At 43.7% G+C, this 72,089-nt stretch overlaps 1 protein-coding gene across 3 annotated transcripts; it reads left to right on the forward strand.

The window, feature by feature from the left end:
* The first annotated feature begins 5,051 nt into the window (after positions 1–5,051).
* Positions 5,052–56,164, forward strand: LOC133886139 (uncharacterized). 3 transcript variants are annotated; one of them, XM_062325872.1, is made up of 3 exons: positions 5,052–5,346; positions 33,459–33,511; positions 54,675–56,164. In XM_062325872.1, exons 1-3 carry the CDS (start codon positions 5,268–5,270, stop codon positions 55,893–55,895), a joined length of 1,353 nt encoding a protein of 450 aa, XP_062181856.1. In that variant the 5' UTR covers positions 5,052–5,267; the 3' UTR covers positions 55,896–56,164. The 3 variants fall into 3 exon arrangements, with proteins under 3 accessions (XP_062181856.1, XP_062181857.1, XP_062181858.1); XM_062325873.1 differs by having other exon boundaries at positions 33,462–33,511; XM_062325874.1 differs by lacking the exon at positions 33,459–33,511.
* Positions 56,165–72,089: the final 15,925 nt, after the last annotated feature.

Consider the following 72,089-nt stretch of genomic DNA (forward strand, 5'->3'; position numbering starts at 1 on the left):
CAAAGTTTCATTCAGTATGTGCATGCCCGCTAGGTTTCACCGCCGTCAAAGTGGTATTCACGCCACCCAGAAGCCCCCTTTTGTGCCTTTGTAGCTCAAGAAAGATTTCATTCTTCCCTTCCACTACACATCCCATACCACTAACTAAATGGTTCTGTCCATAGCTGTCCCCACACATCCACTCTTCCGTTTGGCACGCACAAAAACTGGAATCCACTAATTAATCGGCCAGGCCTGTCCCATACCAGGTTTTGTGGTTGGTACGATATTTCTTGGTTTGTCGCTTCACAAACTGGTCCTTACATAGGTCACTTGAGCAAACACTAAGCGAACAACATAACCATCATCATCAAAAACACTACTTTGCTCAAGGTCTAAGCTTCCATGTTGCTATACCATCACTAGTATTCTCAACTCATAGTTGCATAGTTCATTAGTCATGTTTAACCATTAACCCTTCCATACCCTTGTGCAAAGCTAAGCATAACTACCCATCATATCCATTACTAACAACTAGGCGACAAGGAATATATGGAACATGGTACTATAAGTAAATAGGATTCAGAATTAACAGCATGCATGTTTAAAATATAGAACGCATTTAAAAACTAGGATTAGAATGTTCAATGACACTTGCATCTTCCAACTTGTTGCTCAGACTCTTCAAATACTTGGTCCTGGAGATTCTCGAACTGCTCCTCGTCTGCTCTCGAAACACACCGAAAAAACACACAACAAAACTAACTAAGAACAGTACACCAAACAATATCTAACTTCTATGAAAAAGAGTACTAAAAGATAGTACATGCTGCTACGAACGCGAGCTTGAAAATCGTCTAAATCAGAGCTAAAACGAGAAAGGTACACTAAAAACAAGATTTGGGTTAAAATCTAAAAAAGATAATTAACCTATTTTGAATAAAACAGAAAGGACATGGAACTTTTTGTAAAAATAGAGGGACTTATTTGTAAATATGAAAAAGTTTAGGGCCTAAACTATAAAAAGACAAGGCTTTTGGTTACTACATGAAAGTATAGGGGTTTTTTTTGGTAAAATTAACATTTTCCCGAATTAAAGTAAATAGAAAATGACTAGATAAAGGCTTTGATGACTTGGATGTGACTAGGCTTGACACCTCGGTTCTGGTGTTGAGGTGGCCAGCTGACTTAGTGATGAGCTGGCTTAGGGGCTGACTAGGATTAAGGTGCCGACATGTGGCACCACGGGATTAGATCAGCAAAGGGGTATCCGAGTTGTAATCTTGGCCATCCATCTCGGATCCGACGGCTTAGAGATGGGGAACTAGAGTAAATGGCTGGTGGCGAAGTGGAGGACACAACAGAGGAGCAGGGCCCTCACGTCAGCAGCGGTGCGGTAGCAGGCGCGCGTGGGGTTGGGCAGGCTTCAGCTGGGCGCAAAGATGGGCCGGGGACAGCTTCGGCCCACGCGGGCAGGGAGGTAGGAGAAGGAAGGGAGGGGAAGAGCGGGCTCAGCCCGGGAGAGAGAGATGGGCCGAAAAAAAAAGAAAAAGAAACGAAAGGAGAGGGTTAGGGCCCAAGGAGAGAAAATTGGTTTTTCTTTTGCAAATTATTTTCAAATTCTTTCAAAAATTAAATGACGTGCCCCGAGGTTTTCAAAAATTCATTACCACACATAAAACTCTAACGTATCTTCTCCAGCATGAATGCAATAAAACAATATAACCTAGATTGATTATTTTATTTAGAAATTAAACTTTACTCCTAGGATTTTCCAACACTAAACTTAACACCTCTAATTCTAACAACAAAAATTATTTACTGTTTCCAAAAATTGAAAAATTAGGATGTTACAGCCTCGGAGCATAGTTGTAAGACTCCTCGAAGCTTCCAAATAGCATCTTCAATGCCTTCTGCTTCGCTTGCCATGTGGTGTGGTAATTGATTAGCATACCCATCTTAGTCTAGACCTACTTTATAATGGATTTTAGCGATAAACAAATGTTCGTACCAACAAGGGTGATGAGGAGTTGGGCTATGAACCTCACATCAACGGCGTGGCTCACATTCCTAATAGCCTCTTTGTTGCATGTATGTGGGGTATGTCTACAGATCACAAAATAGTTCTTATATTTTGGCTTATGTGCTCGTAAGAAGTAAGAACAAATCGGGTGCTTGATACAACATAGTTAGACCGGGTGCACTTGTGGTCCCTTCTTGTCATTACAACATAGTTGCTAATAAAGTGGACAACCTCCCCCTCTTACGAAATCATTGTCTAACCTAGATGTCCCTATTCTGTTATCCCCAGTTAGATAAGGTGTTATACTCAACGACGGCACAATCCAGTAAACCAATACCACAAAAGTACTGAATCACCTGCTTCATCATCCATGCATCCTGCATTTACATCAGAATGGTCCACTCTAGCTCCATCTCTACTGGAACTGCCCTCCCCGAGAAGCCCTCCATCCTCTTCATGCATCACCTGCTGGCCTGATCCTTCCATGGTACTCACTGCATCACCATGTACCCGTCGTGGCACTATGTTTACGTACACCCCCATATCAAAGTTCTCCTCCAATGCCTTGTGTGAGTACAAAGCCCATGCGTTGTTCCATCTCATCTCGAACAACGTATGGACAACGACCGAACTGTTTAGAACAACCCATGGCGGCACACCCTCCAGGACAACAGTATGTGATTGCTGGTTTACATGCAAAAGGCTCATAAAATGTGATTTCAGGTCATCTAGGTCATTAGGTAACTCAATGGAACTCTCTATGTACTGGCAGTTCTGAATTGTTCCGAGGCTCCCGTGCAAAACTGCGGGATGTTCTCCATAATAAATATTGAAAGTCATACCGTATGTGCTAAACAAAGGTACACATGCTAAATGTTTAAATAATTAACAATGCGAATTAAATCATCATTATTGAATAAAAATGAATTAATTATATTCAATATTGAATTAAAATATTATTTAAACTAACATGAAAGTTATATTAAGCAAATATTCGATCTCATTATAAATTGACACTGCACTATTAACCTATTAATAGATTTCTTTGTACTGAGTGAGTTGAGGGGAGTAATGGAGTATACGGTGAGTACAAGATTAAAAATATTCCTCTATTTTACTTTATAGCTGCTTCTTTTATTTAACTAAGGCTAGGAGTTCATGTGTGCATCACTATTTTAATGGATTATAGTAAAAAACTAATTAAATCGACACACACCACAATTAATTAAAAAAATTCAATTTGACAATTTATCGATGCACTGTGATTTGAATCGAATATTTCTATCCAACCAGAGATTTTTGACTAATCAAATTCGTGCTAATTACTATTATACAATTTACTAACCTAAGCAAATAATTACTATTACACAACATGACGCTAATTACTATTATACAAATTTACGCTAATTACTATTACACTAACTAAGTAAATAATTAGATTCATATAATCAAACTAAGCAAATAATTGAACAAATGTAATTAAATAGATTAAACACTCTAATTATTATTATTGCTGCAAGTACTAATTAAAAACATAATTTAAGTACTTATTGTATCTCGCGCTGCTGCTACTCCTTGCATCGAGCAGATTCTCCACTCTTCGCGCTGCTTCTCCTCTCCTCTCCTTCTTTGCTCGCGCTTCTACTCTCGTCTCACGCTACGGCTCATGCTTGCGCTGATGCTACTCCTCACGAACGCGCTCATATTTTATAGCGAAAAACGACAGCGCGAGGATCACTGATTACCGAGGATAACAAAGACATGAAGTGACAGCGACATGACATGATGTGAACGCACGCCGAAAGCAGAGGCAAGAAGTGACAGGCGCAATAGGCCGGGCCATATTCGGCACTTGAGCTACCGAATACAGCACTGTTGCCCATATTCGGCACCTCAGGTGTCGAATATAGCCCGGGCCCACGGTTCCATGGTTTTTTCGGAATTTAAGTACCAAATACGAGTACTATATTTATAAATACGCCGATATTTCAATAATATATGTTATCTATTTTTCGATACGGCTGCATAAGAAAGAAAAAGAGAGATCTCACAGTAAAATAAAGATTCTTTCCGCATTGATGTTATGCAGGGCAGGGCCACTTGGGTGGGACTCTGTCTTGGAGGCTGGAGCAGCAGAAGGCTCCGGATTAGGCGAGGAGAAAAGGAAGCCCAGTCGGAGTCATTGGCAGTACTGTTCATGCTGGGTCCAGCCTGAGGTGATCGTCATCACTCGCTTTCATCACTCCTCTCTCTCATCTCTCTTGCGCTGGCTGCATGTTTCCCATGCAACGCAGAGCTTCGTCCTCCCCCCTGGCGTCGCCTCTTGATTGCTGTCATCCACTTATATTTGCTTGCTACTCTTACCAGTACTCTCTCTGTCTTTGTCATAGTCTAACATGCTTCATGCACAGTCTCTCCCTGTCGTTACATGAAGCCGGCGCCCAAAAGCAGACGACCGGGGTCAACACTGATTCAACTCTCGTAGACAGCTCATTCATCAATCTGATGATGACGCGTTTCATCTGGGAGATAGATTATTTGTTAAAAATATTAAGATAGGTATATTAGTGGTTAAGAATTCTAAAATGCGATTGCAAGTTGTAATTTTTTTAAAATAATTGTATTGATGATATGATAAATAAGAAACTTGTTTTTAAAAGTGCATTTTCTTTTACATGAGGCTTAATTTTAAATTTCGCACTGAAACTCTAATTTATCGGTCACAACCATATTCACTTGTACTATTTGGTAACGTTCCTAGTCCTTTTGAGTACTTAATTTATCTATATGGTTGCACTGATATGATATTTTTGTGGCCCAAAAAAACGAACCAGATAAATCTCCTGCTGTAGTCTACGGTGATAGCGCTGCTTAGCTTGAGAAAAGGTAGTATGTGTATGTGAGCCCAGTGCAACGGCAACATTTTCTTCGAGGCGGTAGTAGTCACTATCACTCATTAACTCACAGGATCGATCCAGTAGTTCTTGCAACGCTTTTGAGTCAGTGATAAGCTCTCGCGAATGACATGCCACATGCCGCGTTACCCACATGCTGCGTTAGATGTCATGAGTACTGGGTGGTTGCCCTGCCCCAAGCCGGGCCTGCCACATGCTGCGTTACCCACATGCTGCGTTAGGTGATGATTTTATGATGAACAGTAGCATTCGTTTAGATGCACAAGGCATGCATATGCTGCTACCGGAAATTATTGGCGAAATTACCAAAGTACAATGCATGCATATGAAGGGCTATAAAATGGGAGCAAATGGGCTACCTCCAAAAGAGGGAGCAGACCAGCGGAGCAAGAGCGCCTTCCAGACTTACAATGGAATTGACACGCACAGGTATGTTTTAATTAAATCACATCAGTTCGATTAGTTTTCTTCAGTTGGCCTTTCTTTTCTCCTGTGAGTTTTACTGCAGTCCATGCGTTCGCGCATGCTTTAACTACATGTGCATATACGCTGCCTCTTGAAATTAGATTCCAAAGAGCATGCAGCTTCCAAAATGGCGTTTACGTGAATCGTAGATGTAAGTTTGTGGTACAATTGGGACTTGTCTAGTGCATATTCTCCATTGTATGATACATACTGTGCATGAGCGTGAGCCATCGCGCGTCGCTCCAGAGTAAGAGAAATCAAAGAGCTAAGTGATATAAGTTGTGTGCCAATCAAATATTTATTTAATTCAAGCTTGGAATTTGAAAATACTAATTTGTTTGAAATTAAACGACACAAATGTGTGAGAAAAACTGGTTTTGTAACAGAACATTTGAGACATAATTTGATTTCCCAATGAAACATGGGAAATAAGAACAAGCCTGAAATCACAACATAACTTGAATGCATTTGGTTCATTCTTTTACCAATTCCATTAAGATTGCATGAAGAACTACAAAATTACAAAAAGAACTACAAAATATCAAAGGTGAAGCCTGTCCCATCACTGCCGCAAATGTTGGTGTCCAAATGCTTGCTGCTAATTAACAACTCATAGGCCTCGTCATCTAGTATATTGTTAGCCACCGCCACGACGAAGATGTACTGCTATGTAACATCATCCTATGACAACGCCTCCAAAGAGGAGAACGGCACGGGCATCACCGGATCCAATTGAAGAATCAAACCAAGGCTTTCTCCTACGTTTAGCACCATGACACCTTTGACGTCTCTGTCCCGACATGAGATCTTTGTCACCGCCTCCAACTACGAGGAGCGAGTACGGTCATTGGTAACCTTGTGGAGAGGTTGAACAAAGCCAATATGAGGAAATATGGCACAAAACTGGGGAAACTTGTGAGAGAGAGGGGCCAAATCCACCACAATCTAAGAATGCTCAGATCCAGCAAGGAGTTGTAGGGATTGAGCAGCGCCTGACGAAATGATTGACTCCCTCCCACATCAAAACAGAAGGGATGAAGGAAGCTTGGCCTAATGAACTTCACTCCTCCCACCATCTCAGATTGAGACAACTGGGTGGAGCAAATCCACCACACCACACTGCAGGGGAGGACATATTTACATAGGGTATGATTGGTTGTCCGCATGGGTTTTGCCCACATGGACCATATATGTAGGCTGAGCGAAGTCATATTTATTGAAAAAAAGAGTATTCAGTTGGTTGTATTTGTCTGGATAGGTTGAACTGAGTTTTTGTTTAGTTGACCGAATCTTAGGCCGTATGAGCGGATGCAAGAGTTGAGGCTATGATTGGTTGCTCGTGTGAAGATGGTTTTCTAATACTGATAATAGGAGCTTGCATCCGCCCTGCCAGGCTATGGAGGGAAGCTCAAATTGATCATCCCTCCCGAGCCAGGTTACAGGTGTACATTTGCATCTACCGAGCCATGCTGGAACAGTACATGCGGGTAACCAAACATGCTTCTATTTGAGATTATACACATCCACAGAGTCAGGTTGCTCTCGTGCAACCAACCAATCACACCCATAGCATTCAAGGAGGATCAGTTGATTAGAAAATCTTCAAAAATGTTGTAAAGGATGCAGTTTATTTGTACTTTTAGGATGACTAAACTGTGCACATCATTGATTAATAATTTGGTGATTTCCCATTCAATGATTTTTTCAATCATCAAGTTTTAGGATAGGACCCGTTGTCCCTAGTCCAAGACGAAGTGGACTGAGACCTCTTGGAGGCGGAGATATGGGGAGAAGAGGCAGTAACTGAGGTGGAGGAAGAGGAGGTGACGACAATGTCTCCGTAAAAGACGGCAAGGTCTCGGCTTCTTCTTCACCTTCGTTCTCAAGCGATGCCGGTGAGGACAGCTGAAGGGAGTAGCCGGGGCAGCAACACCCATGATGAAGATAGCATCCGGAGAGGAAAAAGAGGAGGGAGAGACTTCCCCTAACTTGCTTTCTTTTTTCCTCCTCCTGGCCAGCCTTGAGTAGATCTTAGGGCTTCTTGTAAACTTCTTATCTTCCTTCAACTTATATGTAAAAGAGTTTGAAACCTTGTAAAATGAAAATATCCTATTTCTACTACAATGCCTATGTATGAGTGTGAATCTTCATGAATACAAGGAATATTTAAACAAGTGTTCGACCTTTGAATTGTATCTTTCGAGTAATTTTTGAAGTTTCGAAGATACTAGGATGTTCATTATGGTTACCTTAGGCACTCGTGGACTCGATAAGGTTCTCCATGGTCCCTAAAGATGTTCTTCCCTTCTCGTTAGGAATCATTTTTATGGCACGGATGACAAGTTTTTGTTGTCTGAGTACATGTGAAGCCCTCGACTGGTTATCAGAGAGGAGTTCCCACATAGGCCATCTAGAAACCCGAGTGCACGCTTGGATGTAAGTATCTGAATAGCGGCTTATCTCAGTTTTTAAGGCATTGGATCGAAATAGAAAAAAAAAAGATATATATTGATCTGTTTAATATGACAATTAATATTACAAAATATATCCTAAGTAATTACATGTAGAACTTACAAAGCTGGTCAATATTCCAAGAGTTTTTAAGGACTTAACCATCTTTCATAACTAACCTATATGACCCTGGCCGATTATACTCGACCACCTTATAAGGACCCTCCCACTTCGGAGATAGCTTGCTGCTTTTTTTTTCTAGCTTTGTTTGAGTGGTAGAACTGGATCTCCAGATTTGCAGGACCTTTTGCGGATGTTTTGATCATGGTAGCGTCTGAGAGCTTGATGGTACTGTGCTAATCGTATCAACACTTGCGTCCTTTTTTCTTTGAGAATATTAAGGTCATCCTGTTTTCTCGAGATTTAATCCTTGTCAGCGTATAGTTTGAAGCAGGGATATTTAATCTTTAGTACACAAGGTAGCATTACTTCAGCCTAGTAGACTAGAAAGAAAGGCATTTCACCCATCACCTTACTGAATGTCATTTGGAATGCCCAAAACACAGTAGGCAACTCGAAATCCTAGGCTTTAGCGTGGGTGCATAAGCGGTTGAAGATGTGGATCTTTATTCCTTGGAGTACTAGACCATTTTCCCATTCAACCTATCTGTTGCTTTGTGGCTAAGCCACAAACGTAAAGCAGACTATAGTGCCTAGTTCTTTGCAGTAATCGATGAATTCCGCGCAGGATGATTGAGTGCCGTTGATGGTAATAATCTTACTCGGGACACCGAACCTTGTCTTGATACATTTCTCGGCAATCATCGAGGTGATTTTGCTAACTGGCTCCACTTCAATCCACTTGGTGAAGGTATCGATTGCCACGAATAGGAACTTGAAGCCCCCGGGTGCTATCGGGAAGGACTCCAAAATATCCAGCCCCCATGTTGCAAATGGTCATGACAAGGGGATCGCCTATAAGGCTTGAGCGGGTTGATGTACATGTCTACTTTGAAATTGATAGCTGGTACACTTTTTTACCAACTCACTTGCATCATGGAGAGGTTGTAGGCTAATAAAAACCTTGTCTAAATGCCCTCCCCACTAGGGTTTGGAAGAAAGCATAAGCTCCGCACTCCCCACTATGGATTTTTTTTAAGAAGTTTTCTACGCTGCTTCAGAGAGATGCACTTCATGAGTACTCCATGAACTTCTCTTCGATGGAGGACGCTATCCACCAAGGTATACATCCTAGATCGATGGAAAATTTGCTCAGATAGTGCATCATCTTTAGGCAGAACTCTATCTAAAGTGACTTGCGGATTGGGTCCATCCACGAAGCTTTGCTTTCGACCTAAGCCACAAGTTCCCCCGCGACTCCTTTTGGGGCGTCGATCCCTGGAAAGCCCTTGAGCTGGTTATAGGTCTTGTAGACCACCACTCCTTTGGTTGTGTTATCTGATGATTTCACAAATGACTTCTAGAGTTTCTCTATGAAAATCCCAGTTTGTCTTTGGGATCATGAGGATCCTAAGTGGGTAAGACTGTTGTTGAGGCAATTATCCTTCCTTGGGATATATTTGACCTTGAGTCCAATGAATTTCTTTTCCATCTTTCTCACTTCTGCGAGGTAGTATGTCATAGTGTTATATGAGGTTTGATATTCCTGGCTAACTTGCTTCACCATCGACTGTGAATCCCTTTTCACAAGAATGTGGCAAATGCCAAAAGTAGAAGCTACTCAGAGATCGGTGAGCAGGATATTTGGCTACGTTATTCATGGCTGGGAAGTCAATCTGCAATGCGTATTGCAAGCTTTCTCATGTGGGAGATATAAGTATAATTTTAGCCCCTGCCCCTTGAAGTGTAAGTGATCCATCGAAGAAAAGAGTCCATACATCTAATAAGTTGCCACAATTGTCCTGAGGTTGATCGAGTTCTTTCCATTCGTCAACGTAGCCAGCAAGTACCTGTGACTTGATCGCTGTCTGAGGTATGAAGCGAACATCGAATTCCCCGAGTTCGACAACCCACTTGGCGATGCGACCACTTGCGCCTCTATTTTGGAGGATTTCCCCGAGTGGGAATATTGATGGTACAATGATGTTGTAAGCCTAGAACTGGTGTCGTAGCCTATGAGAGGCCATCAGCATAATGTATAGTAGCTTCTGCACCTGAGCATAGCGCCCTTTTGGGCCATTGAGTACTTCGTTAACATAGTACACCAGTCCCTAGATCTTCTCGTGCTTCAGGCACTTCCTTTTTGACCATAAATACCTCACTCACGGTACTTGGTCTAGCCGTAATGTAAAACAGAAGATCTTCATCTAGGTTGGGAGCGACTAGCATGGGGAAACAAAAGATACCACTTTTGAATGCCTCGTCTGCCTCTTCTTACCATTCAAACTTGTCATTTTGGCGCAACAATATGAATAAAGGAAGTCCTCGGTCTTCGAGTCAGGATATAAAATGACTAAGAGCTACCATGCACACAGTTAATCTTTGAACTTCTTGTACTTACTTTGGGGGTTGTATCTCTTCGATGGCTTTTGATTTTCTCAGGCTTAACTTTGATCACCTAGTATGACACCAGGTATTGGAGCAAGTTTCCTGTGCCAACTTCGAACACGTATTTGTCTTGGTCCAACATGACTCAGTTCTTACGCATGTTGTTGATGGTTACTTGCAGGTTGGAGAGGAGATCTTCCTTCTTTTTGGTTTTGACAACGAGATCATCAACTTAGGCATCAATATTTTGGCCAACCTGGTTATGGTGGATTATCTGCATACCTCGTTGGTATGTGGAACTAGCGTTGTTCAATCCAAAGGGTACCTTGACGTGACAGTAGACTCCAAAAGGAGTAATAAATGATGTTTTCTCCTCAACTTCTGGATGCATGCTGATATGGTGATAACCGAAATAAGCATGGAGAAGGCTTAGATAATCACACTTGGAGGTGGAGTCAATCAATTGATCTATTCATGGCAGAGGGAAGGTGTCATTCAGGTAGGCTTTTTTGAGGTCAGTGAAGTCCACGTACATTCTTCACTTGCTGTTTGATTTTTTTTACCATGATGGGGTTGGCGAGCCACTCAGAGTGATCAACATCTCAAATGAATCCAGCCTTGATGAGCCTTTTGATTTCCTCTTTGATGGCATCCTTCTGGTTGGGTGCAAACTGCCAGAGTTTCTACTTGACCAGCTTTGCATTAGGCCAGATATCTATTTTGTGATCAATTACCTCCCTAGGGATACCAGACATGTTTGAAGGTTTCCATGCGAACACGTCAGCATTTACCTAGAGGAAGGTGATGATCGCGAGTTCCTATTTGGGATCCCGGTTAGAGCATATCCGACTGGTCTTGGAGAGCTTTGCTGGGTCCAAAGGAACTATTTTGACATCTCCATGGGACTTTACGGTAGTCTTAGCCCTCAATTTTGTCTCCTTCTCAGGTGGATGCTACGTTTCCATGTCGAGACTCCGCTTGTTGTAGGGAAGACCCGCTTTTGTGCAGCCTTGGACATTAATGTCTCTCTCGGGTCCTAGGATCTTCATGCACTAGTAGCTGTAGTATGCAGCATCCATGAAGTTGGCCAAAGTTTGCGTTCTAAGATGGCATTGTACATCGTCTTGAAGTCGACCACATCGAACATAATTTTTTCACTCTGGAAGTTGTCATGCTTCAAAAAGGTCATAGAGAGCGAAATCTGGCTGATGGATGTGGATGAGGATCTGGGTTCTTTGATGTGGAAGGCTTGCATAACCAGCTTGATGGTAGACCGGGAGACCTACATCACTTTGAGAGCACCTGCAAAGAGGATGTTGAGGGAACTTCCTCCATCAATAAGCACTCGAGAGACCTTGCAATTGTTGATCGTAGTCTTCACAACTATTGAGAAGTGGCTTGGCTGTATGAAGTTTTTTGGACAATCATCTTGATTGAAGGAAATCTTGAGGTTCGACCACTGAATGGCCTAGTGAACCTTCGGGGTGGCAACTAAGACTTCTCAGGCCACCGTCCTGTAATGCCACTTGGACTTGTAGGATGCGGAACCACCGAACATGTGGTTGACAGTCCTCTCATCTCGCTGGAAAGATATCAGATCCAAGTCACCCTCGCCACTGCTGGAGCTAGAATCCATGCTTTGGTTGGTGACCTGGGTCTTCCTTCCCTTGTCCGCATTCTCAATCTCCGCTTTGACCATATTCTTTCAATGGTGGCATTCGTGGAGGCTATGGTTGTCGATCTGGTGGAGATTGCACCAGGGCTTATTGTAGCATTCACCAGTGACTCATATACTGCTCTTGCCTCAGGATGAACCAAAATGCTTATCAGGACAGGTGTTAGGCAAGTCTGAAACAACATTGTCAGCTTTGGTATTCTTGTCCTTACCTCCCTTGGTGTTCTTCTTGCGCTTGCTGTTGGTCGTGTCCCTATGAAGCTCGAGCTGTGGGTGCTTGATGACCTGGGCCTTCTCCCTTACAAAGAGGAGTGCCTCTTTGGCCGTGGCAGTCGTATCGACAATCTTCATGATCTCTTTGACCGTCTCGGGCTCTGTCCTAGTGACATCTTCAACGCATTGTCGACTCCTAACCCCCTGAGTGAATGCTCTGATGACATCGTAGTCACTGATCTTGGGGATGGTGTTCCAGGTGCTGCTGAAGCGGCACACAAACTCCCAGAAGGTTTCTTTCTCTGTCTTCTTGCAACAGTACATATTGTTTTTCATGCTAGGGCAAATGTACGTACCTAGAAGTTAGCTCAGAATACATGCAGAGCTATTCCCACGAGTTGATTGTCCCCGACGATAGATTGATCAACCAGGTTCTAGCTACCTCTTCAAGGGTTGTAGGGGGATAATTAGCCATTATATTATCATCCTCACTAGCTGCTTGGATGGTTGAGGTATAGATTTTGTGGAACGTAACAAGATTCGTGCTTCCATTGTACTTCTCGATTGACCCAGTCGAAAACCTTGATGGCTAGTTCATGTTTCGAAGATTTTGGGAGAAGGCCTGACACCTATTGATGGCAAATTACTTGGTCGAGACAGCCTTGGGTCTTTTTTCCATGGGGGTTGGAGATCGACCTCGGCTAGAGTGGCGCCGAGACAACCTCCGAATAGATCATCGAGGTGCAGTGGATGCCTCCTCTGGGGTCTTTGAGCGTCTCCACTGGTTGATAACCTTGCACATGTCATTAATCAGATGACCTTTGACCGGCAAAGTCCTATGGCGGTTAGTTGCTCTATTATCTTCCTAGGCCATCTTGTTATGGGGATTATGCCTCTCTGAGTCTGATCCATCAAGAGAGAGGGTAGTGTGAGACTTCCCCCAATTAGAGCTATTCCTGGCAACCGCTAGAAGGGATTTCTCATCGTGGATGAGAGCCTTCTTTGTCATGCAAGTAATCGAGTTTATCCAGCCCTTGCGAGTGGGGTTTGTCAGATCCACAGTTTGAGGGCACATGACAACCTCTTGTACAAGGAGGAGTCTCTACGACATTGCATATCTATAGCGTCGAGCCCCCAACTATTGGTTAGAAGACGGTAAACCCTGTGCTCCATTAGGGTTTTTGATCTGGGGAGGCATGGTCAGCGAAAGCTGTCCATCGCTCGAAACTAGAGCGTCACGGATCTGTGTGTCATCATGAGTGTCTAGACCATTATCCCCGTATCCAATGGTGAAGACTTCTTTGGGGTAATCTCCACTAGAGGACGAGTCAAGATCCATCATGTATTTGTCATCGGATTGCTCTGGGTAGGTATATCAAAAATCCATGTTGTCGGAAGCTGCTGGGGAGAACCCCGACATGGTGTGGACATCCCTTTCACGGTAATCTTGGTAGCCGAGTGGTTTGAACTTGATGTCGTAATCCTTAATGCATTGATCCATTAAGTGACTTACCTCATCACCTGAATCATCAGCAAATAGTTCTTTGTTGAGGTTTACCCGATCGATCGCTGGTTCGTCAGTTGAAAGGGTGAAGTTATCATTGAACCCCTCATCCGAGAAGCCTGTTCTTGGTGCAGGCTTGGGTGAAGTTGACAACATGTCATGTATAGAATCTTCAATGCCTATTGTCATGATCCCCACAAATAGTGCCAGCTGTCGATGATTAATAAACCACCAATCTTACGAACTTGTAGAAGAGATAGAGGATACTTCGAGTAGATAAATGAAAGGATCATAGAGGGATTTTTATACAGGTTTAGCCTCTCTTAGGATAATAGCCCTATGTCATTTTTGTCTTGTATTGATCTCTAAGGTTGTTACAAGGGGGGTGTGGCTAGCATAAATGGATCTAACCTAGTCGGATGACTTACTTGTGTGTAGTCGGGGGAGATGTGAGTACAGATCTAACTGCGAATGGTTTAGAGGATGTAGAGCCTCTACAAGACTCAATGGTATATAATGGCTTCAATTTTCGTTGTTCTCTATAGGGTCCTTGAAGGTGACATGCCCTAGAGGCAATCATAGAGATGATTGCATCACATGTCTATGTTCATGTACTACCGAATAATGTGTTATTCCAAGAATGACTATCATTTACATTGATTGGCAAGTATGTGACTTGTTCATTAAACTCCTTGTTTATTTCATGATGTTATTCTTAGTTCATCCATGGTCGCATATCATTGTGATGATACATAAGACCAGCATATGTATTGATTGATGATCACATTTCATGGATCATAGGTATAGAGATACCAGGTCAATAATGTGGACATTTATGTTAGAGAATATGATGTTGGATAGACCCACCTTGAGATATTGCTGGGATTGTTATTTATGATGTGCCATCAGTTATTATCTCAAATGGTGTACCTATAGGATCCATGGACCTGAGATTGTCATTGATTCCCAGAATGTGTAATGGCATATATTGAGGCTGCCAAACGCTATTCTGTTACTGGGTAGTCATAAAGGTAGTTTTTAGGTTTGTCATGAAACATGTCATGGGGTATAAGCGATCAAGATGGAATTTGCCCCTCCTTGATAACGGGAGAGATATCTCTAGGCCCCTCGAGGTAGTTGGATCGAGAAAGTGCATGGCCATGCCAATATGATTAAAGAGTTAGTCATGATGAAATCACTACTTGATCAAGTGAATGGTCAGGTTATCATAAGGGTGGCACGTATATCTCCTTGAGCTTGACTGGTATCGTGAGGCAAAGGGATCGGTGCATGTGTATATCAAGGTTCAGTCGATATGATCTTTTAGGTATACTCGGGAGTCAATATGTCCTGCTAGGGACCGCTATTAATTTTGGTTTGGAAAGGGTTTCCGGGTCGTAGCCGTTTGTACTTGAACCTAACGGGTCACACACTTAATGGGTTGGAACAAAACATGCAAATTGGATTCGTATATGGGTTTTGATTAGATTGTGATCGATGAGAAGTTAGAGTCCTAAAGGGCTTCCAATGTGGGAGCCCATTGGCGAGCCCTATATAAGGAGAGGCATGGGTAGGGCGTGCTGAGGTTGAGCCACTTCGAAACCCTAGCTGCAGCCTTCCACATGATCTCCCAAAACCCTAGCCTCACGTGCGATGCTAGCACATCGCTTAGCATTTCTGCCCAGTACGTGTGGATACCGTAGAGGCACTGCTGCTATTGCAGCACTGATCTTCTTGGCTAGTTGATCGCGAGTTGGTCGAGGAGCACGACCACTTGCTCAGAGTTGGTCGAGGAGCACGACCACCCGCTTGGAGTTGGTCGAGGAGCACGATCACCTGCTCAGCGTTGGTCAAGGAGCACGACCACCTGCTCAGAGTTGGTCGAGGAACATGACCACCTGCACGGGGCTGGTCGTGGATCTGATCAAGAAGTTGGTTGAGGAGTTTGATGTGCATGATGTTAGATCGGTCTACTCCAACTCTTCTTCCACTGCATTGCGCGTCGAGCGATAATGATCTATGATCTCCTACTACCATGATTTCCTGGGTGAATGCGGTAGAAATTTTTGTTTTAGGCTAGCGTAGCCTGCCTGTTCCCCAATAGTCCCTAGGATCCACATATATATGGGGGCATCATACGTACTCTAGAGTCTTTCTTCGCATTCTTGGAGATAAACTCCCTTGATTATGAGATATCCTAGGTATTTGCAGGCAATTTTCATACATCCAGGGATTCCCTTCCCGAAGATAGAGATATGCCCCGAGAATTATGGAAAACCCTAGGGTATCCAAATACAGTAGTTCTATACTACTCATTGTCAGATCCTTCCTGTGATGACTCAGATCTGGAAAGTTGCAATCCCCAGAACAAGACAGTTCGAGAAGACAACCATGCGCCTAGCCACTGTAAGACCTCATTGACCAGGAACTGTCCCATCAACAATCTACACGAAGTCATAGAGTAGCGGAGATGCTAGAAGAGCCCTCGGGAAGAACCAATCGCTCCTTAGCGGTCTAATCGGAGGACGACTAGACGCCGCTTGAGAAAAAGCCACGGCCGATCTTTGACACCCGTGGGTAGAACGCCCGTGGCTACCTAGACCGAGAAAGTCACCATCAATGGATGCTAAGCTTTCTCTCCAAATATATGAAAGGTGAACTAGCCAGCTCAGTTCTGGCTCGGATAGATCAAGAAGTACAATGCGAATACTAATTCCTTTGAGTTTGTCTAGATCTACACTATAGCCAGCCAAGTGGTTGGTGGGAATGAAAAGGTGATAGCAAATTACCTCCCCACAACCCTTGAAGGGTCAGCCAGGACCTGGATGAGTAATCTATCATTGGGAATGATCTACTCTTTGGAGCAGTTTTGTGACTAGTTCCGAGCCAACTTCCAGGGCACTTCCATGAGCCCTGACACAAAAAATGACATCTTTTGTGTCATACAGACGGAGAAGGAAATCTTGCACGAGTTCATCCACCGCTTCAGCAATACCCGAAATACCATCCCTAAGATAAGTGACTATGACATCATCTAAGCGTTTACTCGATGGGTTAGGAGTTGACAATGCATCGAAAATGTCACTAGGAATTAGCCCGAGATGCTCAAGGAGGTCATAAGGATCATCGATAAGGTAGCTAATGCCGAGAAGGTGCTCCTGTTCATCAAGGAAAGGGATTAGGGCATCAAGCCCTCCCAGCACAAACTAGACAACGACATGACGAAGAGCAAGCACAAGAAGAACCACAAGGGAGGTAAGGATCAGAAAACTAAAACTGATGAAGTTTTTGTAGGTCTTCGTAATACACGCCCTGATAAACACTCTAGCACATCCCGGGGCAAGAGTCACCAGCCATGCACTGATGAACAGGGTGGCAAGCCCTGCTGCGACTTCCACCAGACTAATAGTCACACCCTCCATGAATGCCGCATTTGGCAGAAGCTGGCCAAGGCCGAAATTGATAAGGCCAAAGGAAAGAAGAGCCTAGTCACAACCCAAACTAGGGACTCCAGCTCTAGTTGTAGCAGCGACGATGACTCAAACCCACTGTCCTAAGACTTGCACAAGCCAAGAGAGAGGACTATCGACCACAGGTTCGGTGGCTTTGCATCTTATGAGACCAAATGATAGAACAAGATGGTGGCCTAAGAAGTCTTAGTAGCTGTCCCCGAAGGTCGCAAGGCTGTCAAGTTGTTGAATATTGAAATCTCTTCAACCAGAACAACTGCTTAGAAAATGTTGTATGTCCAGACCGCTTTCAATGGTGGTCAATTCTACGATCAACAACTACAAGGTATCTTCAGTGCTTATCGATGGAGGAAGTTCTCTGATCTTCCTCTTCTTAAACACACTCGAAGAAATGCAGATCTCATGATGTGTAATCAAGCTAGTTGCTCAGTCCTTCCATGGCATAGTACCTGGATCTTCAACCACACCAATTGGCTAGATATCACTTCCCATCAGCTTTGGGAAGCATGAGAACTTCAGATAGTGAAAATTCTATTTGACTTGGTCGATTCCGAGACATTGTACAACACCATCTTAGGACAACAATCTCTAGACAAGTTCATGGCCGCTGCGTACCAGTGCGTTAATATCCTAGGACCCAAGGGAGTCATCACCGTCCAGGGTTGTCCCAAGGCAAGCCTCGGCTGCAATGAGTAAAGCCTCGATATGGCAACTTAGCATCAACTCGACAAGGAGACCAAGAACTCGAGGCCTAAGGCTGTTTTGTAGTTTGACGGCAAAGTTAAAACTGTTCCTTTAGACCTAGCAAAGCCATCCAAGACCATTGGGCTCCAATCTAGACCCTAAATAGGAACTCGCGCTCATCACCTTCCTCTGGGCAAACACTAACGTGTTTGCTCGGCAGCCATCCAACAGACCTAGTACCCTAGGAAGGTGATTAAGCACTAATTATCCATTCGGCCTAATGCTAAGCTAGTCAAACATAAGCTTCTGTCATTTCGTGACTGACCCAAAGGAAGCAATCAAGGAAGAAATTGAAAGGCTTAATAATGGATCATTCCAAGTGGCTCACTAATCTCATCATGATTAAAAAATCAAATGGGAAGTGGAGCATGCGCATGGATCTCACTGACCTCAATAAAGCCTACCCAAAGGATGCCTTCCCTCTAGCATGAATATATTAGATAGTCGACTCTATTTCCAAATGCAACTACATAAGCCTTCTCGATGCCTACTTCGATTATCACCACATGAATATGCATTCTGAGGATGAGGAGAAAACCTCCTTTATAATTCCCTTTGAAGTATTCTGTTATGTAAAAAAACCCTTCGGATTGAAGAACACCGATGTCACCTATAAACAGGGCATGTAGATAACCCTTCATGATCAGATTGGCCAAAACATCGAGGCCTTTGTCGATAAACTTGTCATCAGGACTGAAAATAAGGAAGACCTTATCTCTGACCTACGAGAGACATTCAACAATCTACGCAAAAATCGAGTCATGCTCAAACTAGAGAAATGTACACTCAAGGTCGATGCAAGAAAGCTACTTGATTACCTGGTGTTATACCAGGGAATCGAAGTTAACCCTGATAGGATCAAGGCCATCGAAGAAATGTAGCCCCTAGGTTAGTATGTGATGTCCAAAAACTAACTAGGTGTATAGCAACTCTTAGTCATTTCATATCCCAACACGGAGACCGGGGGCTTCCCTTCTTCAAGTTACTGTTCCAACATGATAAGTTTGAATGGTTTGAAGAGGCGAATGAGGCATTAAAAAAATCTAAAGAGGTATCTTTCTTCCCACATGTGCTAGTTGCTCCCGACCCAAATAAAGAATTATTGTCATACATTATGGCCCAACCAGGCACCATAAGTGGAGTATTGGTGGTGGAATGAGAAGTGCCCAACAAGCAACGGAGATGCTCGAAGAGCCCTTGAGAAGAGTTGACTACTCCTCAGCAGTCTAATTAGAGGACGTCCTGGCGCTGCTCTAGCAGAAGCCACAACTGATATCTGAACCTTGTAGGTATAATGCTCGTGGCTACCCGGACCGAGCATGGCACCACCAACGAATGCCAGCCTTTCTCTCCAAATCTATGAAAGGTGAACTAGTCGACTCGGTTTTGACCTGGATCGACTGAGAAATAAATGGAAATACTAATCCTGTCGAGTTCCTCTTGATCTACACTAAGGCCATCCAAGCAGCTGGTGGGGATGAAAAGGTGATGGAAAATTACCTCCTCACAGCTCTTGAAGGGTCAGCCAAGACCTGGCTAACTAATTTACCATCGGGGATGATCTACTCTTGGGAGCAGTTCTGCGATATGTTCTGATCCAACTTCTAGGGCACTTACATTAGCCTTAGCATGAAACATGACATCTTCTGTGTCATAAAGGTAGAGAAAGAAATGTTGCGTGAGTTCGTCCGCCACTTCAGCAACACCCAGAATAACATCCTCAAGATAAATGACTATGACATCATCCAAGCGTTTACTTGAGGGGTTAGGAGTTGACAATGCAAGTACTCACTAACTTAGTTGCCGAATGGAAAGAGCTCAAACAACCCCAGGATAGCCGCATCGACACATCTGACGTATGGAATCCCTTATTCGATGGGTCACTTATGCTCCAAGGCCTAGGGGATGGAATTATACTCATCTCTCACGCTGGAGAAATGCTACAATATGCTATGTAGCTCAACTTTCCTGCCACAAACAACGTACCTGAGTATGAGGGTCTACTCGCTTGTCTTTGAGTAGCTTCTGCTCTTGGTATTCGCCACATACTTGTGAAAGGTTATTTATAGTTGGTGGTAAAGCAAGTTAGCAAGGAGTATCAGATCTTAGACAAGACTATGACAGATTACCTCTCGGAGGTGAGGAAGCTAGAAAAGAAATTGACAAGACTCGAGGTCAAGTTTATCCCAAAGAAGGATAATTTCCACATTGATAGTCTTGCCCAACTAGCCTCCTCACGATCTCCAGGAAAAACTAGGATTTTCTTAAAGAAACTCTTGATGCCATCCATGAAATCATCAGATGACATGACCAAATGAGTGGTCGTCCATGGGACCAATAAATATCTAGAGGGCTTGCTTGGAATCGATGCTCCAAAAGGAGTCACAGGAGAACTCATGGCTTCGCTTAGCTCAAGTACAAAGATTGGTCGATGGATCCAATCCGGAAGTTCCTTCAGGATTGAGTTGTGCCAAAAGATGATGCATTATCCGAGCAAGTATCCCGTTGATGTAGGATGTATGCCCTGGTGGACGATATCCTATAGAAGAGGCACTCACAGAGTACTCATGAAGTGAATCTCTCAGAAGCAGGGTAGATGGCAACTCTAAGAAATCCATGTAGGGGTGTGCGAAGCTCATGCTTCCTTCTAAACCATGGTCAGAAAGGCATTCATACAAGGTTTTTATTAGCCTACAACTCTCCATGATGCGAACGAGATGGTTAAAACATGTACCAGCTATCAATTCTACAGCAGGTGTGTACACCAGCCCACCTAAGCCTTACAGACGATCCCATTTTAGTGGCCATTCGCTACTTGGGGGTTGGATATTCTAGGGCCCTTCTCGGTAGAGCCCGTAGGCTTCAAGATCTTATTCATAGCAATTGATACCTTCACCAAGTGGATTGAAGCTAAGCCAGTCAGCAATATCACCTTGGCAGTAACAAGAAAGTTCATCATGATAAGCGTCATGATAAGATTAGGCGTTCCGAGTAGGATCATCATCGACAACAGAATGTTCTCGAGCATAGCCTTCATCAATTACTGCAAGGGACTAGACACTACAGTTTGCTTTGTGTCAATAGCTCATCCACAGAGCAATGGACAATTTGAGCGGGCTAATGGTCTAGTACTACAAGGAATCAGGACCCTCAGCTTCAACCATTTGTCCGCCTATGCTAAAGCCTAGGCGTCTGAGCTACCTAATGTACTTTGGGAACTCTGGACAGCATCCAACAGGGCGATGGGTGAAACACCTTTCTTCCTAGTCTACGGGCATGAGGCCATGCTACCCTGCAAACTAAATATCAAGACTTCCCGTGTTGAATTGTACGCTGATAAGGACGAAATCCTAAGAAGGAAGGACAACATCAACATTCTTGAAGAAAAAAAGACTCAAGTGCTAATGCGATCGGAAAGTACCAACAAGCTCTCTTGTGCTACTATGACTAGAACATCCAAAAGAGAATCTTACAACCCAGGCATCTAGTTCTACGACTCATTCGGAGCCCAAAAGATAGGAACAAGCTATCTCCAAAGTGGGAGGGTCCTTACAAGGTGGTTAAATCCATTCGTCCGGGGTCGTATAGGTTAGCAATGGAGGATGGTCCAGTCCTTAAAAAATCCTGGAATATCAACCAACTCTGTAAGTTCTATGTGTAAGTACTTAGGATACTTGTTATAATAGTAAGTTGTCATATTACCTAAGAAGTTGAGTGAATTATTTTCCACCCTTTGACTTTGCAATTCAATGCCTGGCAACGAGATAAGCCGCTATTCAGGTATCAATACCTACACGCAAGCTCGAGGTTATGAAACGATACTCAGCAAAGAACAATATGGTTTTTACAATATTATTTCTGTCTTAGACTGCCTATTCGGGAACTCTACCCAAATAACTAGTCGTGCATGCTTCAAAAACAATTTCTAATGAGAAGAGATTATGCTTTAAATGATAGTTGTGTGGATCGTAATTTTTTTATAGAGTCCTCGATTGCCTAAAGGCTCCAATATTTTCACTCAATTTGGATTTAAGGTAAACCACAATGTACATCCCTAGGAACAACTGCAAATTTCTTGAACTAATCGGAAGAAAATGCATCTCGAGCTCAACATGATAGGTTGTCATATGCTTTCTGTATCTTGCACTGTTGGAATCTCATACTCATACATAGGCATTTCAGTATAAAGTAGATATTTCATTAACAAAATTTCAAGTTATTTTTACATATAATCTAGGAGAACTATACAACCAAAAGTAGGTTCAAAAGAAACCCTAAATTCTAGCCTAATGCCGTGTAAGAGGAGGAAGAAAGAGAAAATTAGATGACCCTAATAAAGAGCATGTGCCTAAGGTTCGTCCCCAAGGAGCAATTGATGTACTAGTTAGCTGAACGATTGTTGTCATCGTCGTCACTTAGGGATGAGGATGAAGTGGAACCCTTGGTCTCCTCCTCCTCCTCAGCTAGCACCTCCTCAAGTGCTTCTTCCTCCAGGAGGACCAAGTCCACCTCTTCCTTACTTGGAGATGAGGGCACAACAACTGGGGCCTCATCGCATTGCTCATCCTCTATGACTATGGGAGCGATGGCCGCTGCTTCCTTCATCTCCTCAACAATAGAGTTGGACTCGGCTGGTGAGGGAGGTGGCGTAGGAGTGGGAGACCGTGGTGATGAAGGCATGGGCCTTGATAGGGATACTGGGGCCCAAAGCCTAATCTCCCGAGAGTTAGTAGATGATGAGGATTCCATGGCTAAAGTTTGAGAACTAAAGAGATAAATTTGGAGTTACAAGTGCCTACTACACTAGGGTTATAAAGGCCCTAGTACATGAGGTGTCCGCGACCCTTCGTCTTTAGGTGTCGTACGGTGGGCTTGGCGACATAATGGCTCGTGGTAAACCAAACATTTGCTAGAAGTCAAATCATTTCTACTCAGCAAGCTCAACTGGACAAAGAGGCACTTGACGGCTCTTTGAATGGCATGACTATGACTCCGACTCTGACTACAACTCGAAGCCATGATATCTTGCACCAATGTCTTATTATATTCAATGCTTGGAATATTATTCAACACACGCGGGAGCGGTTGGAATAGTATCCCAGGGAGAACGGCGCACTACTCTTCCATACACGCACAGTTTCCCAACGTTATCATGATCATTTGCTAGGAAAAGATTCTCTTCACCACCACACAAAATCTCAATTGTGATGGTTTAAATTTGAAACCCGATCAATGATAAGTCTTTTCTCCTCACTACTATAAATATAAGCTTATATGTCGGCCCATCTCTGCTGGTTTCTTATGAGCCGGCAGTGATGGAATATCACTACCGGTTCGTATCATGGACTGGCACCAAAAGGCCATTCGAAAAGAACCGACAGTGAAAATCCTCTATCACTGCCGGCTCTAGCCACAAGCTGGTAGTGATACTCGATTGGTGGCTAGAACTGGCAGTGATAGTAAAGGTCTCACTATCGGCTCGTGGCTAGAGTCGGCAATGATAGTGGATGACAACTTATTTTAAAAAATTCATACCTTTTTCATATGAAGTTGGATGGGCATAAACTGTATATCAAAATTGTAGCCCTCGACGAGATCTACAACTTTGTAGTTGAAAACTTTTTTATTTCATATCATTTAGATATCCAAATAATCATTTGAAGTTTCAGATAGAAGATCTCAAAAGGATTGCATATGCTAATGGTATCACTAGTACTTCTGTGGTGAGATGGTAAGGACATATCGCGTGAGCTCAGAGGTTCCAAGTTCAAGTGCCACAAACTACACATGCGTGTATTTCGTGCAAAAAAAACTTGTGACTTGTGACTTGCAACGGCGTGGGCGTGGGGGTTCCATGGGTGCAAAAATATTTTGTTTTCAATTTTCCAACCCTAAAAAGATTGATTCAACGCCTGATTATCACTGCCGGCTGAAGCCTTCAACCGGCAGTGATAGTCAACTATCACTGCCAGCTAAAGCCTTCAGCCGGCAGTGATAACCCGTTCACTGCCGGTTTAGTCGGAGACTATCACTGCCCATTGTCCACTGCCGGCTCCAAACCGACAGTGAAACCCCTTTATGGGCCAGTAGTGAAGGGGTTTTTTTAGTAGTGCCTCATCCTTTCCAAAAGTTTGGAATGATACTTTTTGGATGATGTAGAATTCCTATTTGGATGGAATATCTTCTCCTAGACTCGCTTGAGTATTCGTGACTTTTCTGAATCCCGATTATACGACCTGAGAACTCTAAGATGCCGATTAGATGAATCATCCTATCTAGGAACCGAGTTCAATCTAGATGATGTGGTTGGCAAAATGTTTATCTTTGCTGGCCATGTTTTTAATTTGTCAAAACCACATTTCTGTGGGGATTGACACTAGGTAGTTTAAAACTACATATCCAAATCCCCTAGGGTTTCCTATATTTTCGGGGTTTATCTCTATGCTTGGAAAGGGAATCCCTAGACGTATGGAAACTGCTCATAGGTATCCAGGATATCTCGTAAATAGGTAAGGTATCTCTAAGGATGACAAGACAGGAGTCCAGGGGCCATACGATGACCCCTAAATATACAAAGCCAGGGGACCATGCGGAGGCACTACTATAGAAAACCCCTTCACTACCAGCTCCAAAACCGCCTTCACTGCTGGTTTTGGAGCCGGTAGTGGGCAACGAGCAGTGATAGTCGAGGACTATCACTGCCAGCTCGATGGACCGATAGTGAAGGGGGTTATCACTACCGGCTAAAGCATTCAACTGGCAATGATTCTCTGGCATCACTACCGCCAGTATCCTTTGGTCGGCAGTGATTTGTTGGAATCACTGCCGATCGAAGGTTTGAGCCGGCAATGTTTTCCCTCTCCCCACTCCACGATCCTCCTCTCTGTCCTCTCTGTACTTTCTCTGTCCTCAATCTCTCTATCTCTCTCTCAATACATGCATACAATGATACATAAATTTATTGTGAATCAATAATAAAAACACCTTCATTAATACATAGTAATGAACACATATTACAAGTCAGGCATCGATAAACACACAATATTACAAGTCACCCCCTGAAAAGTCGGTTGAGTTGAGCCAATCCAGTATCCCTCTACTTCTCCCTGCACTGACGATTAATGGCATGAGTACGTCCGGGGACACCGGGAGCCGATGGTGGTGGAGCGGAGGACCCGGCAACGCCTGATAGATCGCAGCGTCATCTATGCTCCAGGCTTGCTGGCATGTCAAAGACATCGAAGTCTGAAGCCTAAACGCCTCTAGGTTTTGAGAATTCGGCCCCCTTCGCAGCACACTGACGGGTCACCCTCTCATCCTCCTCCTCCTGGGCGTGTTTACGGGATACTGCTTCTTGCTCCTCTGTAGTGCACAACTCACAGGCTAGCCTCTCATCCTCCTCCTCTTGGGCACGTTTAAGAGATGTCGCTTCTTGCTCCTCCTTTGCATCATCGTTGGAAGGCCATTGTGTCCAAGAGTCGTCTGACGATACCAACTTCGCATCATACATAGTAATTCATATTATTCATAATAAATGGAAAAATCTACGATTTACAACTGAATAAGTGCTGGTACTACGATATGCCATCCATTATGAGCATGACAAGTGGGACTTAGTCCCACATGTCATTGACACACTGGTGGCATATCATAGAACCAGGTCATAGAACGATGAACAATATACCATGTCATAGCAGTCCAAAATTTTAGAGAATATTCAAAAATGATATACTACAAACCACCCTAGCACCAAAGAATATTCTTGCGAAAAACTATTAGGCTCAATGGCTCTAGCAAATGGCCTTATTAGGACTTCAATATTGATTACATGTTTAGAGAGAAAACATTCTTCGCAAGTTTGCATTTATGTGCCAGTCCTATCTGAGGTTGGCCTAAACAGTTTTCTTTTATCACTCTGAACTAGTAGGACTGGCACATAAATGCTAATTTGAGAAGAATGCTTCATCTCCGAACCCACAAAATCAGTATTAAAGTCCTAGAAGTAATAAAGAAATATGGCCTCGAGCCATATCATCAATGTCACTATTTTATTGTATTTCAAAAGAAATGTTTGCTTCTCCGTAGAGAGCATGATATCAAAAATAAGCATAGAATCAATATCTATACATTAGGGTGCATTGATCAGTACGAAAATAAGTATAGCATCAGTATCTATACATTAGGATGTAAGAGGAAAAGCAACAAATAAAAACAAAAATCAGTCACCACCATCATATGAAACCACCATCCAACAAAGAGTCTATTATTTGATTGATCCGCATCAGATTATGCAGATAATTATAAACGACTGCAAGCTCGACTGGGATAGTGAAAAGACGTGCAAGGTGCATGTGTAATAACCATCCCAATCGAGCTTTGCAGTCATATGTATGGTAAATAGTTATCTACTTTCATCATTTGCGACTGCAAAATGTGCTTGAGGACCACCCGAATATAAAAATCAAGAAACAAAGTAGTTCATATACACTGAACATGAACATACACATAAGTGCCATAAGTACAGAAGAAAAAACACCTCCCATCAAGCAAGATAATGAACTGAACAGCATATGGATGATTGAATATAATTGCTCTCAGATACATATAACAATTGGCCCCAGGACTACGATATCCTGCTCCCTAATTGTTCATTTGACACATCATAAGCTGGGCTAGAAGCTAAGATCACAACTAGTTGTAAAAACTAAAAAAAATGTTCTTTGAAATTGAGCTTTGTTCCTGGACAATGTTGGTGGACATAAAAGCTGATAGGGAGAGGATTACTCTTTGAGAAACAAACACTAACCAAGTAGCAAAATATCAGAGCAGTACCAAAGGTTTTCCTGCTCTTCCAGAATTCAATCAAAATAAGATTAATTGAATCAACAAATATAGCAGCTCCTAATCCATGAATTAAGCCTAACTGGCAATGTACAGACTACCAACAATAAGTACAGGGACTGAACATTGGAATGCACCACTACTATCAGGGCAATCTGTGCCGATCCAACAACAGAGAACAAATAGATTTAACACCTAGTGCACATAGACATCTAGCCCAACCTCAGTGTTCCATTTGATCATCACAGAGCATATCACCAAGCCGTCCAGAGAGCATAAATGAAAGGAGGAGAAAACCAAAATACTCACAGTGCAATTCGGCTAAAGGCAAAATCAATACAATCAATAAGCACCTCCAACATAGCACCTCCACCAACACAGCACCACCACCAATCCATTGCCTAAGCACCAAAGTTCTAGACACCAGAACCGAGCTCACTCGGCTCAATTTCAATTGACTAAACCACCCAGTGGTGAAACCAGAACTCAATTACCAAATCAACCATTAACCTCACAGTACCTATCACTTCACAGTAACCACAAACACCGTTTGGGAGGTAGAGGGAGATGGCGGCGGTGGAGTACTCACCGAGATGATGTATTGGAGCTCGGGGACGATAGTGATAGGGACGGCCACGTGGAAGAATGTGGCCTCGGTGACAGGGCGACGACGTAGAGGCAGGCGACTCCGAGGAAGGCGGTGTTGGGGACTGAGGATGGGGTCGGTGTCGGGGAGGAGGATGATGGCTTCGAGGAGGACAGGGAACGGCATCGAGGAGGATAGGGAACGACATCGAGGAGGATGAGAATGGCACCAGGGAGGAGGACGGCAACGGCGGCGGGGAGGCGGATGATGACATCGAGGAGGACGGAAATGGCATTGGGCAGGAAGACAGCGACGGCGGCAGGGAGGAGGACGACGGCATCGAGGAGGACACGAACAATGGGCCCGGGCCCGTGGACCTCTGGCGGTGTGGGCTCATCGGCGTCAGGACCCGTTTCGGTGGATGGCACATGGAACGGGAAAATTACCTAAGTGTCAAAGGGCGCAGGGCGTCGAGCTATTTTATAGGTGAGGACTTTCACTGCTAGCTCAATATGACCACCGGCAGTGAAATGGTACCTTCACTGCCGGCTCACTAGGATAACTGGCAGAGAAACTACTTTCACTACCGGCTCAATAAGTACACCGGTAGTGAAAGTAGTTTCATTGCTGGCTCAATATGTCCACCGGCAGTGAAACCCCTTTCATTGCTAGTACTACGGGGTGAAAAAAATTGTTTTAGCTTTGCATGCACACATAGAAACTCGAACCCAAGCCCTACACCAAGTAAGATTGAACAAACCGCTGCGCTACTCAGGTGATTTTGATTTAGTTTGTACTTTCTATATTTATTAACATTAAGTTGACCAAGTAGACCTAATACATACTTATTTAAATTTGAACTTGCTATATACCAAAATTAATTTTTGTATATACCTAAAATCAAAAATCAATATGGTCAATAATAAATATATCTTCCACCATACACTACAAATTGAAGCTTCCAGAACAAAAGTGAGGTATAATTGCAGCTAAAACAAATTCATACATAGTAATTAATACGATTTAGCTACTTTGTCTTAACGATTCGCCCTTCATTATGGTCACGACCTACATAGGGAGGTTCGTCGGTGTCTTCCATGGGACCTAGGTCGACGTCTTATCCGAAAGGAGGTAGTGCGTCGAATTGATTGTAGTCTTCCTCGTCAACAACATTCTCTACTCCGACAATCCTTCTTTTTCCATGAAGAACCACGTGGTGCTCCTCCTTGTTAGCTGGGTCCGGGTCCTTAACATAGAAGATCTGCATAACATTATTCACAAGTACAAATGGTTCTTCTCTTTATCCAACGAGTTTTTTTGTCCACTGTAGTTATACCGTACTTGTCGATCTTCACACCCCCTGGGAGTCTGACCCATGGGAGTCTAACCCATTGGCACCAGAAAAGAGGAACCTTTAACATTCCATAGTTGAGCTCCCAAATCTCCTCTATGAATCCATAATAGGTCTCCCTATTTCCATTGCAGTTGTAGGCATCTATACGGACACCGCTATTTTGGTTGGAGCTCTTATTATCTTGAGCTCTTGTATAAAATGTATAGCCATTTATGTCATATTCTTGGAATGTGAGGATTGTAGTAGATGATCCGTGAGCCAACACATTTAACTGAGCACACTCTATCTGCTTATGCATCACCTGTCTACGTAACCAAGCACCAAAATGATCTCTGTGCTCTCACAAGATCCAAACATCGAAGTTCCCTGGGTTTCTGGTGCGTAGCATCTTCTGGTGTTTCTCGATATATGGGTCCACTACAACTGATTGTTGCAGAACTGCAAATGTGCTTGCGTGAATGAAACGGGGTTGTTAGCGCAAAATGCTTTTGGACCTATCATCCCTTTCCCCTGTAGCCTCCCCTCATGGTGAGATACAGGCACACCAATCGATTTGAGATTCATGTAGTTGACGAAGAAATTAATGACCTCCTCGGTTCCCCAGCCCTCGGCCATGCAGCCTTCCGGCCTATTTTGGTTATGAACATATTTCTTAAGAACTCCCATGAACCTCTTGAAAGGGTACATCTGATGCAGAAACATGGGGCCAAAAATCCGTATCTCTTTCACAATGTGAACAATGAGATGCACCAAGATATCAAAAAATGATGTAGGGAACAACTCCTCAAGCTGGGATAGAGTCTCAACCACGTCTTCCTGCAACTTATCTAGCTTGGTCGGATCGATGGCCTTATGTGATATCGCATTGAAGAATGAACACAGCTTTATGATTGAGTTTCGGACCTTCAGCAGCATAATACCTCTAATTGCAATTGGAAGCATCTGTGTCATCATCACATGACAATCATGAGACTTCATGCTAGTTAATTTCAAGTCTTTCATGTTTACTAGTCTCTTTATGTTGGCGGAGTAACAAGATGAAACTTTGGTTCCATGCAAGCACTTGCACATTGCAATTTTCTCCGCCTTGCTCAAATTGTGGCTCGCGGGGCCAAGATATTTGTTGCATTCTTTCATCTCTTCGGGATGTAGATCATGTCTGAGTTTCAAACATTTTAGGTCCTTCCGTGCTTGGAGTGTATCCTTTATTTTGCCATGTATGTCTAGTAACGTACCAATCAAACTATCACACACGTTCTTCTCAATGTGCATGACATCGATTGCGTGTCGAATCACGAAATCCGACCAATATTCTAAGTCATAAAAGACAGATTTCTTTTTGAACATAGGAGCTCTAAGATTAGATTTCGGAACCGGTGTACTCCCGCGTCCCTTTCCAAGGATAACCCTAAGTCCTTTTACAATCTCATATACCTATCTCCCATCGTGAGGCTTAGGAGGTGAGCGAGTCTCAACTTTCCCATCAAAAGCTCTCATGTTGCTGTGGTACGGGTGATCCTTACGAAGAAATTTACGATGACCTAGGTACACCATTTTTTGGCTGTTCTTCAGCCACAAGCTCTCTGTTTCATCGAAGCAATTAACGCATGCACATTAGCTTTTGACAGTCTAGCCTGATAGGTTCCTAAGAGCTAGCTAATCTTGGATTGTTATGAATAGCATTGCGCGTAGGGTGAAATTCTCTCGTTTGTATGCATCCCATACATGCACACCATCGTTCTACAGTATTACAAGATCTTCCATTAATGGTTTTAGATAGACATTGATATCATTGCCAGGTTGCCTCGACCTTGGTATCAACATCGGCATCGTAATGTACTTCCACTTCATACACAACCAAGGAGAAATGTTGTAGATACATAGAGTCACAAGCAAAGTGCTATGATTACTGCTCATGTTGCCGAATGGATTCATCCCATCCGTACTCAACCCAAATCTTATATTCCTCACATCTTCTGCAAAGGGCTTCTTGTATTTCCTATTGATGTTTCTCCACCGCGTAGAATTAGCGAGGTGTCTCAGGATTCTATCATTCTTGCGCTCATCGGCATGCCACCGCATCAGTTCGGCATGCCTTTTGTTCACAAATAAACGCTCCAAACAGGGGCTATTGGAAAATACCACATCACCTTCACGGGGCACCTTTTCTTCTTTCCTTCACCATCGATATAATCACCGTCACGCTTGTACCGTGTTGCACCACTGACAAGACATGCTTGCATGTCTGCATGCTCTCTATGATACAACATGCAATCGATTGGACATGCATGTATTTTCTGTACTTCTAACCCCAATGGGCACAAAACTTGGTTGGTCTGGTACGTGTTTTCTGGCAGTACATTTTTCTTTGGAAGCAATTTCTTCAAGAACAGTAACAAGTCTGTGAAGTTTGTATCAGATCACCCGTTGCTTGCATTCAATTGTAGCAATGAAAGCACGGTACACAACTTTGTGTGCTCCTTCTTGCAGCCTAGGAACAATAGTGTTTTAAAGTCCTCTAACATACACTAGAACTTTTGAAACTCTCTTTTATTGGTGAAGTTCCCCTCCCCATCGCGCGACATCTGCTCTAGATCATCGATGTCAGCGTCGGCCAACATCTCCTCTAGATCATCATCGGACAACACATGTATTGAGACTGTGTATGTGACTTGTGTGTCGTGGCTTGTACCAGGAAACAATCCACGCCATTCTTGCACTTTGCGCTCACACGGCTCGCATTGTCCATCCATCTTATGTCTATCTACAATTATATCATTATTGTAAATCCAAATTCATAACATCTAGAACATTTTACGATTACCAACAAATTAATTACCTCGTCATCTCCTACTGGAAATTGGCCTGGGTTGGAGGAGCCGCCTTTTGCATGCTTTCGCGTCCGCTTCCGATGAGTATTTGTTGGTGCCATTCCTAGAAATTTTCTTTATTATTCAACATTTTATCTACGACTCATTAAGGAAACAAAAAATGAATACGCTCATACATAAATATAATTGTATCTTACTACATACCTAAATATCAAGGCAAAATTTTCTAATTTATTAAAAATCAAAATAAATACGCTCATACCTAAAGTTTCCATATTGGGAACATGCTAATTAATTAAAATACAAAAAATATAATTGGAGCTTTCTACATACCTAAATATCATGGCAAATTTTCTAATTCACTAAAAATCAACCATAAATATGCTCATACCTAAAGTTTCTATATTGGAGCTTGCTAATTAATTAAAATATAAAAATATATAATTAGAGTTTGCTATATACCTTAATATCATGGCTAAATTTTCTAATTCATTAAAAACCAAAAATAAATATCCTCATACATATAGCTAATATAAATCAATAATAAGGACACTTTCCACTAGAATTGAAGCTTCCATATCATAAATGAGGTATAATTGCATCTACATTGTCTCAAAACATCATGGGAATAGGTTCATCTCCATGATTTCAAAATCTAGAGCAATTTAGCAAATAAAATTCAAATAGAAATGGATTGGAGAGGAAGTTGCACACCTTGGAACACCTAGGGCATGAGGATTCCTCAAAATTTTGAAGCCATAAAGATCCTGGTGAGCAAAAATGGCCGCCACCAAGCAAGAACAGAGCTCCTCTCTGTTGTGCTCGAGCTTGCGGAAGGAGAGGGCGACTTTTATATAGCCGTGACATCACTGCTAGCTCATGTAACCAGCCGGCAGTGGTGTTATGCTATCACTGCCGGTCGGTGGATTAAGCAGGCAGTGATGAGGGAGCAGGGCATCACTGCCGGCTCAATCCATCGACCAGTAGTGATGACCCTTATCACTACCAGTTAATAAGCCACGATAGCTGATTCTTCCCACACGGCTTATGAATCGACAGTGATGCCCCATCACTGTCGGCCCATTAGAAACCGACAGTGATGAGCCGGCATATAAGGCCAGTTCTGTAGTAGTGAGGAGAAGTCCATTCAAGCCATTATAGTCTACATGAGCTATAAACCCTAAAGCCTTCTATACTTTAGATCTACATTAGCAACTCTCCCCGACTACACATAAGGTAGCTCCTAGACTAGGTTTAGATCCATCTAGGCTAGCCAAGAACTCTCTATGTAAATAGATTCGAAAATCAATACAAGATAAATATGACGTAGGGTTATTATCCTAACGAAGACATGAACCTGTATAAACCTTTGTGTGTGTTGTGTGATTCATCTACAGGAAATATCCCCTACTCCTTCTGCATGTTCATAAGGTTGGTAGGTTACAAATCGTCAACAACTAAAATGTCAGTCTATGCCTAAGCTATTGATGTTGGCTAAAATGTCACTTTATGTCTGAACTAACGGTTTCTGAACCGTAGGTGATTATATGTTACTGATAAATCAGTGGTTCTAAATACAAACTTTATGTTATAATTGTATTTTCATAGATGGTTTTAACACCAACCGGCTATAATACTTTATTTATCAAAAATGGTTAATGGCTGCAGCCATCTGTGACATGGCATATTTCAAAGACGGTTCATATATACCTGATCCAAACGAGTCGATACTGTAATCGGCAAAAAGCAGCAAATTGTGTGTGTATTTTGAGTTATTTAATCCAGCTAATTTATTAATCATAATGAATAAATACTGGACAGATAGTTAAGTCAGTTTCTTTTCTTTGAGACAAATGTTGATATATGTATTTACCTTGTTCTTGCTATTTCTTATGCTAGAAGGAATGGGTTCACGTCATGGTCAGGACGGTTTTATATCTGTGGATGTTCCGGTACATGAATGTCTTCCTCTCCCATCAGCACAGTAACAATGCACTTATATTTTACAGTAAAGTATGAATAGTATAGAACTATTAATCTTATGTGATATTTCTAGTTAACCATTTTATTAGCCCCAAAAGGCTCCGCTTGGCATAAAGTTAGATTATGATAACTACTTGCTAACTTATGCATTCCTACAAACTAGTTTATGTAGCACCCGCATCCGAAATCTATTTATATCCTAGGCAACATGCTGGTGGGCCCATATATACATAGTACCTTGGTTACACTTCGTTCTTCCTTATTATAAAATGGACCATCCAGAGTTATTATGTTTGAAATGTTATTGTTTGTTTGCTGGCCGTAACTTATCTAAACACTTCATTTGAGATTAATTCCACCACACACAACTTCACGTGGGCTTTAAGCGCCACAACTACTAGAGGACTGCATATTTTGTTATCATAGATATATATGCATGCATGTGCATGCTTGAAGAAAAAAAATGAAGTTTGTACATATGCAGAATGTTTCATACAAGTAATGTTGGAGCTGTAAGTACCATCTATATATACTGACTATAAAAGACCCTATCATTACTACTTCATAACTGAAATTACTTCCGGTTTTCGAACCAATCATAAATAAGCAACAATGATAATCTAGAATCATCGACATTGATACTCTTATCGTTGTTGGTTCATGGCATTGACCAGAAGTGATAGAATCTTTATCATTGTCAGTTTAAGATAAAAACCGACTGTGATAATAATGATATCATTATCGGTTTGTAATAGAAACCGACGATAATATTTGTTTTATCATTGTCATTTTATAACATGAACCGATAATGATAATTACACTATCGGTTCACAACATGAACCGATAGTGATATCTTCAAATCATTGTCAGTTCACAACATAAACCGACAGTGATAATGTAGTATCACTATCGCTTTATTATTGTCGGTTTTTATTAGCTCGCTCATTTAAGGCCACTTGATGTTGTGAAGCAACAGTGATATAATATCACTGTTGGGTTTTTTATGCCGACGGTGATATCCGGTCGCCTATTGTTATTTCTGTAGTAGTGATTAGAAATTTCATTTGCTCAAGATCATTTGAGCAATCATAATTTGGGATGTCCAAATGTAGACATGTATGAATAACGATATAATAGGTGGAAAATAATTGGATTTCTTAATTGGTAATGACTTTGTCCCTCATTTTTTTTTTCACAGAGGGTACAAGAAAGACACACACTAAGTCATCATGCGTATGCACATACACGCATGTGCATCTCTTACATACGCTACAAAATAATGGAGGCAGACAAGGCCTCACATAACTAGGGTGTTGATGATTCGACTAGAGTCCCAGTCACGAATCGCAAGATTTCTGCAATATAAATGCAAGGGAAAAAATGAAAAAAAACCCTACATAAGTCACTTGGATTTTAAGATTCTTCCCCCCAATTTGTTTTGTCGCAAAACCCCCCTGTTAGCGAAAAATAGACCAGTCTGAGGATAATGGTTGACGATCACTATTAAAGTCCCTCCAGAGCATTCGGCCTCCGGACTCAGCAGAAGGTCCTATCCCCAGAGGCTGCGAACCCTTTCGGGCCACCTCTCTGGCACGTACGTAGCCTTCCGAAGACTTGAAGCTACAGCAAATCCCTTCAGAGCCTTCAGCCTCCGAACTCAGTAGGAGGCCTTATCCCCAGAGGCTGCGGACCTCTTCGGGCCATCCCTCCGGTGCCCATACAGCCTTCCGAAGCCTAAAAATGCAGCCGGCCTCTAGAGCTAATATCAGGGAAAGAGAGGACACCACCTACGGCCGACCTGATGCGAGGCTTACAAGCAATTAATGCTGGTGCAAGTGCTGCTTATCCTGACACCCCAGCACGATGCAAGTCGTCCTGATACCCCCGGTAGGGCAGCGCTGGGCCACAATTAGCAACCGGCTCATCCCTCAGCGGGTAGGCACCACAATAGTTACCATGGTAGATATTTATCTGCTATGTAGGGTAAAATGTAGCTATCCAAGATAAAGTCAAGTAATTCGGCCATGCCCTAGATTATAAATAGGGGGTCGTGATAACTTGTACACTAAGCTACGTACTACCTTAGAAATAGCAGGTCGTCATCACGTGGAAGAGGGCAGAAGGAGCCCGCTCAACAAAGCATGGAGGAGAATAAACACAAAATCTTCCTGTGATACTCCCCCTAGCCCAATCCATATTTTTACTATCAATACATTTATGGTATTCTTTGCTCTCAAACTTCGTCTCCAAGCTTGAGTCTCCTCCTTAGAGGAAACTCTCGTCGTACTTGCCCCAACAGTGGCACCGACCGTGGCGATCGAACATAGAAGTGCCAAAGAGGTAGGAATCCACCAGAAAAATCACCAATGCGCTAGCCGCCATATCCACCGTTGCAACCATGCAACCATATGCGTTGTTGTCTCACCCGTACACATCACGTATACCCTCTAGCTTTGACCATCCCAGAACCTTGGGTCAGTAGAGAAACTCCAGACGGCACAGAGTCCTTCTAGCCCTACATGGCGAAGACCTCACTGCACTGGAAGAGGTCGTGGCTGAGCTCGCAGCCAAGCAGGCCGCCTTCCAGTGGTTATGGGCGGTCGAACCGTGGAATGTTCCCGCCTGGACTTGGTCTCAAGGTAACTCCTTCGACAGCACTTGGGACACCCCGATCGAGCCAACACCTTCAGAGAATCTGTCCACCCAGCGTCCTCCTCGGGCCCCCCGGTGAAACAAGGTTCCGAAGAGGCGCAATGCTTTGGAGTGCGCAGACTCCGCCAGTGCCTTTGATGCAGCCCTCATGATGCCAACCGTGTGCAGGGAACCCTAAGTCCACCTCATCCAGAGAGGCGTAGTCAGAGCCACTTCGGCTCCAAAAACCAGTTCACCAGACAACCCCGATGGTCTCCCTAAAGGAAAGGAGGCCCTGGGGAAACCACAGTCTCCGGGGCATGCGGCCCTCGGTAGTGACCTCAACGTCAACCACAATCTCTGGTACCCCCCAGAGGCATACGTGTGTATCCTACACTGACCAGGGTGTAGCCACGACACCAACGACTACCGAACCCTCAACACCTTCCGGGAGGAGTACCTCAAAAGACAAGCAGGATACCTAGCCACAGAGGGAACTGACGAAGGACGGTACAGGGGTTGGAAGACTGAGGCAAACTCCCAGGCAGATCCTTGGCCCTCCGACCCCGCTCCATTACCACCAACTCCGCTACCGATGGTGAAATATCCCAGCGATGAGGACTGAGTCAGATAATGCCATCGCCAGGCTCCGTACGGATTACCTCTGGAGCCGAATAGTGGCTTAGGGCTGAGGGGGTCGAGGACCACCTCTCCCAACTAGCCTACAGCTCAACCTCCGACACACATTGTCGTCAGGCTCTGGATGGATTACCTCCGGAGCCGGGTACCGGCTAAGGACCAAGGGAGTCGAGGACTACCTCTCTCGACTAGCCTTCGGCTCCACCTCTGACACACGCCATCACCAGGCTCCAGACGGGTTACCCTCGGAGCTGGGCAACAGCTAAGAACTTAGGGGGTCGAGGACCACCTCTCCCTTCAAGCCTCATAATAGAGGCCTTATTCTGGCAAAGGTACGCTTACTATTACCTATAGATAGTTGACCTAGCTGGTATATCTTTCATATAGTACGATAAAAATATGTTGGAGGCCTCCAACCTTACTACTAGAAGTTTTTACAATAGATAGCCATTATGTAGAAATGGTAAATCTAGATTATGTCCCTGTTTAGCAGTAAGCAGTAGAACTTAAGTTACATATTCATTTGACATGAGTTGTGAATAGTCATCCACCCTAGCTGTGTCTTATTCTACAATTAGCTACTTATTGCTAACAGTAGACTGCAAAACTTAACTAATACATAACCACGCAAAATGCCTACACTCCCATAGACGCAGCATGCCTAGGTTACCTGGGAGGCGAGACTGCCTAGGTTTCTTCAGGAGCACGACAAGCCTACACACTGCTGGCATAGCACGCCTAAGTCACCTGGAAGGCAAGACTACCTAGGTTTTCTGAAAGTTATTAATTCATGCCGAAGGGGATGCAAAACCTCCGGCAAAAACAGAGAGTCTTACAAAACCTCCGCCAAAAATGGAGAGTCCTACAAAACCTTTGGAAAAAATGGAGAAACTTACAAAACCTCCGGCAAAAAAGAAGAGCCCTACAAAACCTCCATCAAAAACGGAGAGTCCTGCAAAACCTCTGCAAAAACAGAGAAACTTTCAAAACCTGTGACAAAAACGGAGAGTCCTGCAAAACCTCCCACAAAGACAAAGAGTCTTACAAAACCTCCACATGATGGAAGAGTCTTGCGAAACCTCCGCCAAAATGGAGAGACTCCGAAAATCTTGGAAAGACGGAGAGCCCTATAGAACCTCCGCTGGACATAGAGTCTTGCAAAACCTCCGCCAAAATAGAGAGACTCCGAAAACCTCCCCGCAAGACGGAGAGTCTTACAAAACCTCCACAGGACGGAGAGACTTCCGAAAACCCCCACAAGCGGGAATGTCTTCCAAAAACCTCCGCCAGACAGAGAGGTTCTAAAAAACCTATTGGATAAAATCCCCCGGCATCTTTAAGGCAAGCGCCTTCGTGCCAGAGTGGTGCGAAGCAAACTAGCCCCTGATAGGCACAACCAATAGACAAAGGGGTATAAGTGCTCCCCGCAGGAACAGGTATGGCCCGCATGACTCAAAAATGTATGGTAACAGGTAAAGTCATTACCATGCAGTCTCATCCAAGGACACGATTCATACGTCATTTATGAAGATCATACTAACATTAAGTAAAAGCCCACTCCGCGTGGCATGGAAAATAGTATGGAATCCCCAACTGATTATTGTAGAAGATGAGCAATGGCTAAGGGTCGAGGACCACCTCTCCCACCTGGCCTTTGGCTTCTCCTTTGACACGCCGTTGCTAGGCTTTGGGCGGATTACCTCCGGAGCCGGGCAACGGCTAAGGGCCGAGGGGGTCGAGGACCACATCTCCTGCCTAGCCTTCGGCTTCGCCTCCCACATGCCGTCGCCAGGCTCCGGGCAGATTACCTCTGAAGCTAGGTAATGGCTAAGGGCCGAGGTTGTTGAGGACCACCTCTCCCGCTTGGCCTTTGCCTTCGCCTCTGACACGCCATCGCCAGACTCCGAGCAGATTAGCTCCAAAGCTGGGCAACGACTAAGGGCCGAGGGGGTCGAGGACCACCTCGATCGTTTTGCCTTTGGCTTTGTCTTCGACACGCCATCACCAGGCTCTGGGCGGATTACCTCCAGAGTTGGGCAGCGGCTAAGGGCCGAGTGGGTCGAGGACCACCGCTCCCCTAGAAGGAACAAAACCGACTATGATCTATGCGAAGGCTCGATACCTCGGTCATACGAAATTCTAGCCATCACCTACGAAGGGGGCGAAGAAGCGCGGTTAGAAGGCATGAAGGCACATAGACATGCGGTCCCCTGCATAAAGGATCCCCTTACACTTCGGCCCAAAAAGAGATACAATCACCCGCAAAGGTCCAAATTATATTATTAGACAAATCGTGCATCTGGAGGACATGTACCTAGAAGCAAATAGTACAAAGGCCACTGCAGAGAAGACAAACCCCAAGTGAGCAAACCAGGGGGAGAAAGAGTACAAGGTGCCAAAAGACAACTATGGTCCGCGGCAGGGCCATAGTCGAATGGCAAAACAGGGATGTCCACGATGCACCCATGAAGGCCACCTTCACCTCCTACGGATCCCGGTAGGGGCCGCACATGGAGCGGTGTATGCACCTCATCCGGGGCCTCCCCCCACGGAAGCTGATGTAGTAGCCAGCCCTCGAGCTATCAAAAGACGAAGAAAAAACCGAAGGAGCCACCATTGGGGCCTCCTCCCGCTTCTTCCTAGCCCTCGCTGCCGAAGCCCACTCCTCCTCGTCACTCTCCCTCTACAGGAGATCCCAGTCGATCTCCTCATCATCGTCATAAATATCGATGATCTTGATAGGCATGGTCTCCCGAACTGAGGGTTGGGCAGGCGCGACAAGCAGCTGTCCACCCCATTGCGACGGAAGATGGACAACCACTGGCGCCACCTATGGTGGCCGAAATGGCACAGCCCCAGTAGAAGCAGCCGAGATCATTGATGTTTCCAAAAAGGATGGGGAGGAAGACTATGCCATATTCAAAGTCAAGTTGAGTGCTTGCTTGCGAGGCGGTGATAAATCCAGTCGGATGATCCCAGCTTTATACCCTAGCCGGGCAGCCATGTACGCCCAGGAAGAGAAGAGGAACCAACGAGGCATCGCTCCATAGCGTCCCTCATTAATCTCTGGTGGCCCATGGCCATATCCCGGTGGTTCCACCAACACATGGTAACATACCATGGTAACGCCTTGTTTTCTTGCGTGAACGTCCTGTCACATTAATGACCTACACTCCTTTTGGCCCATGCCAGGGGCGTGGGCACAAGACCCTAAAAGAACCTATGCATTATCCAGTCAGAAACACGCCAGTGACACATCCCATGCTACCGTCCTCAAACTGGCAAACATGGGGATTCCTTCGATCCCACACGTAATCTCCCACTCTGACAAACTCAAATGGCAAGAAGACCCATTAGAAAAAAAAGTCCAAAGAGTCTGAATTGGTCTCAGCATGAACCCCGGAGCGCATCACCTCCATCAACACCCCTCTATGCCTCGGGTCCCGATACCGCATACTCCAACTCCAATAGGCTCCTGAACGTAACTCCTCTGCTGACACGTTTTCGGTCTTCGACTCTGACTTCGACACTGGCTGCACCTCTGACCTCAGCATAACCCCAGGGTGTGCTGCCATCACCAATGCACCGTTAGCCTTGAGCTTTACCATCAACGCCCGCAGTTCCCACCGAAAAAATCCTCAGGGACGAGGAATGGCCTTCGGGCATTCTTGTTACAAACCCAGGATAGAGTTGGTTTTTCTATACACCCTGTCACCCCTCCAAACATCGAGGCAGAGAATGAGGGGGTACTATTGGGGGAAAATAGACCAGCCTGAGGATAATGGTTGACGATCGCTATCAAAGGTCCCTCCAGAGTCATCGGCCTCCAGACCAAGCAAAAGGCCCCACCCAGAGGCAACCGGCTCACCCCTTAGGGGGCAGGCACCACAATAGTTACCACGATAGATATTTATCAGCTATGTCGGGTAAAAGGTAGTTATCCAGGATAAGGTCCAGTAATTCGGCCAGCCGTAAATATTTGTACATCGTGATAACTTGTACACTACGCTACGTACTACCTTATAAATAGGGGGTTGTGGTCACCCAGAAGACCGCAGAAGGAGCCTGCTCAACTCAGCATGCAGGAGCATAATCACAAAGTCTTCCTGTGATACTCCCCCTAGCTCAGTCCATATTTTTACTATCAATACATTTGTGGTGTTCCTTGCTCTCAAACTTCGTCTCCAAGCTTGAGTCTCCTCCTTAGAAGAAACGCTCACCGTACTTGCTAGAACAAGACGAATTCCTACCCCAACACCCCCAAAAGCTTTTTTGGTTTTGATATTCCCCCTTTTGCATTATATATATATAAAAATATACACACACATATATATGGTAAAAAGAGTTCTCCATATATATGCATGTATACATATATACATACGTATATATGTGTATATACATGTATATATATGCCTATATACGTATATAGGAAGCATATTTGGTCATCTAGGTAGTATGTACTCTTACATACGTATCTCATAACATAGGGAGTATCTCATGTTACAAATAGTATATACATGGAGCATATATACGTATACGTATATAGGTTTGCACACTCGTGAATCTTGTTGCCTTCAAAACACCATCATACACCTACAAGTTTCAAACTTCAAAGTTGCTTTTACAGACAATATGATTGCTTCAACTCTCCCCAGAAGTTGTGCATATTTATTTTGATATTATCTAATGACACAGAAATTAAGAAGGCAACATTTGGGCTTCTGCAGTAGGATGTAATTCCCAACTAGGTAGGCCTCTACGAGTAGAACTCAATTCAGTTGGAGAACTTTTTTTACCTATAAAAGGTTTGATTTAGTTTTGGTACAAAAATGTTCTCCATATATATATAGATACATTTATATGTATATGAGTGTGTATACATATATGTGTATATATGTGTGTGTATATGTATATAGAACTTCTTTTACCATATATATGTGTTTATATATATTTATATATTTACTTATGCATATGAAAAATGCAAAAATGGTAATATCAAAACCAAAATAGCTCTTGGGTTTTTTTTGCAACAAAATAGCTTTTGGGGGAATCTCAAAATCCAAGTGACTTATATGGGTTTCTGCATTTTCCCTAAAAGTGAGGAACTGTAACAGACAAGCCATGGGTGACACATGGTGTTTTAGATTGGTTCCGGCCCCTGGAGACTTAGTAATAACCCCATTATTTTGTTTTTACTATTCTTGTTTTTTTAATGGCAAAAAGTCGAAAAGAACTATGTTTGGAACATTTTCTGTCCAGCCGTCGGTACCTTCTAAAGTCATTGGGACTCAAATTTTTAGCCTCACAATGGCTTCCTCCAATCATCGCGGAGTTGCTACCGGTTGATCGAACGGAGTGAACAGTTCTTCCGTTGGTCGGTTCGTTGGGGGAAGGAAGGTAGTATGTGATCTACTCACAAGGCGTGTGGTCTGCCCATTGCACAATCCAACCCATAAAAACAAATTGTGAACGATTGGAAGCACTTCCAATCCATTTTAGCCAAAGATTCCCTATCTTCAACTTCTTCGCTTATTCACTCCAATCAACTATGAGCTCAACGCATATCAACATGATTCTACAATTTAATCATGCTAAATCACATAATTATTAGCAAGGTTAACTAAAACTTTAAATTGAATGTTCACAGATTTATTTGTATGTTATAGTCATGAGCAACTCATTTTAATTTCTACGGACTTATGTGTAAAGGAAATAAAGGGCTTGTTTGGAAAGATGACTGATAGATTGGGCTGTGCACCCCAAATCTAGTTTGGCCCCCACCTATAGTGCGGTCCATCTGGGCTCGACCTATGTTGTGGTGGGGTGGTCCTATTGGAAACTAGCATTGCCAACTAGAGTGATGGGCCTTCAGACCTTGAAGAGATCTGAAGACTCGAGGGAAATAACACAAAGTGGGGGAAGCTCTTACTGTAATTAATGTCACCTTTCTTATCAGTTATAGTTCTATTTTATTTATAGGTCGTACCCAACCATTCCTTGTTACAGTTTATAAGAGTACCTCTCTAATTGTCACATTCTTGGCATATTCGCGGGCAATACGGTAATATTCTAAGTAAATCTAGATTATTTATAGTCTTGCCATTCATGTCCTTCGCCCGCTAGCTTTAGTCCTCCCTGCGCTTGGACTCCCGAAGGTCTTTGCTCGGTAGCACCTTCGGTGTATCTTCAGTTGACTCCCCCGAGACATCGAGCGAAGCACCCTTGGTCAGTCTCCAAATGCCTAGGTGAAGGCTTCGCCTGTCCCGGCTGCTAGAACTCCTCCTACGGCGATGAGCGTCCAAAAGTATCTTTGGCTTGCCAAAGGGTTTTTCTGGTGTCCCATCGATTGACTCATGCACGACGTCGAGCGAAGCTACCTCGACCGGTCTCCAACAGCCCAGCGGAGGCTTCACCCATCCTAGTCGTTGGAACCTCTCCTACGCTGTTTATTGTCTGAAGGGTGTCTTTGGCTTATTCGAAGGGTTCATGCAACATGATAGATCCATAACAACTAAGCTTTGTTAGTTTGCGGTGGCCGCAGAAGTTTTCGACTCAAGGCCCGAAGGGGGCATGTAAGACCATTCCCCAACAGCAGCCCCCCACAGGCAAGGTTCCTCCTCGATGGGCTAAACCCGTAAATTAGATGGTATCACCAAACGCAATCCCCTTCGACCTGTCGAAGGCCTCTTTCTATACGAGTTACCTCTGGTTAATCAACCCCCTTTGTTGTTTCGAAGGGTCTAACTTTTCTATAAGTGAAAATTTTACTCTGGTGAGATGGTTTGACTTTCAATACGCTTATTACTATTCATTTATCTAAACTACCATTAATGCGATGGTTCAATTTCCATTGCATGTCTTTTCAACTGCCTTTGAGTTGGTGCTCTGACCGCTATAAATAGATTACCCGTGGTTCATTGGATCTTACCGCAACTGTGTGTTCAAGCCCATGTGCTCAACTCTCTACGCTCTGCCCGAATCTTTTCGTAATCCTTTAGACTTCGGACTGAAGCCAAGGCATTTTGATCTGATGGATCTGAAAAGCAAATCTGCTAAGCCAAAGACCTACTAGTTCGGGCAGTCAAAGGTTCTTGAAGAAGTCATGGCCGATCTGAAGAACGAAGTACTAATAAGTGATTTCTCGAAGGTCAGGTTTCCCAAGAACCAGGAGACTCCGATGCCAGAAGACAATGAAGCCCTCGTCCTCGTGGATTCCTTCCGAGCTAGACTTTTCCTACCCTATGATTAGATGGTGGAGAAGGTCTTGAAGATGTTTGAGATATTTCTCCATCAGTTGACACCGAACAACATTGTTCGGCTATGTCTTTTTGCCTAAGTGGGAAGATCAAAAGAAGTGAAGGCATTAGCCAGAGCCTTCATTGCCGCCCACCAACTCCATCACCAGTTGAAGCCAGTTTTCAAGGATGACGTGTGGTGTGAAGTCCAATACGGTTGCATGAACTTCTCTTATCGAGTAGGTTTGTCTAAACCTATTGTGGCCAACAAAAACAAATGGCTGAAGGACTGGATGCATTGGTGGTTCTACAATAAGGTAGATAAGAAGGAGTATCTTATTTCTAAATGCCAAGAATACAAAAGTAATTGCACCTCAGATGTGCCACTGAAAAACTCCTAGCAGGCAGTGTTCAAATGGTGTGCAAAGCATCTGAGCACTCACGACCTTGTCAATGAGTTCATCGCTGCCAGAATCTAGCCATGGAGCGAAGGGTGGACGATTCAATCCTTCGAACCAAAGGGGCCAAATGGACTCTGCCGCCCCTAGTTCAATTTTAGGGAAAACCAGGTATTTGGTTTTGGCCTAATTTCCATTAACCTATGATTTTCCTGCTATTTTTCTTAAGATTTTTTGTACTTTGGAACAACTGTGATGGTCGTTGAGGTGGAGCCCGAAGCCTGGCTTCCTTTGGGGAAGTTCACCCTAACCGAGGGCCAAACTTGTGCCGAACAAGCCATCAGTCGCTGGATCAACTGAATATTTGAGCTTCAGAGCCTTGCCAGTGAGGATAGACCAAAGCTGCTTGGGTCATCGGCGAGCTGTACTTAAGAGGGCCATCCTTGAAACGCTGGCACTGGTGAGACCTCCGCTGCGTGAGCGCAAAAGAAGAGAAAAGGTGACAACCCTTCGGCTCAAGGAGGTAGGAAAAATGAAAGCCATCACCTTGAAGGAAAGACCTCGGCAACTGGCTTTGGCGATTTGGGGGGAGATGAGGACCTTAGGGCCCCCAAAGCTATTGAAGCTATGCCCATCTGGTAGGCGCCTTTGTAAAAGACTGCAAATGTGCCCATCTCATCACCAAAACACGCTTCGACTTCTATGCGAAGTGACATCGCCCCCCTCTTAATTGACACCGATGATGATGAGGAGGAGGTACCTATCTCGTGACTTGTTGCTGAGACAATGGTGGAAGAGAGGGATACCACACTTCAGAGCGGAGAAGGGATCAAAGAGGCGGAAGATGTGGGAGGAAAGTCAGACAGCTCATCTTCATCGAGCTCGGACTCTGACTCCTCTGAAAGTCTTGGGGCTACGGAGACCGAAGAGGTGGGGGACAGCTGATCTAGTTTTTCATTATTATTATTCTTCCGTTTGCATTAATTTCTCATACCTGTACTTATAGCTTTGTTATAGGGCATGCTTCTCTCGCTCGCTATGAACAAGTGTGCAGAACAAGAATAGGCTTGCATGAGAAGGGTGCAGGAAATGAGAGACATGTTGCTCGCAAGAGTGGAGAAGGCCGAAGGCAATCTTGGCAAATGGCTTCAGCAGACAAAAGATGTCGTTGTGAAAGCGCAAGAATTGGAGGAGGTTGGCACCTTTTGTCACGATGTAGAGATGTCCGAAAAAGATAGTCTGGAACTTCGTACATCCTTGGTGGCTGAGAAGATCGGAAATGAACGCCTTATCGAAGCATTACATGAGGCAAGGCAAGTCACCTGGGATGCGGTCCAAAATCATGTTGAAGCCTTGGAGCCAAAGGTGATGAGGGCCAGATCTGCCAAACTATGCAGGAATTGGGCACTTCGGCCTCAACTCCAGCCTTCAACCGCGGTGACCTCGATGGCCTACTCAGGTGGATTGCAGAATCATCTGAAGGCCTTTGAGAAGCAGCCCACTTATATGGTGACTTTTGTGCCAAGATTTCTGGCCAAAGCTTTATATAATCTCTAGAGATGACAAACTGCAACCACCACAAGGTGCTCCAGAGCCCTTCATTCCACAACCCCTGACATGTCGAACGGGGTGGTGTCAAAAGCATAGAAGGCCATCACCAAAGCTTTCACCAGCAATTATTTGTGCAAACACAGGCGTAACCTCACCCTCCAAGAGGTGGAGAACAACCGCCGATGAGTAAGTATATTTTCTAATCATGATGTATTAGCATTGTTTCATTATTCCCTCTCACTTATTTCTGATTGATTTTAGTTGCAGGCTGCCGCAAAGACCAAGGGTACTTTGGCCTATGCAACAACCTCTACCCCACCAACCTTGCCGCCTGCCCCTTAGCCAGAAGGCACCATAACATCGAATATGTCTAAGTCTCCAGAGCAGGTGTGAGTGAGGGGTGATTCTGTACCGTCTTTGTGATCAAAACATTTGACTTTCCTTGAATACTTGGTAATATACTTTTGCTTCAGCTCTTGTTAGATGTTTTGACAATCTTCTCTACCTGCTCAGGTCCTACCTTCGGACTCTGCATAGGTAGTTAAAGATGTTATTCCCATAACCATGATGCGGGGTAACCTTTTCATGTCATGGACATGTTGGGATTTATTCCATCGTTGCCATACTGATATAGGGTTTGATAAATATTGGCGAGCGAATGCTAGGGTATATGACACTAGAAACGCTAACTCGAAAGCATTTTGGGAGTCATTTTGTGCTTCGGAGTTAGAGATCTGAATGGTCGGGTGAGAAATCCATAGGATAGAACAGGTAGACTAGGAACCTCCTCTAGGGCTCCTCGAGCTGAAGCCTAAGCCAAATGACGAAGACTATGAAACTCCGCTAGGGTTTTTTCAATTTTATTATTGGAGATGACCTCAGCCTTCGTAAGGAGGGACATTTGTCAAAGGTCACTATGCTCCGCCTGTGCCTTTGCTTGGCACCTCTTTGGATAGATATGTCGAGTTCCCGCTAGACCCGACGAAGCCTTTTTATGCAAGGCGAGGTATAGCTTTCCAACATGGTCTTAGCCAAATGTACAAAAATTTCATAGACGCTGATGTTGATGAATTTGCAGAATGAATTCTTGTTATTCTTTGTTGCATTTTTTTCGTTGGGTCTTTGGTCCCTGAACTTTCAAGTCATCGGGACCTTTGGCAGCAATGTGCGTGAAGCGTCAATTGAAAAATGCCATCCCTCTCAACTTTTTAGCCATAGGAACCTTCTGTAGCCTAGTCGAGCATTACATCGATGGATTTATGGTACCCAATGTGAACTTTCAGAGCTCGATGAGTCTGCACTGTCCCATCAAAAGCTCTTTTATTCATGTGCTATGGGTGATCCAGGCATAGAAACCTACGGTGACTCGTGTAGACTATTTTCTTACAGTTCTTCAGCCTATTTCATCCAAGAACCATACACAGCCATTGTAGATTTTTAAAGTCTGTCCCGATAATTTAGGAAGTGGATGCCAATCTTGGATCGTTATGAATAGCATTGCGCGTATGGTGAAAAGGTTACCTTTGTATTCATCCCACACCTATACGCCATCTTTCCATAGTACAAGGAGATTTTCAAGCAATGGTTGAAGATACACATCGATATCGTTGCCAGGTTCATTCGGTCCACTAATCTGCAAAGACATCATAAGGAACTTTCGCTTCATACACAACCAAGATGGTAGGTTGTAGATACAGAGAGTCACGGGCCAAGTACTATGACTATTGCTCATGTTGCCAAAAAGATTAATCCCATCCGTACTCAACCTGAACCTTATATTCCTTACTTCAGCTCTGAATTTCTTGTATTTTGTATCAAAGTTTCTCCATTGCATTCCATCAATAGGGTGTCTACACATTCTATCTTTTTTGCGCCCTCCGGTGTGCCATTGCATCAACTTAGCAATCACTTTGTTGGCAAACAATCGCTTCAGACGGGAGATTATAGGGAAAACCAAACCATCTAGAAGGGGGTCTTTTATCCTTACTATTCTCACCTACATCATTGCTATCGATATCGTCAATGTTGTGCTTGTACCATGATGCACAACAGGCGCGACATGCTTCCAAGTCTGCATCCCCGTTGTGATACAACACGCAGTCGTTTTGATATGTATGTATTTTGTCTACTTCCAACCTTAAAGGGCAGACAATCTGCTTAGCATTGTATGTATTTTTAAGTAACTTGTTGCCCTCTAGAAGCAAGTCACTCAAGAATCATAACAACTCGTTAAAGCCCTTACCAAACCAACTATTGCTAGACTTCATTTAAAACAATGTTAGCACAACATGCATCTTTTTATGCATTCCTTACAGCCTAGGAATACTGGTGTTTTATAGTCCTCTATTATGCGCTGGAACTTTTCATGTTGCCTATCACTCGTGATGTATCCCTCTACATTGCGTAATATTTCTTCTATGTTGTCATCATCGTTACCGACAAAAGTATCTTCGAACATCGACATATCGATATCTTCATCAGCCATCATATCGTTGCATCCGTCTTCTTCAATTGTGTCCTACTCTTCATGCACAACCTCCTTATGTTCACCATGCTCAGTCTAGCAGATATAGCCAGGCTTGAAACCCCTACGAAACAAGTGTACATGGATTTGCTCTATGTCTGAGAACTGCTTGTCATTCTTGTAATCAATGCATTTACATCATATATAGTAATCATCACGTTTGTTTATTGGCTTCTTGTATGCTATGGTAGCCCTCAAAAAATTCTCCACGCCATGAAAGAACTCTAGGATGCAACAATCAGCCTTGTACATCCACATCCACTACATTTGCAAATGTATAATGACCATTGAACTGATAACCATGAAATATTTCAAAATGCACATATAATTTATTGAATTACCTCACATCTTGATTGCTCTATGTTAGATGGACCATCACCTTCTGGCACTTGGCCTGGGTCGAAAGACCCATCTTCTAAATATTGCCACGTCTGCTTGCGACTAGTGGGTTGATGTGCCATCACTATAGCACAATATTCATATTCAATATGTTGATCTATTTAGATTTGATTTTAATCTTTTTTCCTAATTCACTACTAGAAAATTGGAGCTGGGTTTTAATCTATTTAGAGGTGATTTGAACCTTTTTTGCTTCTTAAACCACTACTAGAAAATTGGAGATCTAGGTCATCATGTCATAATCACATACATTCAAATCTAGAGAAATCGAACAAATAAATCTAACCACAAATGAAATGTAGATCATCTCTCCATGCTTTGGTGTTTGGCCATAATCTGATTAGTGCCTTCATCAAAAACACTCAAAGTATTCTAGATCTCCAGGGCAGTACAGAGGTGCCTCAACAAATTTCTTATAAAATAGATGGTCTTCTCCTATTCGATCACCCAACACACCTCTAAAAGAGAATTATAATAGAATGCAACACAAATAAGCACAAAAAAAACTACACCTACCTAGAAAGTCCTGAGACTCCGGAGATGGGACCGGAGAGTCTGGAGTTTCTGAGAAAGGTCAAAAACCAAACATGAAGATTTAACAAAAGATGGATCCCATTGTTGGAATAGAATGCTAGGTTCCACAACAAACTAATCCATGAATCATCCCTACATAAAGGTTGAATGAGAAAAGATTACTCAAGGAATAAGTGATGAACACCGGGTAAAGAAGATCTTCAAGATGATGGTATAAAAGCAAAGGAATTCAAGATCCTATCCCATATGCATGTGTATGTGAATTTTATGCCTTTACCATCAAGAATAACAACCTCCCAAGGTGTTAAAATTTCAGCTCAAAAGGAAAAACGAAAATCAACACTGAAAAGGAAAAACTTGCACATAAGGCAAGGAAACCAATAGAGGAAAACTAGAAGGAGGGGAATTCAAGCATACGCAAAGAGGTCAGCCCTATTTTAGGCAGATTACAAAGATTTTTCTCTCAAAACTCTCACCTATTCCATATGCTAAGTACTCATCCTCCTCTCCTCTAAAATTGTAGCACAATGCTCTCATATAAGTGGTACAAGGAGCTAAACTGGCTGATTCATCCTCTCTCGTAGCCCTACACCTCTATTTATAGGCCTAGAAAACTTGACCCTAAATTTCCTAGCTTTTTTCCAAAATGCCCCTCTCTTGTAATACACTCCTACCTATCACTGAGGACATTTTAGTCCATTTTCTTATCCATTCATCAGATGGCATCGGTGTCTTCATGACTTGGGTTTGCCTCGACGTAAGCTTTACGATGGTGCCAGGTTGTTCTCCAGTCCTCCCATGGTTTTGAGGCCAAACCACGGAAGCCTAGCATGCTTCTCAAAGCGTGGCTAGCCTCCACTTACTTCCACTTGAAACAAGTGCTCTAATAATGACGTGTGTCCTACGTCTTGCATTCTTGACCGCCTGCAACTCTCCCCCGCTCCCGATCCCTCGAGCTGCCTTTTCACATGCATCGGCATCCCCTTCGTTTGACTTTGTCAACACGCCATCTTCATCCTCTTTTTCAAGCTTTGCTTGACCCTCATGTGTATAGCTAGGATCACCCTTGACTCCGCCCGACCATCCTTGATCGTCTGACACCAAGCACCCGCTTAGCCCCGATCACCCATCGTCGACCGCCAAGTTGCATCCATCACCTGCACACCTTGAAACAAACAAATACATTTCTCTACACTCTAAAACATCTCCAGGTTAGCACAAAATTAAAAACTTCTACACAGAACACATCCTGCCAAAAATGTGAACACCAGATGTCCTAGTGTGTTCTGTTCCTAAATACCGAACCATCCGATGAGTGTAACACTATATATTATAGGAAAATTTTGGTCTCTACAAGAAAAGGTATGGTAAAAACTTCCAGTGATCTCATGTCCATCATTGGATAATCTGGTGTGTGCCAATCCACCAAACCACCCTTCTGCATCCTCTCTGCAACATAAGGTACAGCGCATTCTCTGGTGTTCACAAACTCAGCACCAGATTATAGAGCGTACATAATCAAACTTGGTGCCAAAAATCTCCTCTCTGCAGAAAATATTCTGGCGCTCTCTAAGTCCATCATCAGACCATCCGGTGTTTGCTTCCATTTCTGCTTCAGCACTGAAAATGCTTCAGTGCTGACTTCACCGTAATACCAGACTATCTAGTGTGGTCAAAAACCCACGCACCGGATGTTTCGATGAGGCATAATTTTCTGGACTTTAAAACAGTCTGCTCCAATTCAAAATTTGATTATCCATAAACAAGATCACTCATAAACAAGCTCATTCCAACCAAAATCATTTCAAATCCAATGTTGTCAATGACTCATCACATGCAAACCAAGGCACTTTTCAATTTGGTTTCTCTATCTTGCCCTTGATGAGTGCATTGACAACCCTCAAAACACAAAGATTTGGGGTTGAAGAATTGAAGCACGTCTAAGTGACCAAAACTCGAGAAAGAACAAGAACCATGCCATTTGGCATAAGAAAGGTTGCAAAAGGCTGAACAGAGGCAAAGACAAACCACAACCCTCAAAAGAGGAAGAAAAACTCAAGGACTAAAAAAAAATGCTCCCCCTTGATGAATCCACATTTTTCATTTTCCTTTGAGATTTGTTGCAAATATTCTCATTTCTCTTCCTTTGAAGCATATTTATGCATATCCTCACCTTTATGCATATGTCTCCCCTTTGGCAATGCAAACATCATGGATAAAACATTATGAACATGCAATCCTAAATGATCTTTTACTAGTATACCACAAAGCATTTGCAAGAGCTAGAAATGTCAAAGGGCTCTGAAAGGTAGAACGTAGAGCTCACAATCACATAGAGGCCAAAAAAGAGACAGTGACATGAGAGCATGAAGCTTGGCAAGGTAAACCCGAAGAACTGGTTGGCGCATTTAATTTCACATAGCCGAATCATTTCCAAAGTGACTACCACATAAGCATCCACTTATGCTGAGACAATACAAGCATTAAGAACTAGCCAATTTCAACCTCAAACTAGGCAAACAAGTGTTCATGATAGTAGGCTTTGTAAACGCTCAGATATGAAACCAAGACTTAGGTTGATCAAGTGATTAAAAATAATTTAACAGGTAGGCATATTTCTTTGAATTTCATTTCATCCTCAAGTTGCCTCTTATCCAAGCAAAGTATCGCGCAACTCAATACGGCAAACACCTTGAGGCTTCAAGACAACCGCATTGGATCACATTTTAGCCCAAGAGACTCGATTTTTCACGATTATTCAATTCACACAGGTTATCAAGATGGTCACAAGATCAAGTTAAGTAGTGTCTTTATGACAAAAGGAACACATATTCCCCCAATGTTCTATCATGAGCTAAACATTTAACAAAGATACAAAACAAAGTGCAATATTCCCCGATCCATTGTCTTGAATCAAGAAGACCTAGAGCAAGATATTCATGAAACTAGCCTTAACACAAGCATTGACTGAGCCTAAGCAATTACAAACATGGTGATCAAGAATGTAGCATTTCGTAGCCTACATAATTCATAAAATTACCAAATTTCATCTTAAGAAAACAAGCTTGCTTGAAACGTATCATGTCAAGGCATCAAGAAGAGCCTAAGATCAAAATATTACTCCACATAACTACTTAACTTAGTCCAAATTCAAGTCTAGCAACTGAAAATGCAAAAAACATATAAGTCAAAACTCAACTACTATGATTATCTTACATAATGAAATATAATATAAATGCAACAAAAGTAAGATAGAGTATGTACAAAGGACAACTTTCCTTTACACAATGTCATAGGATGGCACACACTAAGCTCTCCTCTCAAATAGGCAAATCTTGCAACATCTAGAGGCTTTGTTCATATATCGGCTAGCTGGTGTTGGGTATCTATGTACCTCAACTCAATGTCTCCCTTCTTATTATGATCTCTTAGAAAATGGAATCTCGCATCTATGTGTTTATTGGTTCTGGAGTGTTGAACTGGGTTGTTTGCTAAGCTTATGGCGCTGGTGTTGTCACACAAAAGTGGCACACTTCTGAATTCAACCCAAAATCCCTCAAAGTAGCAACCATCAACAAAATCTGTGAGCAATAGCTAGCAGAAGCTACATATTTAGCTTCACCAGTACACTGCGCAACGCACGCTAGACTGTTTATGAGAGTACCAACATACAAGAGAAGTACCTAAGAAGACAAGTACTAGAGGTACTTTTCCTATCAATTCTACCACGTACTCCTCCAGTCCTCCCACGGTTTTGAGGTCAAATCGTGAAACCCGAGCATGCTTCTCATAGCGTGATTAGCCGCCGCTTGCTTTCACCTGAAGCAAGCGCTCTGATGATGACGCGTGTCCTCCATCTTGCGATCTTGACCGCCGGCAAGCTCTCCTAGTTCCGATCCCTTGGGCCGCCTTGTCACTTGCACCGGCATCTCCTTCGCTTGACTTTGACAACACACTATCTTCATTCTCATTTTCATGCTTTGCTTGACCTTCATGTGTACAACTAGGATCACCCTTGACTCTGCCCAGCCTTCTTTGATCATCCGGCACCAAGCACCCACTTAGCCTTGATCACCCATTGTTGACCGCCAAGTTTCATCTGTCACCTGCACACCTTGAAATAAGGAAACACATTTCTCCACACTCCAAAATATCTCTAAGTTAGCACAAAATTAAAAACTTTAACTTAAAGCACATTCTGTAGAAAACGTAAACACCAGATGTTCTGGTGTGTTCTATTTTTGAACACCGAACCATCCGATGACTGTAGCGCTATCTGTCCCAGGAAAATTTTGCTCTCTGCAAGATAAGGTCTGATGAAAGCTTCCAGTGATCTCATGTCCATTACTACTAATCCACCGTGTGCCAATCCATCGAACCACTCTTCCTCAACCTCTCTGCAATAAAAGGCCTGACGCATTCTCTTCTGTTTACAAACTTAGCATCGGACTATCCAGCATACATAATCAATCTTAGAGCTAAAAATCTCCTATTTGTAGAAAATACTCTGACGTTCTCTAAATCCATCACCGGACCATCTGATGTTTGCTTCTATTTGTGCTTCAGCACTGAAAAATGCTCTGGTGCTCACTTCACAGTAATACCCGGCTATCTGGTGTGGTAAAAAAAGCACACACCAGATGTTCCAGTGAGGCATAATTTTCTGGACTCTGAAACAGTCTGCTCCAATTCAAACTTTAGTTCCCCCATAAACAATATCACACACAAACAAGCTCATACCAACCAAAATCATTTCAAATCTAACGTTGTCAATGACTCACCACATACAAACCAAGACACATTTCAACTTAGTTTTTCAATTTCATTCATTGAAGACCCGGTAAGTGCATATGTTCTCCATAACTACTTCTCATTCATTCACGACACTCCTTTGCACTATTTCTTGTAAGTTCTCGAAGGAACTATATTATGTCAGTCAACCACCAATTGAACATCTGCCGGATATGCAACTACTAACTGCGCAGTCATTTGCCATGCAACCACCCTTTGCATGGGACATGAACCCAAAAAATTGGTTAGATATTTAACATAACATAGGGTCTGACTGTCAAATTGGTAGAAATCGCGTAACTTGGCCTGACATAATTTGGTCTGTACAAGAAATCTCAAAAAAAAAAAAGAATGTAGAAAATGTGTAGTAGTTTGATGATTTATAGAAGGGTTTGCGGAGAGTTTTTTTGATTGTTCTATTTTGTTGTAGGCTGAGGGGAGCCATGAATCAAACTACAATTTGAAGCTCGATGACGCACTCTCTGCGTTCTTCAGCTATGGAGTCCCTATGGTGAACTTGTTCCTGGTCCTGTCTTTCTTCGGGAAGATGCAATATCACAAACAAACTATTGTGTCAATTTGGAGCATATTCTACCTGGTGAGCCTCGTCTTGTCGTTCTTCATCCATGTGGCCGGAATGCAGACCAGTTGGTGGATACAGCAGGTCGAGTGGCAATGCAAGATAGCCTACTGGTCCACCGTCCTGCGAATGCTCGCTGCTGCCTTCCTACTGCTGTTTTTGGACACCGTCCACGCCGTGGTCGTGGTTCCTCTCTTACTCCTAGTCCTTGCACTAGTCTCCTACTTCTGGTGGCAGACGTTTTACAGCACATACAGACCTGGTATGAACTGGGGAAATTACATGGCAGAACTGAAGCTCCGATTTGACTTGTCTGCCCAGGTCGTTTCCATGGCATTTGCAGGGCTGTCTGGTACAGTCCTTGGCTACGTGAAGGGCTCGTCAAACCTGACCTATGGGAACATTGCAGTGGCACCTGAATGCTTTTTGTTCTACAGTGTTGTCCTTGGCCTCCTCGTGGTGATTCTCAGCACGGTGCCGACCCGCATACTGTTCATTAAGAACAGACGCCGTATGGCTAAGGTATACTTACCCATCCTCGCCTATGCCGCACTGCTGTTCCTCGTCGTGGCAAGCATCGTGGCAGCTGAGAAGATCCTGCGGGACTATGTATTCTTCGTGTTCATTGCCATCCTCGTCGTTGCTGTGCTTTTCTTCTGGTGGGAAAACCATTATGCTGCAAATCGGATTGTTCCAGAAAGACCTGCACACGAAGTCCACCCAACAACTAACACCTTGAGGGAACAAGACGCCAAGCTCTCCCAATATCTTCTGGTGTACTTCACTGCGTTGTTCGCAGCACTCATGGCCATCCATTCGATGTACAGCATCAAAAGCGGCAGGACCGTATCATTGAGCAGGTGGTTAAAAGGCTTTGTGCTCTCAGCGATGTGTAGCATCCTGATCTATGCGGTCCGCATTGTGGTTTATGCTGAGATGCGAGATATGGAAAGCTGGGCATTCGGTAGAAAGGCATGGACTTATGCGACATATGCAACCATGTTCATCACTTTCGTTTCTGCTGTCCTTGTCATGTATCTGCGCCCAGCTGAGGTCACAAATATCTTCTGAGCAATCTGTTTCGCCGGCTGAGGAAAGACATGGACATGGCTCTCGTTTGGTCATCAAGCGTCAATCTTGGACATGCACGGAATAAATTATCATCGTCAAGAACTTATTATATGATTTTGAAATCAGCTTTATCATTGCTACATATATGATAATGCACGGTACTGCAAATGATGATACATGTGTAACTGATATGCTCTAGTCGATCACGGAGACGGTCATATCGCTTCAATAGTTCTGACCTTTGAATAAAATGTTATTTTGTCTTGATTCGTATCATTTGTACTGACAAAGAAACGTGACTCGATGAAACACTTTAATACATAATCGCATGTCTTAGCATCCTCACGACGATTTGGGCAAGCGTGTTTCCAAAGAGATTTTTTTATCCTCAATCTTGCGGGGTTATTTTTGTCCCACATTTTTCAAACTAAGTAAAATGCATCATCCAACTCTTAAAGCCGACTAGGACCTTTCATTCTTGCTAGTGAAATGTGGTTTTGGCTTAGTTCGACCCACCACTACTTTGAAAACCAGCATATATATTGGTCCATCACTGGTAGTTTCTAATAGGTCAGTAATGATGTGGTATTACTGCCGATTCATAAGCCACACGGGAAGAATCAGTTATTATAGCTTATGAACCAGCAGTGATAAGCACTACTACCGAACACCACATATGTAGCGTCTCATCAGTGCCGGTTTAACATTAATCGGCACTAAAGATGTATCAGTACCGGTTTTTAAACTCCCGTGCGCGAACAACAGCTGAGGAGATAAGAACTGGCACTGATAGTCACTATCAGTGTCGGCTCTTAGCTATGCTGGTTCCAGCCACAAACCGGCACTGATAGTGACTGTATCAGTGCTGGTTCTAGACAGGAACCAGCACTTATAACCAGTATTAGTGCCGTTTCTAGCTACAAATTGGCACTGATAATCTATATCAGGGCCGATTTTAGATACGAACCGCCACTGATGATTGCTACTATCACAGCTCATCTTAAAAAATTCAGAACTTTTTAATACAAAGTCGGATGGGGAAAAACGTTATATGAAAATTATAGCTCTCGATGAGATATACAACTTTGTAGTTGAAAACCTTTTAATTTGAGGTCATTTAAATGCTCAAATAATTATAATAAAGTTGTAGCAGTGGTCGATGATAGCTCACATTAAAAAATTCATAACTTTTTCACACGAAGTCGGATGAGAAAAAACTTTGTATGACAATTGTAGCTCTCGACGAGATCTACAACTTTTTAGTTGATCATTTTTTTATTTGAGATCATTTAGATATCCAAATAGCTATTTAAACGTTCGGTTGAAAGATGTCAAAAGGATTTATTTTGCTACGATACTCACGAACGGACGATAGTTGAGATGGTTAGAGGGGTCATGCGTGCGCACAAGCTGTGAGGTCTTAAGTTCGAGTCTTGGTTGCCGCATGCGAGCGAATATCACGTGACTTTACAAATATATTGGGCTCAATCGGGTGGCCAGCCTCTGGTCGAGTGCCTCTGGTCACGAAAAAAAATTTGAAACTTTTTTTGACCCGAAAAGCGTTGAATCGAGACCTACTATCAGTGCTATTTGGTAGCTCCAACCGACACTGATAGTACTTTTCAGTGTCGGTTCCATACCCTGCACTGATAGTCAGTGACTATCAGTGTCGAGTAATCAGTATCGGTTCAAAACCTGTCATTGATGGTGATTTTGAACCGGCACTGATGAGGTGTTTTGATGTACTGAAGTGTCATCAGTGCGAGTCGTTGGATTGAGCTAGTACTGATGACTTGCTTCCTAATCACTACCGGTTTAATCCACCAACTGGCAGTGATAGCATAACATCACTGCCTACTGGTTAAATGAGCTGGGAGTGATGCCTCCCTTCCCCACCTTCTCCAAGCTCGAGCTAGCAGACAGTTTGATCAGAACTTTCTCTTCCGCTCACAAACTCTTACATGGCAGCACCCACTTCATTTCTTCTCCCCTTTTGATTCCCCCACCACTCAAGCTCATTTTTGGTCAAGAAGAAGGTCTAGATGAGATCTCTTTAGCTATCCAAATAAAATCCCTTCTTTTATCTTCATTTTTTGGGCAAGTGAACCCTAGATTTTTCCCAAATAGTTTTGGAGCCAATAGTTTTAAGTGTCCTAATTCACCCCCTCCCTCTTAGGACGTCCTCGATTCCCTTCATTGGTTGAACTCGAGTAGATGGTTAAAGCAACTAGTTGTTTAACACGAGTTTATGGTCGACTCTACTAGAGACACAAACTCAGCTATTGCAGACAAGGGTAGGCTGAGATACACGACGGCTAAACAGCAAGACTTGACACTAGAAACTAGATCACGATGACTCGACTAGCAACAAAGGCACCAACGATGGACTCAAACTCAACAATATGAATACTAAAGATAAAATTGCAAAGGCACAAAGTGGTTTGGACAACAAAAAAAAACTAAGATCTAAATATTTTTGTGGAGTATTTTCTGGACTCTAGGTAATGGAATACAACAAAACAAAGAGGATAACTGAGTTTACCTAACAGGCAACTGAGGCTCTGATACCACTTGATGCGTATTTGTCCAATCTTTCGAAAGGTAATATGATAAGTTGATTGGTGGAGTTTCGGCGTTGATAATCCACAGGCTCCGAACAGAACAGATCGAGAACTCTTGCAACCACTACACCACTACTCCGTGGTTATCAAACGTGCTAAGATGTGTTTGACCACGCCAAGAAGGCTTTTTCCTACAAGAGAATCGTGAAAACAAGCAAAAACAGGTAGATGCAATCTGAATATTGCTAATTACCAATGAAGTGTAAGAGTTGGGGTTCAACAAACCAATAAATGGCGAAACTGTCTAAACAGAATAATCTAAACTAAACTGAAGCCTAAACTATGATAGCTACTGTTTAAATATAGGGGGACGTGCGGAGGGCAATCTAGGGTTGTGCAGCCACGGAAAGAGGCATACATAACCTGAACTCCGACTCCGACACGATTACAAGACCCAACTTGGTCAGAAACGGTGGCGGAACACATTATTTATTTGACTCTAACTAAACTAATATTTGGTCCATCGGAAAGGTCTCATTGTAAGCTTTCCAGAATATCCAAGATTGCCTAAAACGGACTTTGTATGAGAGAGTTATGCCCGTTTTACTGACATCGTATCCTGCGACTCGACCACGACCACAACTAGAGCTCAGACTCAAGTTCGAGTAGACTTGGCCTTCGAGGGGTGATGTCCAGGTAAGGTTGTTATGCTTATCTCATGTTCCTAAGCTATAAAACATCACAAGAATTTAGTAGGAATCCATCAAAGGAAGTATGAATAGCGAGAAAGGAGTTCACTTGGAGGTCTAATTGTTGTGCACATGCTCTATTAATTGTACCTTGTATGATTTGAGGGTTATTGACGGTATTGATCGTATCCGAAAGAGCCATGGGCTCATCAGCCTGCCCTAGCATCAAAGGTGAAACAAACCTTCAAAGATAAAAAAATCGAAGTGCTGCTTGACCTAACAGAAGACAGCACACCTCTCGGCTAAGTCAGGGGCCAAGAGTGCGTGCCCTCACGCCGAAGGCAAAAGAGACCTTCAGAAACAAAAATTGAAGTGCTACTGCACCATAAAATGAAGGCATAGACATTGTACGAAACAAAATAAAAAAATCAGCAAAATAATACTTGAAGCCTGGACAATGTTTGCCAGAAAATGTGCCAGCCCGCTTCCAATTAATAACAAATACAAAATGAAACCGAGGTAGGTACGTCGCCATTGATGAATGGGCTATAGATACTAGGCCTTCAAGCGTGAGTAAGTGATTAAGAAAAAGACAAATTTGTCGAGGCAATGCCAGAAGTAATCGTCAAAAAATGACACTTCACGCGCGGTACTACCGAAGGTCCCTACGGCTTCAAAGTCGGGGAGGGGCAGCGGGGGGGGGGGATGGCATTTTTGCAGCAACGCTTCGTGCGTGGTATTGCCGAAGGTCCCTACGGCTTCATAGTCAGGGTGACGGTGTTTTCGGAATGATGCTTCGCACGCGGTGCTGCTGAAGGTCCCTACGACTTCAAAGTCAAGGGGACGGTGTTTTTGGAAGGATGCTTTGCGCACGGTGCTGCTAAACATGTAATGCCCCGTTCACTGTAAAGTGATGACCAAATCAATACACTCAAACATGTAATGGCCAAAGATAATAATCATTTCAACGTCAACGACTTTATTCCACAAATTCATCAACGTCAGGATCTACAAAGTCTTTGTACCATCGGTTGAAGCCAAATCGAAAGGCAATGCCTTGACTCACATGAAAAGGCAATGTCAGATCCAGCGGGGATCCAATATAGCTAGATGAAGAGGTGGCAGACGAAGGTGTTGGTGAAGCGCTCCTGCCTTCGACATATCGCACTACTTGCGAAGAAGGCCCCTAGAAGTAGCAAAATTGAAACTGACAGGGAAGGAGGCTCGAAGTTTTCGCGTGCAATCCTGCGAGTCTCACGCTCAGCCCTACGGGTCTCTAAAACTGAAGGGATAAATGACTTCCAAAATGCTTTGGAGTTGGCATTCATTACAGCATAAGACCTACACTTCACTTTCCAGTATTTCCCAAAATCAATAGTTGGGTGGCAACGGTGGAAGGAGTCCCAGCAAGACCAAGACATGAAAAAATTATCACACATCATAGTGATGGGAACAACACCTTTGGCTACCTGCACAGTGTTTGAAGGGAGGACTTGCACAGGAAGTGAAGGAAGTCAAAACATTTGACAAGAAATAAAAGCATATATATTACATAATATTGCAGTTTGTAACCGAATGTTCAAAATCCCAAAAAGCACTTCAGACAACCCTCAGACCTGCTCCTTGTCTTCGGCCACCTTTTTCTTAGCTTGTGAGGCTGGTACAACTGAAGCTGTGGCAGAAGAGGGGTCCTTCTTCACCTTTGCATGTAGAACAAAAACTCCATGAATATGTAGGTGGCAAACATCTCGAAAGCATAGATAAAAAACGTACTCGTTGATGGTTGATTTCCGCCTCCTGGAGGGCAAGCTCGTGACCATGTTTACACCAGTAATTGGTGGTGAATGATCACGTGGTGATCTTGGTTGCCTTTGTCACAGCCGAAATCGACATATCCGAAGGGTAGCAGAAAGTTGATTTTTGAAGCGCAATGTGATGGTCATAGCCAGTCATCTCAATTGACTGAACTAAACTCCTGGCTGAGACCATGGCACAGAAGTCACCATACAACTGGGCCATAGGAAAAAGGCTACTGCTGGTATCGCAGACCCTTCCGAGAAGGCCACCCAGCCTGACATTGTTAAGTGGTGGAGGCGTGGCCGAAGCATCGATTCCCTCAAAAGTTTTGCTAATTGCTTCACAAGCTGTGACAACCTTTGACTTGAGTTCCTCTATCAAAATAAGGGTGTCGTTGGATGTCTCTGTTGCCTCCTCTAGTTCTTCACGCAGCCGTTGTGCTTTAGCTTTTTCAGCATCGTAGAGGGCATTAGATTCTTGCGAAGGGAAGTGACTTTTTCTTCTGCGCTTTGTTTGCATGAGAAAAGGGAGCTCAGTTCTTTTTCAAGCTATTGCGAGCGCAGATCAGCCTCCTTTGCTCGCTGCGCGAACTCCCTCTTTTGGCCTTCGACCTTCTCCGCTCGTGCTTCATAAAGGGCCCTTTGTGCCTCCGCATTTTTTGTGCAGGCCTCTAAAAGCTCTGCATGCTTGCGCTGGGCGAGCGAAATAAGCATAGCCTAAGATATCACGATAGTATGAGAACAAGTATGCAAAGAAAAACTGAATAACAATACAAAATACCTTTGCGATCACCACGTCGGAGGTGTCGATAAGCTCAACAGTGAGATCCGCACTAGCAAAATCTCAAGTTCGAGGAGAACGAAGCTGTTAAAAATCTTCTTTACATCATTCACCTCCCCCGAGCTTGGCTCAAATGAAGAAAGCTTTAAGGCTTCGGTGTAGATGGCCCTCGCATTGAGCAAGTCGTTGTGACTCATGAGCCCCTTACTGCCACAGTGGGGCAAGGGTGGCGAAGTGTTCTCTTCGATATATGTGGCTCTGTGGCCTTCAGACGAACTATCCTTAGAAGAAGAACTCGAAGATGAAGAGGTAGAGGGCAACTCAGCTCCGGCTTCTTCAACATTTTTTGCTCCTTTAAGCTCCTTGTCTTCCCTCTCTGCTAGTTTGGCAGTAACAAATGGATCTGAAGGCTCGTCCTCCTCATCGCTAAGTATTAGCGTGGCAAGGTCCACATGCGCAAAAAAAATAGGCTTTAGCGAGGAGGCGGCATGGTCCTATGTGCCCTTCGGAGGTGCCTGTCTAAGCGGCACAACACGAATGGCCGCTGAGCCTTCGGCAGTCTCTTCATTGCCGAAGCATTGAATGCCACTTCGTGAGATCGCTTCTTTAGAGCAGGAGCCTTCTTCTTTCTACCCCCTTGCGGCAAAGGGTTTTCCATTTTCCGCTTCTTTTGGCTTCCCCCAGTAGATGCTCTATCGGTCCCGGCGTTTGAGGAGCGGTCTCCTTCGCCCTGGTCCATTGAGAGCATGAAAACCTTTGGCCTGTCCTTATAGGTGAGACCATGTAGATCGAAAATCCGATTTAGTCGTCGACCAAGCCCCTTGTCGGCACAGAGCTGGGCTTCGGCTTGGGTAAATTTCCCAAGAAGAAGCATCGCTCTAGTCTCCACTTCGCTCACTGTCAAGTCTACACCAAAGAAAATAATGTAAGGAAACGAGAGAGCTAAAGTGAGGTTAAGAACACGATAAAAAATAGTACTTGTAAAACCTCGGAAGTTAGGCTGGGGATGGTAGAGTCCTTCAGGCCCATTATCACCAAAGGTCGGGATGGTCCAGCCCCGATTGGGAGGCCACACCTCGGATGCCATGAACTCTTCTACGAGATCCCGCATGCTCAAGTGCTTCGTGCACCTGGTGAAGGCCTCAAATGCCTCCCTCTGGGAGGCCTTCAGCCCTACACCTGGGGCATGGTACCCCTTCACCTGTTTGCACTTGGACACGAGATACTCCTCTCGGTCCACCTTGTGGTAGAACCACCATTGTGTCCAGTCCTTCGGCCATTTGTTTTGTATGCCACGATTGGCGTGGCCAGGCCAGCATGATAAGTGAAGTTCAAACAGCCATAATGCACTTCGCTTTGCATGCTCGACGAGAAGACTAGTTTCGATTGGTGACGGAGTTTGTGGGCTGTGGAGAAAGCCCTGACTAATGACTTCGCTCCTTCCGAATGCGTAGCCCAAGCGAAGAGGTTGAGCCAAAGAATGGCGTTCAGTGTTAGCTGGTGGAGGTAGATTTTGAATAGCTTCAGAACCTTCACCACAATCTCATCACAAGGGAAGCGAAGCTCCACTCGAAAGTAGTCCACGAAAACAATGGCTTCATCATCTTCGGGCTCCAGAGTCTCCTGGCCATTCGGGGGTCTAACCTTGGAAACATCACTAATGAAACCCTCTTTAATTAGTCCAACCAGGACTTCTTCATAAACATTAGATTTTCCAATCTAGTACGTCTTCGGGCGATTTGTTTTTCCTCTTGGAGCCATGGAGTCTCACTAGACTTCAGAAGGAGATGTGGGTGTGGGAGTCTTCGTACGAGAGCCAGAGCTTCGGCAAATTCATGTGGTAAAGATTGAGGTGCCGGGTAGAGCGTATTTATAGCGGTAAAAAGTAAGGCTAACGGCGGGATATAATGAGGCGCGTTGGAAATTGAATCGTTGCCATAACGTACGGTTGAGCATGTGGTGAAGGCATTTAGAGCTCTTGAACCCTAACCATTGTGTGGGGGCAGAACGGTCAAAAAAACCATTTGAACAACCAGGGGGGCTATCTGCTAAAAGGTGAAATGAGTCCCAGGGGTCTTCGATGGGCTGAAGGGGACGGCGTTCGGTCATACCATTTTATTCACAGGTTCAGCCCATCGAAGGTGAACCTTACCTTTAGGGGGCTACTGTTGGGGAATGGTCTCACGTGCCCCTTCGGATGGTGAGTCAAAGAAAAATGGTAGCCATTTAGTGACGAATAATGCAGTTGTATTTCAAGAAGCACTGGTGAAGCCTCCGGCAGGCCTTCGGACACAAACCGAAGGTCAAATCATGACACCGAGTATCATCACAGGTGAAGCCTTTGGCGGTCCTTCAGATGGAGACCGAAGGTCGACTCACGATGCAGCGTCAAAGCCAGTCGAAGGTGGATCAAAGGCCCCATCTGTGACTGACCTTCAGGGGGCTTAAGCGAAGGCGCGATGTCTGCTGAAGCCTGCGTAGTGGTGTAGGGTGTAGTTGTAAATGTACTAATGTGTTTGGGATTGTACCAAAATGGCCCCGAATATGCTGGAAATGTGGCAGTTAGGGGGGCAATGCTGTAAATTATAGAGTGGAGTGGTTGAGTACAGGCTATAAATAGGCTGGCACTATAACTGAAGGGACACATTAATAAAACTAGATAACTACCCATAAACATATGTCGCGTTACGAAGCCTTTGGCTCTCCCTCTTAGCCAAAGATCTCCTCTGTTGTTCGATAACTTAGTTGCCAACACTATGTAAGATGATTTGACTTGTAAGTTCAATGTGTCAACTATCAGTACCTTTATGCCCATTTTTCTATGTAAGATGTGACTTTTTTTTGTTAGATGTGGTCGTAACGTAGTCATTTAAAATATTATATGTGTATGCATTCTATCTATCGACTCCTTCATGGTTATCTCACTCTTTCGACAACCTCCCTCCCTCCCTCATCGGTTTTATCTCTATCTCCCTGCTTCCTCTACTCTTTATATGTAGAATACTCAACCGCTCGTCATCATCGTATGTAGAACTCCCAGGAAGGGATGGCATCACTAACCACCGATCCAGCCCAGGTGCTAGAAGGAGATGTAGTGCCACCGTCAGGAATTGAAGAAGGTAGTCCGAGCCACTACCTCAACCTGGACCAAACAGATGCCTGTGGAGTCGATGAGGTAATTCATAAGTAGATGAATGCATTTGTTCTACATATTATCGTATAGGTTCCCAATAGTTTTTTCACATATGCGCAGATGCTTGATGCTCCGGAGGGTCACAACAATGAGCAAACCCAGGAGTGGCATCATGTCTGAGGTCCCTCGAAGATGCCTATGGGATGATTTGTGATTACGGAGGTTTCACCAGCAGGGGTGCCAACTGCACCAGAAAGAGTTTTGGGGCCATACAAGCCAGTCTGTGGGATTGATGTTAAGGATCACATGCCCATCAGTTATAGATTGTGGACCGGTGAATGAGGTGATCCACACGTGATTCCTGATTCTATCAAGAATGACATCTTATGGCCGAAGATATTAGAGAAGTGTAGCGAAAATGGCCCTATTAGACCATGATTGTGATTTTAGTGATTAATGATAACATAGTTAATGGGACTAACATGTTTGTTAAGAATATATGTTAGTAGGTCTCATGGATGCAATACATGAAGAAGCCACCGAAGTTAGGAAAATATTTGGTTGAATTGGAGAAGTCCCAGACAAAATGACTTCACTGGCTACTCTGGTGTTCACATGGTTGAACACACTGGAGCATTGTGCCCAGAGGAATTTGACCTCACCAGATGGCCCGGTGCTCAGAGGAGGATACACACCGGATCATTTCCACTAGAGAAGGTTGCAGTTGTTGAAGATCGAAGGTCAACATGCCAGAAGGTCCGCTGATGAAGAGAAGTGCACCGCACAATACACCGGACAATGAACAGTGCAAAGACGAAGAAGAAGCAGAAGACCCCGTCGTATAGTCTGGTGATTGATTTGAACAAATTGGAGGAAAGCACCAGAACAATGTTGACAAAGGGGAGAATGAAGTGACCTCACCCAAAGGTCCGGTACTCTGAAGATGTGTACACCGGAGCAATTTACATAGAGAAGATGTTGGCTCGGATGGCTAAGATATACTCACTGGAAATTCCTGTGATGAAGATGGAGTATACACTAGAGTGTCTGATGTTCACAGAAGCTTGAGTGGGGTTCCAACGACTAGATTGTGAGAGTGTACTCATCGGATGATCCGGTGTTAGTACTATTGTTCTTACTGTATCATCCGGTGTTAACAACTTTTCAGAGCCATTCGGTTAATGGATAGGGTGCGAGTTTGAGGCTATAAATACCCCTCCACTCAGTCACTTGTGGGGGCAGGAGTCCAGAGAAGTTCATATACACCTAAGAACATATCCAAGCCACCAAAGTGCTTAAAGTGATCATCCAAGGCAATGAAGCACAAGATTAAAGAGTGATTAGTTCTTATAGGCCTAGAGAGTGTGAGGATAGGTGATTGCTACCTAGAGAGTGGATCAAAGTATGATCCAACAGTGTACCTCTTAGTACGCCGGCACCTTGGAGTCTTGGAGACTCACTGGCAAGCTTGTTGATGCTTCGACTTGGTGTGGAGTGGTGGCAAGGCGATTGTGCGGGGGCGCGGAGACCCTTGCCTTAGTGGCTCAACCTCCAAAATGATCATGGTGGTAAGGAACTGGAAGAGAGGCCAGTGGTGAGACCTTGCCTTGGTGGCTCATATAGGTGGAGGCCCTGTCTTTGTGACTCAGTGGGTCAAGAGCCATGACCGGATGCCGACTGGGAGCATATCCTTTGTAGAGCTCCAACGTGGACTAGGGGTGGCATTCATGCCATCGATACCACGGGAAAAATTTCTTGTGTCGAGTTTCCTCTCTCAACCTTATGTATGTTTCTGCATTTACTTAATTGCAAATTTACCTTCTTAGATAGGTTGCAAGTACTTTAATTAGTAGAGTAGACACACTAGATAAACCTAGAGCATATTTAGATAGAAATGGATATAGGTTTATCTTGTGTCATTTTTTGAGCCAAAATAGCTCTAAGTGTCATAATTCACCCCCCTTCTTAGGATGTCACTGATCCCTACAATTGGTATCAGAGCTAGGGTTCACATCTAGCTCTTCAATTTGTGTTAGAGCTTCACAGCTTTCACAAGGTTTCGCCAATTCAAGTGGCATTTGAGCCTTAGTCTCATTGTGATCGGTTAAGATTCACCACCTAGTGAGTTGTGACGTCCGAGTTGCGATGGATTTCCATAGTGTTCCACTTTTTGATGGCACAAATTTCTCGCGTTGGAAAATTCTAATGTCTTGCTATTTGCAAGCTAGAGGCTTAGATGTTTGGAGAGTCACCGAGGAAGGGATGAGGCAACGCATCACCAACAAGGAGAGGCAATTAGATGCATTGGCAAAGAGTATTGTTTTGTCATCTATATGTGTTGATGCATTTAATCGTGTTTATTCTCTTACCAATGCACGTGATATTTGGAATAATCTCATTGAAATACATGAAGGCACATAGGATGTATGCAATGAGAAATATCATGTGCTTGTTACTAAGCTTAATGACATCAAGTAACTACTCCATGAAAGTGCTAATGACATGTACTCACGTTTGAATATTCTTGTCAATGAGATCAATGGATTATGTTTGACGCCAACTGAAGATGATCAAGTGGTGAGAAGAATACTTAAAGCTCTTCTTCCAAAGTACAAGTTGATCATCTCCATCATCTACGACAACAATGACATTAAGAAGGTGACTCTAAGTCAACTGCTCGGTAAGATCACCGCCCATGAGATGACAATGAATATGGGGGTGGAAGCTTCTTCCTCATCCAACACCAAGAACCTTTCTATCACAAGGAACCAAGCTCAATGTCAACACATGAAGGCAAGGATGTGGAAACAAGAGCAAAAGTCAAGCTCAAGTTAAGATGATGAAGAGAGCTATGAAGAAGACGAGCAAAGCACCTCAAGCGATGAAGAGATGGATCCCAAAGTCGCCAAGCTCATCTCACAAGTGGAGAAGAACATCAAGAAGATCAATGCCAAGATTAATCACCCAATCTCCATGAAGGACTTGGTCAAAACAATTGATCATATCAAGAAGGAGAAGAAAAAGACCAAGAACAAGAGGGAGACAAGGGGAAGAGCCAAGGCATTTGCAAGCATAGGAAGATGGGTGAGTGGCGATGAAGAATCAAGCTCAAGTGATGAAAGATTCACCATCCTCCCATCCAAGAAAAGCTCTTCCTCAAGGTCATCATCACACATGTCATCTCGCAAGCCATCTCACAAGTGCCTTATGGCCAAAGGTATGGATAGCGATGTAAGTGATAATAAATCTGATGAGGATTCTCCTCCCTATGATGAACTCCTTCATTTAATCAATGAGCAACAAAGGACCCTTAAAAAACAATCTAAAGAGCTTATGAAATTCAATGCACTTAATGACATTTATGCTAACTTTATTTCTAATTATGAACAATTATTCTGCAAATTCAATTCGATAAACAAGGAGCATGAGGAGCTTAAGGCTAAATTTGAGTGCATTAATCTCAAACTAAGGTCCCTTTGAAGTAATCTACCTCTCTTTTTAATTATAATCCTAAGGTAGATGCAGATGACACCCCTAACACCGCCCACATCTCGTCTCATACTCACCACTCACCAACCATCTCACCATCAGCATGTATTTGTAATCAATAGTAATCCCTATACTCGCGAACAATGGAAAACACCGTCGTTCGACATCTACCGAAAGACCAAAGCATTGCTAGGCAAGTATATCGTACTCGTACCTAGACATAACACCATCTCTAGCTACAAGGAAATTACTTGAACAATTGACCAAGGTAGAAAGATGCAATCGGCATAGGTTCTACCCAAGGGTACCCGACACATGCATACATACATAAGAATATTCATCAATTGAGACTTCCAAATTTGACATGGGTGAAATACGTTAGTTGCTTGCATTGCTGCCCTAGATCAGAAAGGTGGGGCGCATCGGGATCGAACTCAGCCTTCGGGATCGTCGAATCAGCGTTCTCTAAAAAAATTAATACACGCAATGCCATGAGTATGGATGAAATGCAACAATACATGCCATAAGATGTGCAAAACATGAATTGTCCAAGTGGTTTCATAATTTTCAGAGATGGTATTGATTATCGGTGATTTAAACAAGCGGAAACACATTAAATTAACTCATCAATTATCAAAAGTATTTTAAGGAGTTCCAACACTTTTAACCCGTATTTCACATTTATACGAAGCTAGTGCAACTAGTCTCACATCGTTTGGAGTTCAGCTGAATTAATTATGAATTTTACAAGGCTCAGCTCGCTTGATGAATAGTAACTACGGAACCTCCGCAAAATTCTGCGGAACCTGCGCATTTTTCTGTACTATCCGCACATTTTCGCGGATACTCCGCACTACGGAACCTCAAAAAAATTGTCCGGAGGTTCCGGACTTTCCAGAACTTCCCCTATTGGGGCAAAACTTTGCCAAGCGATCTTCTCCAACCCAAAGGGGCATACGTTTGGTAGAGTTTAGAGAGTCTAGAACTCACTTAACCACCTAGCAACTCAATTCCGAAATCAAATCTCATCTAAAATCCTCTCTTTTCTGCTAAACCTCAAGAACGCTCCAACTTCGCCAAAAATCGCTCCAACTCGAAAACAATCCAACCAAAATGCGAACACACGCCATGGATGACTAGTAAACTCTCCCAAGGTGCTTTTGCCCCACTTGGTGACCTTCCGAAAGAATCAGAAAGCTTGGGATGAAGAAGAATAGCTGGAGCTCCAAAGTTTCAACCTAAAATCGAAAAGAGGTCAAAACAGCCTTGAATCTTTCGGGGAATCGAAAAAAAATTGGATGGATGAGTAACCCTATAGCGTGTGGTCACGTGGGTACCACACACGTACCTTGGCTTCACTTCTTTAGGCGGGAAACCAAAGGGAAAGGGGGAGAACTTGAGAGAGAGTGAGAGAGAGAGGGGGGACAACTTCACTATTGCCTCTCACTTGTGTTGGCCGGTTGGATGAGGCAGTGGAGCACGTGTGGGAGGGAAAGAGAGAGAGGGGCTGCTGCCCTTAGAGAAAGAGAGGGAGATCTTTTCCACTCTAAAGGGCCCACATGTAAGTGATCAATTCCAGTTTTGCTTCTAATTCTTTTATCTCTCTCAAATTCCCTTCTCCCACCTCATTAATCCAAAGTGAGGTGTGCTAGTGTGCTAAAAACTCGAGAAATTTTGTTATGTTGTGATTACAATCCCCAGGAGCATCTGATCCTATATTCACAATTCATATTTCAATCTGGTGATCGGAAGCGATCCAAATTCAAATATGAAGCTATTGATGCATGTTTAATATTAAACACGCAATTACAGATTTTGGGACGTGACAAACCTTCCCCCTTAAGAGAATCTCGCCCCACGATTGGTACGAGTCGGGGAGAGAGCAATGAGCATGCTGTGAGTAGACAACATGCTAAGAGAGACGGAATCCAAAGCACACTTTCATTCACATGGCGATAACTTAGACACGTCAGTGATTCCAAATATACTATATTACATTAACATTTACATGTTCTCAAAGAACTCCGGATACTTGGAGCGGAGCTTATCCTCTCGCTCCCACGTAGCTTCAACTTCCGTATGGTTGCTCCATTGGACCTTAAGGAATTTGATGGAACTTCTCCATGTCCTGCGCTTGGCTTCATCCAAGATTCGGATTGGCCGTTCACAGTATGACAAGTCCGGTTGCAACTCTTGGGCTGCAACATCAACGACTTTGGTCAGGACTCGGAGGCACTTCTTCAATTGTGATACGTGGAACACATTGTGCACGACGGAGAGAGACGGAGGCAAGTCCAACTGATATGCCACCTCTCCACGCCGAGCACCAATCTGGAAAGGCCCCACATAACGAGGCGCTAGCTTGCCTCGGACTTGAAACCTTCACACACCTTTGAGAGGTGATACTTTAAGGTACACATGATCTCCAACCTCAAATGTGAGCTCTTGGCGGTGGCGATCCGCATAGCTCTTCTTGAAAGCTTTTCCAGAAATGAGAAGTGAACTGTGTGCCTCGATCAGAAATGATCTTCTTCGAAACCCCATGGAGGCACACAATTCTGGTGAGATACAACTCTGCGAAGTCCTTAGCACTATACCGAGTCTTCACCGGAAGGAAGTTTGCTGACTTCGTGAGCCGATCGACAATGACCCAGATCGAGTCATACCCTTGAGAAGTCTTTGGCAAACCAGTAACGAAATTCATTCCAACCTCTTCCCACTTCCAGGATGAAATAGGCAAAGGCTGAAGCGTACCGGTTGACTTGAGATGCTCGGCCTTGACTCTTCAGCAGACATCACACTTGGAGACATACCGAGCGATCTCTCGCTTCATGCGAGTCCACCAGAATCAGGGCTTTAGATCTTGATACATCTTTGTGCTGCTCGAATGAACAGACAACAACGAGTCATAAGCCTCATCTAGAATTTTCTTCCTCAACGACTCAACCTTCGGAACCACTAGATGGTTCCCAAACCAAAGAACTCCCTGCTCATCCTCAGAAAAGCATAAAGCCTGGCCAATCTTCATCTCCTCTCGGATTTGCGCCATGCCCTTATCATTCTTCTGAGCGGCTTTTATTTCATCCAGAAGAGTGGATTTGATCTCCAGATTTGCAATAAACCCATCCGAAACCATTTCGAGTCTGAGCCGCCAGAAATTATTACAAAGTGTAGAGTCCATAGGCGAGACTATAAGACAATGACAGTGAGCTCTCCGACTCAAGGCATCAGCGACCACATTCGCCTTACCGGGGTGATAATGCACTTCGAGCTCATAGTCTTTGATCAACTCTAGCCACCTTCGCTGCCTCATATTGAGATATGCCTGTGTGAAGATGTACTTGAGGCTTTTGTGATCCGTGTAGCTACGACACAAATTACCCATCAGATAGTGACGCCAGATCTTCAGGGCATGCACGACTGCCGCAAGCTCTAAGTCATGTGTTGGATAGTTCTCCTCGTGGCATTTCAACTGACGTGAGGCAAATGTGACAACCCTGCCCTCTTGCATAAGGACACATCTGAGGCCCATACAAGAAGCGTCACAATAGACGTCGAAACCCTTGTTCACATCTGGCTGGGCAAGAACTGGAGCAGTCGTGAGTAACTTCTTCAAAGTCTGGAAAGCTGTCTCACAGTCACTTGACCACTCAAATGCACTGCCTTGCTTCAACAATTCTGTCATCGGCTTGGCTATTTTGGAGAAATTCTCTATGAATCGGCGGTAATAGCTCACGAGTCCGAG

This window comes from Phragmites australis, chromosome 12 (genome assembly GCF_958298935.1).
Source record: "Phragmites australis chromosome 12, lpPhrAust1.1, whole genome shotgun sequence".
NCBI classification, from domain to species: Eukaryota; Viridiplantae; Streptophyta; class Magnoliopsida; order Poales; family Poaceae; genus Phragmites; species Phragmites australis.

Excerpts from the sequence above, each read along its gene's own strand:
- LOC133886139 (XM_062325872.1), top strand. The coding sequence starts at position 5,268 with ATGGGCTACCTCCAAAAGAGGGAGCAGACCAGCGGAGCAAGAGCGCCT. Across the intron at positions 5,347-33,458 it reads AATGGAATTGACACGCACAG|AAGGAATGGGTTCACGTCAT; the intron begins GTATGTTTTAAT and ends TTCTTATGCTAG. Across the intron at positions 33,512-54,674 it reads TTATATCTGTGGATGTTCCG|GCTGAGGGGAGCCATGAATC; the intron begins GTACATGAATGT and ends ATTTTGTTGTAG.